General features: G+C 33.3%; 1 protein-coding gene and 3 pseudogenes across 5 annotated transcripts; 1 reads left to right on the top strand and 3 right to left on the bottom strand.

Moving 5' to 3' along the window:
* Nucleotides 1-20061: 20061 nt before the first annotated feature.
* LOC145589386 (protein FAR-RED IMPAIRED RESPONSE 1-like) lies at nt 20062-25767 on the bottom strand. 3 transcript variants are annotated; one of them, XM_081645929.1, is made up of 4 exons: nt 24972-25764; nt 22837-24158; nt 21057-22326; nt 20062-20487 (listed from the first exon to the last, which is right to left on the bottom strand). In XM_081645929.1, exons 3-4 carry the CDS (start codon nt 21516-21518, stop codon nt 20347-20349), a joined length of 603 nt encoding a protein of 200 aa, XP_081502055.1. In that variant the 5' UTR covers nt 21519-22326; nt 22837-24158; nt 24972-25764; the 3' UTR covers nt 20062-20346. The 3 variants fall into 2 exon arrangements, with proteins under 3 accessions (XP_081502055.1, XP_081502053.1, XP_081502054.1); XM_081645927.1 differs by lacking the exon at nt 20062-20487 and having other exon boundaries at nt 21371-22326; nt 24972-25767.
* Nucleotides 25768-25830: 63 nt separating this feature from the next.
* Nucleotides 25831-29670, bottom strand: LOC145589385 (disease resistance protein RGA2-like; annotated as a pseudogene).
* Nucleotides 29671-30287: 617 nt separating this feature from the next.
* LOC145590224 (putative lipid-A-disaccharide synthase, mitochondrial) lies at nt 30288-34355 on the bottom strand (annotated as a pseudogene). Its single transcript, XR_014101871.1, has 8 exons — nt 33883-34355; nt 33382-33481; nt 33173-33275; nt 32908-33082; nt 32022-32092; nt 31529-31769; nt 30901-31117; nt 30288-30459 (listed from the first exon to the last, which is right to left on the bottom strand). The product of XR_014101871.1 is annotated as a putative lipid-A-disaccharide synthase, mitochondrial (transcript).
* A 27754-nt stretch (nt 34356-62109) lies between these two features.
* LOC145587393 (GDSL esterase/lipase At4g26790-like) lies at nt 62110-68108 on the top strand (annotated as a pseudogene). Its single transcript, XR_014101256.1, has 3 exons — nt 62110-62579; nt 66174-66663; nt 67581-68108. The product of XR_014101256.1 is annotated as a GDSL esterase/lipase At4g26790-like (transcript).
* Nucleotides 68109-72089: the final 3981 nt, after the last annotated feature.

Genomic DNA, 72089 nt, shown 5'->3' with positions numbered 1-72089 from the left:
CTACTTTTTCCTTTCTCACAATCTCACGTTCCTCCTCCTCTTTCTTTCCTCCTTCCTCTTTCCTTCCTCCTCCTTCCTCTTTCCTTCCTCTTTCATCGATCTCACGACCCTCCTTTTTGTATCTTTTTTTTTTCTTCATTCTTTTCAGATCTTGAGTTTTGGTGTTATGGAAAAGGGTTTATCTTCAACAAACAAGTTATGGAAAAGGGTTTATCTTCAACAAACTACTTATGGGTTTCATGGTCAAATTCGCCCATAAAAATTCCAGATCTGGAGTTTTTATAGTCGAATTTGACCATATAAACCCAAAGAGGAAGAAATATTGGGAAAAGTATGTTGGTTTTTCTGAAATTTTTGTTTCTTTTTGTTTATTTTCTATTTTTGCGGTTTTGTTTCGTTTTTTAATCGATTTTTGTGATTTTTGTTGGAGTTTGTATTCGAATTTCTTTGATTTGGGTTTGATTATGATTTTTTGTTAATTTTGTTCGAATTTTCATGAATTTTGTTCATATATTATTCGAATTTCTTTGATTTGGGTTTGTTATATTTTTTGTTAATTTTGTTCGATTTTCATGAATTTTATTCATATATTGTTCGAATTTCGTTGATATTGGGTTTGATTTTCAATTTCGTTGATGTTTGAATTTTGTTGATTTTGAGTTTGATTTTAGTTTTTGTATACTTTGTAAATTTTTTCATATTTTGTTGATTTTTTTTTTCGTTAATTTTAATTTGTTTGATTTTCATTAAATTTTTCGGAGTTTGATAATTCTGTGGCGGTAGTGGTGGGTGGTGGTGGTGGTGGAATTGGTTTGGTTTGGGTGGGTGGGGATGGTGGTGGGGCTGTGTGAAAAGTACAGGCAGAGGGCTAATTTTTTTTGTTTTTTTTAATACATTTAGCGACCGCCAAAAGCCGTTGCTAAATTCAAGATTTGCGACCGGTACATACGGCAGTTGCAATTCTGAACATTTGCGACCGTTTTTTATGTGGTCGTTGAAAATAATAAAAATGGTCGCAATAAATCTGCGACCGCTTTCCGGTCGCAAAAATCATTTTTTTCCGACTAAGTGAATAACGACTTACCTATTACGACCGTCAACGGTCGCAATTCGTTTTAGCGCCCGTTTTTGCTATTATCTGTGACCGTCAGAGGTGGTCGCAATTTGGCCGAATTTTAGTAGTGATTGTCACCCCCTAATCTTAGCCCACAATGTAAAAGTACTTTTCACTACTATAAATAGCCATAGATTAGGGTTCTCTGACCACTACGGCTTGCATCCTAGTGTGATACTTATTTACGTTGATAAATAATTATAGTTTGATTACAATTTTACCAGTCTATTAGAACATTGTGTGATATTTTTACAGTTGTGTAAAACTGTAATGGATAATTCACCCCCTATAAAAGACAAATTTACCCCCTTATTTCACCATACAATTCTTATCCCCTCCTCACTTTCACCCAAATTCTTCCTTTATTCATTCTCGACCACGCACCATGTTCCCCGCCGGCAACCGATAACCTCCACACCTCTTTACCTTTGAAGAAGATTTAAGAAAATTAAAGTTATACTTAATTTTGTGATGGAAATAGAACCGAGTTATATGATATTTATTAAAAGTTATGATTAATTTTGCATATATGAAATATTAGACGTATATTGATAATAAAACTATATACAATATTTTTATCTTAAAAAATTATCCAAGATTCGCCTACTTAGCATCATGTGTCACAATAATACATATTTGTCGCCTACGTGACGTGTTATTTGGCGAAAAATTGAAATGTCAAGTGTCGTTGTCTCATGGCCTATCTGCGAGACCGACTTTATCTATGGGGGTTACTTTGTTAGTGCTATAGGGGCCAGATTACTCACTCGGTCAGGGGTTGTTTGATCAGTCAGGCGTTCCTCGATCAGGGTTACTCAAACGGTCAGGGGTTACTAAGTTGCTGACAGAATTTTTTTAAAAAAAAAAATAAATAAAAGAAAAGACCAAGTATTGCAAAGTTCTCCAACACAAAACCAAATCCAAGTGAAAATACTTTTAGTAATTAATATCATGTATAAAATGATAAAAAGAGAATTGTTGGTTTGGGGAAAAGGGCAATTGTATAGTAGTAACAAATTCAGTAATGCCCTTCAAGAATAAATGGATATTAAAAATTCAACCTTTGTACTTTCTTCTCTTAAAAATCCAACCTTCTGTTTATCCCACAAAAATCCAACCATTACACCCTATATTCACCAACATATCCATTTTACAGGTGACCTGATATAAAGGTTAATCTATTTCTTTGGCCTCCCAAAAGTTTACTTCCTTTCTCGAAATCCTCTTCTTCTTTAACGAATTTTTCCTGAAAAAAAACGCCATTTTTAAAGTCAGCAAAGCTTCAAAAACTCCATCTCTCCCTTTTCCTCCTTGAATTCGAAGATCCCCAAAGGTTGTATCTTTGTATGCGGAAGAGAAATTGGCACGAGGAATTGCCAATTGCGTTCATTAAGGTAAATCGCAAAACCCTAATCATGAGACTTGACGAATGTGAGTAATTGGAACAATTAAAGTGGTTGATTAGTTAATTACTATAGTTTAATCTAATTTTGTCGTGAATTTAATTGCTATTATGGGTGATGTATGCCTGAAAATCTTCCATGGGGGGTGTTTAATTTGAGGAAAAATGGTGATTGGGTTTATTTGGGAGGGTAGTTTAAAACGTTTGATGTTGACCCTGTTGAGTTGTGTTGGTTTTATATGAAAGGATTAGTTGCTAAATGTGGTGATTATGCTTAAAATTACAAGCTTTATTATTTGGTTCCTAGATTTGAATTTGGGGATGGGTTGAGGGACTGTGTGCACACTTATGCTGAGTTTAGAACAATGGATGAACTCATTATGAACAGCAGAACACTAGATTTGTATGTGGTGCATTATGATGTTGAGCCTGATTTCCTAGTCCATGTAAAACAATTCCAAACTAGATCCACTACAATAAGTCAGCCTAATTTGACCCCTGGACTTAAGTCAATCAAGTCCAATAGGCCTAAAAAATTGACTCCCATGAGGCCTAGTACATTGACCCGGGAATCAAGTGCAGTGGGAGATAAGATTCCTTTCCCTGGGCAAAATAAAGAAACAACAACAACTAAGCTAATCCCTACTCTAACACAAAACAAAAAAGTACACCCAACTACTAAATCTATTCTTGTTCCCTGTATCTACCCCATTCACATCTTGCACACCAGAAAACCCTATTCAAACACCAGATCCCCAATTTCAACCTAAAAACCCATCTAAAACTCCATCCAGATTTATCAGGTCTGTTGTTCCTAATGATTATGATTGGTAGAAAGACATACCACACATTCCTATCCCCATAGACACCTTGTTTATGGTGTAGATGTTGATAGGGATGATAATTTTATAGTGAAAAATGAGTACCAGTGGAATTCTGATTATGAGGATGAGTGTGAGGTAGACTATTTGCTTAAGGAGAAACTTGTTGACTGTGAAGAAGATGACTGCCTTGGTGACTATGTAATTTATGATGCATACTTTGGATCTGGTGAGGTAGATGGTGAGACTAATGACATTGAGCTGTTAAAAGACCCTGCGGTGAATGATTTGGACACCAGTGATGATGAACATGAGGTAGCTAGGGAGAGAGTTAGGGCTTTCAATAGTAGTGTAGTTGAATTAGCACCAAAACTTCAAAAAGAAGCTGGTAAGGGAAAACATATTGCACAACAGGAAGGGGGCAAGTTAGTGGAAAGTAGTCGAAAAGGGGGGTTTTGTGTCTGAATATGAGGAGTATGAGGATGAAATTCATACACCTAGGGCTAGTGAGGTTGACATAGAATTCAAAGTATTTCAGTGGAAGATGGGACAAAGATTTGGTAATAGAATAACATTTAAGGAGGTTGTGGATAAGAATGCAGTCTTTCAAGGAAAGAACTTATCCATTATGTCAGGAAATAGGCTTAAGCAACAAAGAATTGTTGTGAGGTGTGCAGTAGGGTGTCCATTTAGGTTGTATACTTCCGTGGATTCAAGGAGGAGTTCATTTGTAATAAAAATAGTCATGGAGGACCATACTTGCTTAAGAAATATGGAGAAAAAGAAGCAATTGAAATGCACATGTGGTTGGTTGAGCAGTTGCTTGATGTGTTCAAGGCTAGACCACACTGGCGTGCTAAGGAGATTGTTGAAACTGTTAGGAGGCGTTACAGGATGATTGTTAAGAAAGACTTTGCTTATAAAGTAAAGTACTATGCCCATAAAAAATGCATGGTTCTATAAGAGAACATTATGGGAAAGTTGGGAGGTATTTAGAAGCATTGAAAAAGACAAGTCCATACATACACTTGGACTTAATAACTTATATGTAGAAGAAGAAACCCCCATAAATATTTCAAAGGTTGTATGTGTGTTTTGAAGAAGTCCGGAAAGGTTGGAAAGAAGGGTGTAGGAAAGTGATTTCTGTGGATGCTTGTTTCTTGAAAACTTTTTTGGGAGGGTAGTTAATCTTACTAGTTGGGAAAGATGGCACTAATTAAATGTACCCCATTGCGTGGCTGTTGTAGAAGGTGAGAACAACAACTCATAAGAGTGGTTTTTGAACAACCTAAAGAATAGCCTTGATCTTGGTGACGGTTCTAGAACTATCATTGGATTGTTTCAGATGAGCATTAGGTAACTACACTGTTATTTTTACTACAATTTTTTAGTTACATTTTTGTTGGTGCTTGTTTAGTTGTATAAAAGTGTAACTGTATGCTGTGAATTCTATGTTTCAATCTATCTTGAAAGGAGTGTCAGTTACTTTACCAAATGAAGAGCATAGACATTGTGTAAGACACATTTTTGCTTATTGGCACAAGAACTTCACGGGTGATGATATGAAACTTATGTTTTAGAACTGTGCCAAAGCTTACAGTGAAGTTGATTATAAGGATGTTATGGCAATCTTAGCTATTGCAGACCCAGCTGCAGTAGAAGCCTTCAAATATTACAACCTTAAGGTTTTTTGTAGAGCTTCTTAAAAGACTGAAGTGAAGGCAGATGTAATTACAAACAACATGGCTGAAACATTTAATGGATATATCATACATGCTACGGCTAAGCATCTACTTTACATGTTAGAGGACATTAGAGTTGCTCTAATGTGGAGACTAGTTGTTAAGAAGTAAGAAATGGTAAAGTGAAAGACTATTTTATGTCTTAGGATTCAATATATATATATATATATATTAGAGTTGTTCATGGGCGGGACGGCCCGCTAAGCCCGCCTAACCCGGCCTGTAAAGAAGGCGGGCTTGGACAACTTTTTTGAAAAAAAATAGATATTTGGGCGGGCTTGGCCCGGCCCGTTAACATAAATGGACGGGTATGGACAAAAAAAAAGTAGCACGGGCTAGCCTGCCCGGCCCGTTTATTAATATATTAATAATATTTTAATAATTTTATCTAGTTAGTAATTATGACAAACTTTGTGTATTTTAGAAAATAAATGAAAAGAGACTATATTGAACTATAAGCTTTTATTAGTTACAATTATTTATTTTAATTTTATATTTTATCATTAACACTTATTAAATAAGTTTTTTTTTTTCATATGTTTATAAAATATGTCATAATTTCAACCTTTTTGTTAATTTCTATTATCATTTGTGAATAAAAAATTTTAAGACAACTCCACCAAAATCATTTTAGCAACGGTAAATAATAAAAAAGATTAATTAGTATTATAAAAAATAAAACAAAAATTTAAGGCCCGTTAGCCCGCGGACAAGCCCGACCCATTTAATAAGCGGGCATGGGCAAAGTATCAAGCCCGCATAAAAGGGTTCAGGTTTGCTACATAAAGCTCGTTGGACAAAAAAAATAACCATAAGCCCGACCCGCTACCCGCCCAAGCCCGCAAATGATCACCTCTAATATATATATATATATATATATATATATATATATATATATATATATATATAAAAGGAGGAAGTTGCCAACTGTGATGTAATTCCATCCACACAAACATTGTTCCAAGTGAGCTACCTTGGACACTTATTCTGTTGATTTAGAAAAAAAAGAGTTGCACCATGTAGGTAGTGGGATTTGTGCGGGATACCTTGTTGTCATGTTGTGGAATCCATATTCTTCTTACATAAAAATGCAGAGGACTATGTCGATGAATGCTACAAGAAAGACACTTATTTGAAAGCCTATGAGAACTCAATCCCACCATAAGAGGGTAAGAGGCACTGGCCTCAATCTGACTTTATTTTAGATCCCTCTCCTATCAAGATAGGCCCTGGTAGATCAAGAAAGAATAGGAGGAAAGACCCTTTTGAATACCCTAAGAAACCAAGAAAGCTTACAAGACATGACATGGAAATGACATATGGTGTGTGTAGTGGAAAAGGGCATAACAAAAGAAGTTAATTCCCCTAATAAAGGTACAAGTTTTCCCCAAGAATCCCCTGCAAATAAATCTAGGGGTAGGCCTAGAAAGGAGTCTGCAGATCAACTTGTGCCATCGGCACAGTCAACTCCCTCTTCCCATCTTACTACAACTGCATAGCCTTCAAAGATTGGAAGAGGTAGCAGGGTGGTCACCAAGGGAGGAAGTAAGAGATCAACCAGTAGGAGAGGCAGCAGTGGAAATATGCTAAGGGGAAGGGGCGTTCCTAGAAAGGATGGTGGCAGGGGAGGAGATTCTACTACCACTGCAGGAAGGGAGAGTGTTAGGGGAATGGGAAATGGCAGAGGTGGAAGAAGTTCTAGAGGTGGGAGAGGGAAAGGAAGTGGAAGGGGGCCTCAGATTCCTAAAGGCAATGGGATCTTTGTGACACAAGATGAAAGCTCTATGGTATACTCTTTTACACTTATTCAATTTGAGATTGTCTGTTTTGTGCATATTCTCTAATCAACTTGGCCTAATTTACCTTTTTTTTGTTTGGTGTTGACTTACAGGTACAAGGAAGTGCAACCACCAAAGTAGTCAGTGTTGTTACTAGAAGCTTTTCATACAACTTCAGCCAAAGGTCCACTTCCTAGATTAGTTTTGTTTACTATGTTTTTAACAAACAATGAATACTTGTAATCCGTTTCTGAGACAATTTGCTAAGCATTGTGGTATTGTTGTATGTTTGATTTGAATACTTATGAACTTGCCTTCTAATTTAATCAAGGATGCTGCTTTTATTTGCCTGAATTATAGTTTGCACTTTCAAGCAAGCTTTGTTTTAAGCCAACTATTGCAATCACAAAACACACACAAAGTATTTAAAGCAACATCATATATTCATATCATTAAAATCAGTTGCCAAAATGTACAATAGCATCATAGCATCACCTACTTGGTCAACATATTGACCAAATTAAACTTGAAATTTTTTTTTTCCAGGCACTTCCTGCTACTACTACTACTGCTACTACTGCTACTACTACTACTGCTGCTGCTACTACTACTGCTGCTACTACTACTACTACTACTGCTCCTACTACTACTGCTACTACTGCTACTGCTACTACTGCTACTACTGCTACTACTGCTACCGCTACTACTACTACTACTGTTACTACTGCTACTACTACTACTGCTACTACTGCTCCTACTGCTACTACTGCTGCTACTGCTACTACTGCTACTACTACTACTGCTGCTACTGCTGCTACTGCTACTACTACTACTACTACTTCCTACTACAAGACATACATGCTATAAACAGCAAAAAAAATCCAAACAACCACATCTAAAACCTCCCCAAAAACAGAAACATTCACCAAATCCTACTGATTCATCCCCAAAAACCTGCAACAACATCCAACGGTCTAACCCCCCAAAATTTTACATCATCATCATCATCATCATCATCATCACCTACTTAAGCATAAGTACCAAAGTAAAAAGTTCCCAAGAAAACACCAAAGTTAGCATGAGCCTTTTGTCTGTTGCTCTCCTTCAACTCGAACATAGTCTTAGTTGTAGCAATCCCCATTTCTTCAATTTCCTCGAACATCTTCTCTTTCTTGGCCTTCAGCTTCTTCACTTTGTCCCTGGCAATTTCATTTCTTGCTTCAACATATCAACTTCATGCTTAAGTTCACATATTGTTGTCTCCTTCTCCACAACTACGTGCTGCAGCTCACAAATGTCATCAATCTCAAAAACCCACCCACAAGTTCTCTACTCCTACAAAATAATCAAATTAAAACCCCAAATTGAACAATTAAAAAAAACAAATTAATTTGCTAAAATAAAAAAAAAATGAAAGCTCGCACACTTACATGTCAGTAGGAACACCAATAAAACCTCTTCCCCTTCGTTGGACCATCGTAGCGAACAGGCCTCAATGGCGCAATCTCGTTGTGGTAGCATACCAATTGTGAAGGGGAAGCATTTTCCTTCGACCTAGACCTAGTCGAACCAGAGCCAACATAAACATGACTTGCCATTTCAAGAAGAGAGAAGAAAAAAAATTAGCTTGCACAAAGATGGAATTGAAGAGGATGAAGAAAATTAGCTTGGGGGTACGCTTTTGTGGGATAAACGAAAGGTTGGATTTTTAAGGGAAGAAAGTGCAAAGGTTGGATTTTTATATTTCCTTTTTTTTATAGCAAATAAGATAATGTTGGGCGGGAAAAGCTACTGGTTTTTGTTTTTTAGATTTGCTGCATGCGTTGGTTTAGTTTTTTTTTTATTATTTTGTATTGGTTTTTTTTAATAGTGGATGTATACTACTTCTTCCGTTCTTTTTTACTTACCGTTTTCATTTATCATGCTGGTCAATGCAGAATTTTTAACTATCAATAGCTATAATTATCCGTAAGTAAAAATTATAAAAGTTATATATTATGATAGTGCTTATTGAGATAATTCTACGAGATGTAACATGAATTATGAATATATTTTTCCTTACATAATTCTCATAGGGAGTCCCCCTGCCCTAGGTGTGCCATCAAAGTGGACTTTCAGAAAGCCTATAATTCACAAAAGATAGTCAACGAAGAGGTGGTGAATAATGTAAACGTCAAAATAGATCATGTAAAAAAAATGGTACTCCCTCTATATTATAATAATCTTCTTGTTTATGTGTATCGATGTAAATATCTGATTGCAAGTATCTTTAATTTTACAAGAGTACACCAACAAAAAAAAATTATAAATTTGGATATATAGAATTGAGATCATATGAGAACCAAGGTGAATAATAGGAACTATGAACTAACCTGAGCCATTGATCGCACTCCATCTAATGGCTCACATTGCACCCACTCTCATTAATGGCATTCTAGTTTTTTTGAACTTTTAAGGCAATTTCATTTACTTTAAGACTGATTTCATTTACTTTTACTAAATTTTCATTTAATTTTGAGAAATGAAACTAGAAACTACTTTATAAAGTTCAAATATGACAAAAATTCCATTAATGACACGGGAAGCATGTGAGCCATCCGATTAACATGATCTAAGTGCCTAGATTAGTTCCTAGTTCTTATTTTAACCTTGGTTCTCATTATAACTTGGTTGATAAATATATATATATATATATATATATATATATATATATATATATATGTGTGTGTGTGTGTGTGTGTGTGTGTGTGTGTGTGTGTGTGTGTGTGTGTGTTGGTATAAAATATATATATATATAATCTTTAAGCATGGTCTATTTTTTTAATTTGATTATTAGGGCTTACAAGGGCTTGGCAAAAGGCTTTTATTAGGCGCAACGAATACATTACATTGAATATTGATACGAAATACTTCGTACGCCCTCTGTGTTTAAATAAATGAAATGTTTTCTGTATGCGGCCGTGTTTAAATAAATGAAACGCTTTCATTTTTAGAAGCTTTTTTTTTCTATGTTTTAATAATATACTCTCTACTTTTTAATACTCCCTCCGTTTCGTATTAATCACAACACTAGAGTGTTCACAAATTTTAAGAAAATTTATAGAGTGGGGCCCAAAAGAGAATTTTTTTTATAATACTTTGTATAAAGTATTATTAGTAGGAGAGAGAAATAATAAAAAAAGTAGTGCAAGTGATGTTGGTAGGAAATAGAAATAATAAAATACTAGATAATATCCGAGCTGTGCTTGGTTTTTTATGAGGGTAAATGAAACTGAATATAGAAGTCTCATGAAAAATGTGATCTAAAAGTCCATCATATGATAAATCATATAACTAATATATAAAACTAAACTTTTAGCCAGGTCATGAGACAACAACACTTGGCGTTTCAGTTTTTCGTCAAGTGTCGCGTCACGTTTGATAGATTTGAATAGACTACATAAAATAAAAAAAGTTAGTTTAGAAATATATTTGGATAAAATTGTTAGTTTAGAGTTTTATTTTCAAAAATACCAATATTGTAAATGTACAAATTGAATTATAATTTTATTCAAAAAAAAAAAGATTATAATTCTCAAAAATTATCTTATAAATTTATTTTTTATATCATAATATTTTTTGGAGCGGAGGAAGTAGTTTAAAGCATAAAACATCCATTTATACTATATGTTAATCCGTTAAAATAATATACTTCACAATCTAATAGAATTTTATTATTATATAGACCTGTCAATTAGGGTCGGGTCATGAGTCATCTCGAATTGGATCACTTCAGGTTACGAGTCAAGAAATGTTCAACCCTTGCCCAAAGTTTGGGTTCGGGTCAACCCAACGGGCTTAGAACATTTATTTTGTTTAATGTATTTTTTGCTATTATTTTTTTTATAATTTTTTAAATCGAACATTTTCACTAATATTATTACTTCCTCCGTTTCTTTTTAGTTGACATGTTTCTTTAGTCACGTTTGCCAACGCACAAATCTAAACATTAATATCTTTAATTTCTGATAAGTAAAAATTATAAAAATTTGATATTTAAAAAATTTATATCGTGACGATTCTAACAAGATCCCACATCACTATATTTTTCATTATATATAAATCACAAAACACGATCAAAGAAAAATGTGTGAATAGTGCTAAATTCAAAACGTGTCAACTAATAAAAAAAGAGGTAGTATTAGTCATCATTACATCCCTACTACATAATACAAAACGTCACAAAAGCGCATCAATTTCTTTCCTAACTAATTTTGTATCAATGATATACTTTAAAACTTGGTACATAGATAAAAAGTTTATCTTAAAATTTAATGAACAACCCGGCCTACCCGGGCATCACACGGGGCACCAAACTAGTAATAATAATTAAAGTATAAAAATTTAGTCTTTTCATATTTCTTTTAGAAGAGTTTAGAATCATTCCGCCATATGTCACTCCTTTTGCCACGTGTCATTTTACTTTAATTGACAAAGCGCCATATAAGCGATTATATGTCAATGTATAATCGTAGCAATATTCCCATGAGCTATTATATTACTTGATCCATAAATAGTATTAGCTGTAGTATGTACATCGAATTATATATTAAGACTTTAGGGCGGATTAATGATGAACATTAGTGTTTTTATTTAAGTAGAAAATTATTAAAATTAATGGATCTAATACAAATACAAATACATGTAGAAGAACTCCACAATTTAACAATTTGCTTAACTCATTTTTTATTACATCAAACATGTAATGACCCGGGGCAACGCCCGGGCCAACAACTAGTTTGCCTTTAACTAGTAATTACATAAATTCATTACAATAATTGAGGGTCAACTTGGTATGTCAAGTGTCAGTGGATACAAGTATTATCCTTTTTAGAAAAACTTTGTTAAAAAAAAATTAATTAATTTAAAAGTATATTATTATTATTATTATTATTATTATTATTATTATTATTATTATTAGTTATAGAAACGATTAGTTTTAAAAAAAAAAATTAATTAAAACTATAATCAACCCACCAAACTAATTTTCCGTAATCTAACAAAACAATACTGTAACAATATGAAAAGTCATGCACTATCTTATTATTTCAATCGCCAAGAAGTAAACAAATTAAAATCCTAAAGTATCAATTAACATCCAGGTCCGACAGAAGAGGTAGGTAACCTGGCTTCGTCTCGCCGTTGGGCAGCTTCATCATCCGCAACACCCTTATTTCAGCATACCTCTGAACATCATCCATCATAGCTCAGCTTGAATGACCTCAGCATCAACACTTTTGTTTTCATTTAAGTCCTTTTGGTTGTTGTAGTAGGTGGTGTTGTTGAAATCAAGCTCGGGCGTGGTGGTTGGAATGAAAGGGGTGAAGTACATAAGTGGTTCGCCGGGGTGACGGAGGACAGTATCACGCACTCGGCGTCTTGCATCACTTGCGACGGATAACACAACATGAGGGTGTTGGCCGTACTCCATGGATTGGTTTTCGGTTTGCAAAAACAGGGTTTGAGGTGGGAATACTCTAGGAAGAGGAGGGAAGATGATGAGATCCTTCACCCTATGAACACGTTTATATGTATAAGCTAGCTTAGGCCCCGTGCCATGCACGGTAAGTCCAATTTTTTTTTTAAAAAAGTAATTAAATCTAACAAATAAAATTTGATAAACATACACATCAAATATATTGAAGTTATATTGTTATAATCTATATTAAAAGGCAAAGCAAAATATTAATATAAAATATCATGAATTAGATTAAAAAAATTACAGGGTACACCAAACACAAAACAGATTTACAGAGTTAAGTCATGTTACTTTTAAAGTAATTTCATCAATATCAATTAAATGAATTAATTTTATTACGAAGTATATTACTTTATTTGGCAAATATTTTTTTTAAAGGAAAAAAAAAGTATTTATTACAAAGATAATATAAAAGATTTGAAAGAATATTATTATAATTGTATTATACAAATATTCTTAAAAAAAAATTGGCGTAAAAAGGAAGGGGAAAATTGGAGGGAAAAACCAGCACCAAGATGTGACATGTGTCACATCCGGTGTTTATTTTAGTATTAAGTTATTAATTCAAAATTTTGTAATTTTATTTAATCTTTAAGGCAATAGTTACCCATGTAAGTGAATCGAAAATATTCATTTAAATAAATTTTATTTGAAATTATTCCTTTAAATATATGTAATTCCAAATTATTCCTTCAAATAAATTGGTTTTGTTAAGTTCCAATAAGTTCTTAATATCCAATCAAGTTCTTAATTTCATTCTCTTAATTCTATTTAGTTCAATTCAGTTACACAACAAACGATCAATGTTCACTGACTGTGAACCGCCCCTACCTATTGTAAATCCCAATACTTTTTACCCCCCCCCCCAAAGTCCCTCGACATTACCGGTTGGATTCAATCCGTATAAATATTTCATTTTACATTGTAATCGATTTCTGAGTTCCATCCTAATTATGGAATTCAATTTTTATTTAAAATTTTAAAACTAAATGTATGGGCTTTAATGTAAATCCTCAGCTCGTAATTAATATGCCAAACCCTCAAAGATTAATGATTATCTGAAAAATTTAACCCCCCCTTCCCAATTAACCCTGGCACAAAGTCCCTCTACATTACCAGTTGGATTCAATCCGTGAAAATATTTCATTTTACATTGTAATTGATTTCGGAGTTCAACCTCATTATGGATTTCAATTTCACTCTTTTTAAACTAAATATAAAGGCTTTAATGGAAAACCTCGTAGTTAATATTCCAAACCCTACATTTCCCAAAACCCTAAACCCTTAACCCTCCAATTCCCCTAACCCTTTACCCTAAACCCTCAAGTAGGGATGGCAGTGGGTCGGGTTAAATGGGAGACCCACCCCATCCCCGCCCAAGTGGGGCGGGGATGGAGGGAGGTTTGGCGGGTGATGGGGCGGGTATGGATTTTAGAGTAGACCTGCCCCATATCTGCCCCGTCCCGTACCCACCTTATACCCGCACCACATTTCTTTTAGAATAGTTTAGAATTTATGAAACTTGATACCCCCTAAGACTCAATAAGCTTGAATAGTGAAAGTCCCAAATTTCTTAACCTAATTTGATATAATTTTCATTAATGTGATATAATTGGTATAAGATTTTTAGGAGGGTATGGGTATGGAGGTACCATTATCCGCATCCGACCCGCCCCATTGCCTCCCTACCCTCAAGTTCCCCAAACCGTTAACCCTATACCCTCCATTTCCCCAAACCCTTTACCATAAACCCTTCATTTTACCAAACTCTTAACCATAAACCCTTCATTGCTCCATATCCTAAACCCCAAACCCTCGTTTTATGTTATTGAAAATTTGACAATATTTGACAATATATAATATATTCTTAACTCTATTCTTTTAAATAATTGATTGGGATTAAACAGTAAACCCCAAAACTTTATGACTTCTCCTTATCATTAAACAGTAAACCCTCATTATTCATTCCGTATAAATATTTCAATTTGAATTGGAATGGAATTCGATTTGAATGTAATTATGGAAGCGCGGTAGACAATATAAAAAAAATATACAATTAGTATATTGCATGTGATGTCTTAAACAGTAACCCTCGTTTTTAAAATTACAAACCCTTCAGTTACCCTAATCCTTAACCCCAAACCCCAAAATTCCCCTAACCCTCCAAAACCCTTAACCATAAACCCTCCAATTCCAAACCCTTGATATTCCTCCATATCACATTGTATATAAGGACAAAGTTATCACTTCACTAATGACAAAATGATAGAAAATGTACAAAACTTTTAATTTAATTAGACAACTTAGTACACAATATCAGAAATTTGGTGGTCTATGTTGGTAAAAGGAACTCGGTGAAATACGCATATTGATGTGACAACTGACAAGTCATGGTCTTTATAGTAGTAAGACACAACCTTCTGTTTCCTAGGCTCACATTCACACGACCTCACACTTTGTTAACGTTGCGAATAGAAGAAGTGTAGATGGTAAATGGTAACCTAAAAATCTAAAATTCAAAGTGTACTTATTAAAATCAAAATGAAATGAACAAAAGTGCAGTTTAGGAAATTAGCATAAGTGTACTTTAGTACATTAAGTATGTAGATTAATGAAAAAGCGTAATCAGATGCCAATATTTTCCTGGAAGAGCTCACAATATTAGGAAGGCAACAAATTGACAATATTTTTACAAACAAGACTAAATACGGTAGTCTTTGGACCACACACGATAGTTAATTCATGTATTTAAATAATTATTAGTACAGTTACACTTTAAATAACGAAAATGTAATATTTAAATTAATAATGGAGAATCTTTATAATTGATAACCAAATCAAAATCAGTTACATAATTAATAGAAAATCTATGAAACCATGCAAAGAAGAATATATTTTATATTTTCAATACATGATAATATGATTATGTGAAATTGGTAACGAAATTTTGTTCTTATACTTATACTTAGTAAAGCATAAACGAAGGTCATCACAAACCCACAGAGAGATCAAACCCTAAACAATAAAATATTTTTCAATTGTATGTAAACAGTGGTTAGTGTCGTCAAACAATCTCCCTGCAAACAGATTATGAACAGGAAAAAACTCACGTCTTTCCGTTCAGCTTTTGTACGAGGGTAGATAAGGTTAACCGAAATGAAGGTAAAAGGTAAGCAAAAGTCAGATTAGTTAACATCCCACACCATACCCTTGCGGTGATGACAAGTCAATCAAATTCAAATCTACTTCAAGTCAACCGATTTTTTTTTTTTTATCATAGGTTGATATTTAGACAGCAGTAGTACTTTGTTATACGTGAAAGAAGGAAAAATCAGAAGTTGGAGTTCTGAAATAGTCAAGTAGCCTCGACATGCCCGACTTTGGAACAATTATCTTTTGTTGATAATTCATACAAGACTTTTGTTGATAATTATATTGTAGATTGAAGACTCCTTTAATATTTTAGCCATGAGAAGGCATTGGATACTTTGATATGGATTACTAAAAAAAAAAAACAACAACAACAACAAAAAAAACCTTATCCTACACATTTTAATTAAAATTCGTGCAATTTTAATTAAGGACTATTATGTATTAGTGAAGCATGTAAACAAAAATATATAGCGGATTTAACAATACCTTTTATCAAATACATTGACTTAACAATAAAGAGTAATTATGTTGATCTCTAAAAAAATCATATAATCAATGAAATTAAGAGTCTTTATATAAACACTAAGAGGTATTAAGAATTTCCCTTATTTTAAGGCCAGTAAAATAATGATGAAATGCTTTACCATGAAAAGTTATGATAGAACTTATGTACTAAATAAAGCCTGATATGACTTCTTAGGTTTGAAAGCAAACTAGTTGTATTTCACGAAAGCAACAATGGTATGTGTGCTTTCCAGCAGTTAATGACCACCTCTTACCATGGGTGGACATCCTTAAAATAAGGGCACGCTTACCCTGCAGAGTGAGACATTACACCAAAGAAAGAATGGTCAGTCCAGCATAACAATCTACACCATACTGTCTAAATTGCATTGTATAGAAAATCCAAAAATACGTGAAGACAATTTTATTTATAACGCATAAACCTGTGATACTACACATAATGAACCATCTTATAAACTAAGTCACTGGAATTATGTCACAAATCAAATTATGGATCTTAAAGCGGTTTGGATTCGGATTGAGATTTCCGAAACCGAATTATTTTGGATTGGATTCGGTTTTGGCTATAATCCAAAACCGTAAACCGAACTTTATTTCACCCTTAATTAGATGAAGGTCTGTTGTTTAATTAAATAAATTTAAATGTAAAGGACAATTAATTGAAGGCAAAGTAATTTAGACTTTGTCTTACATATATGATATCGTCACATGAATGAAGCCTAAATATATTATTTTCTTGACATGTAACTGAAAATATACTAAATAATATACTAAATCATATCTTCACATGAAATGGAAAATATATCTCATTACTGATATCTTCACATGAAATGGAAAATATATCTCATTAATGAATTAAAATAAATTTATTAATGAATGCTAAGTAAGATCATATATTAATGAATGTGAATTAGTAAGAAGTCAGTCAAGTTATGGTTTAAACTAAGAAGTTAACCTCTTGACTGTGAATTAGTAACAAGTTCTAACCAATGTCCTTTCGTGTGCCACGTGTCATGAGGTATGGCTTACAGTATATATATATATATATATAAAAGACCTACTTCTTAACTTCTCAAACTCAAGAAGTTCAAACCCTAACCAAACTAAAACCAATTACCCCTACTGATGGCAAGTCATCTTAATCCTCAAAACTCCAATGCCGGAGACGGAGGCGACCGACGGGAGGGTGGTCGTCGCTGTCCAGGTATTCCTCAACCAAGACCCAAAAAAGAACTTTCTAAAATGAAACGTCAATGTGCCTTGCTAGCCAAGATAATTGAGAGTATCCCCTTTTGTGTTGTTGAGATCCCACCTGTTGCTTCAGTGTGTGTTGGCAGTTGGCACTAGTGACGGCAATGCTGCGGAGCCACAACCACCGACGGTGATGGATATGCTAGCTCCACCCCCTCCTGAACCTAAGAAGAGTCGCATTGAAATTCAACGAGTCACACCTTTTCAGTTGAGCCCAATCATGAGGTTCTGGTTAACCCACCTGTTTCTCCTGCGGTGGGTAACAACACAGCACCACCTTATCCAGACGTGAAGGAGGATGAGGTGCCCAGAGGTGGACCTCAACGAGGCCATACCTACTGACAATGGTCTTGCGGGGGTCCTATCTATCATTGTGAGGAGCTCCACACTTGGAGATGTTGGCGTCATGTACAACATTCAAACTGACGAGACTTTCGAGGCTATCTACAAGGATTACGCGTCTCGCATTGATGTGAAGCCAGAGCAAATCAAACTGTATCATGGTAGTACCCATGTTCCATCCACTGCCTATCCCGAGCCGTTTGGTGTTGAATCCGGGAGTGTACTGTATGTCCAAGGATTGGTAAACCCTTATCTTATTGTCTATATTTATCACTCGTAGTATTTAATTGTTGAGGTTATAATGTTATTTATTTGAAGGAAAATTTAATAACCGAATGTTAAATGCCTTTACAAATCTTTCAATTCTGATTTGCTAATAAAATTACTTGATTTACGTAAGGTGACTTGTGTATGCAAACTGGGGAACCTCTTAGTATTTACGTAAGGTGACAAGTACACGTGTGTTTGTTGTTAAATTCTTCTTGAATTCTATACGTAGAAATTATAGTTAAAATGTATTGGAATAATATGTTAATGGTTCCGAAAAATTATGAGTATAGTATAAAAATTTATGTTGTAGAAATTTGTACGTAAATTAAATTATCGGAGTATTTATTATCAGAAATTTGTATGTCAATCTATGTTGTACAAATTTGTATGTAAATTAAATGTCGTGATCTCCTCATTAAGTATGAATATCCTTAAATATATAAGGAGTATTTGTTATCATATGATTTTTTTTTTCTCATATCAAAATAATAGTTATGTAAAGAGAAAATCAATAATGTTAGTCATCCTCTCATAAATCACCTTTAGTAATTATTAACAATTGAATTAGGATGTATTTGATAAAGGAACATGCTCAGTTAGCCTCTTGCAATTAATGTAGATTGAATAATGGAGGAGTGTTTTACTTCAACATGCTGGCACGCTTGTGATACTAATGAATATAGATGAATTTTGGTCTCGTTACTATTTAATTTTGATGTATATAATATTATGTATTGGCTGGATCTGAATGTGTGCAATTGTATGCAGCCCGGCGTGGTGAATACTTACACTAGGATCAAGAGGTTCTACCTTAAGAACACTGGACATCGCAACAAGAAGAAGCTCCGGGTTCAAGGAAAGTTGGACTCCCCATTGTGCCGCCTGTTCCACATTTGGGGAGACAAGTTTAACATGGATCCGAATGATTTGGTGTTCTACCATGAGGACAAGATGTTGTGCACCCTTGAAACCATAAGTGAAGCTGGAATTAAGAATAGAGACAAAGTGGTTGTAGCCCCAAACGAGCCGATGTAGTTGCCTTTAGTGGAGGTGGAGATGTGCTTTTGTTTGTAATATATTAATGAACTAGCACGATGCTAGTTCTTAGTAGTTGGTGGACAATTTGCACATTATCTTGTAAAATATTTGTGGTTGTGCTTGGTACTTAAACTTGGAGCTATCTTTTGTAGTAATTTGGTACCAATCTGGATGAAACTTTGAAATTCATATGTTTAATATTTTGTGAGTTGTGGTTCTGAATTTGGCATGGAGTTGGCTATAAAATTGGACATGTTCTTGTCAAATTATGTTCGGTATAGATTGAGAACCAAATTTTCAGCACAGCCCATTAAGTTTCAGCCCAACGACGGCAACGAGCCAATTAATTTTCATCACAGCCCATTAAATTTCAGCCCAACCAGTCCATTAATTTTCAGCCCAGCCTTATTTGTCAACCCAATCAGCCCAGTAATTTTCAGCCACGCACATTCCTTTTCAACCTAGCCTATTAATTTTCGAGCCCAGTAATTGTAAGCAGCTCATTATTTTCCAGCCCCCAGCCCATTCATTTTTATTACTAGAAATTTGATATTTTAATTAACGATACGAAAATATAACATTCACTTGTTTAATTATGATAATATTTTCTTTCATAAAACAGAATAAGATATTATAATAAATACTTATTTCAAAATGTACTAATTTTATAATTTAAAACTAAGATAAAACTACTAATGTACAGATGTGAAACCTTTCATTTATAAAATACCTGTAATTTATCCCTTTTTTTTTGGAAAAAGAAATTATCCTTTATCTAATGAACTCCAAATTAAGTGCATACTCAAGCTTGTGTTAACGCCACTCCCTAACAATTAAAAACCTTTTTGAGTGGTAGAATCGGAATATACTTTGGAAGGGTAAATCTCTTTAACTCACAACTATTGAGGTCAAAGTGATAATTATGTTAACGTTTAAAATTATGAACATTAGTACATGGTACCCACCAATTAAAAAGCCTGGCAGTGACAAAACAAATTTTCTTGGGGAAAATTATCTTTTTAAATAGATTATTAACTTTTTAAAAATAAAAAAACGTCAATTTATCTTGGGGGAAAATTATCTTTGTAAAGAGATTATTAACTTTTTACAAATATGAAAACAAAGATTTATCTTAAAATTTTTGGTTCGGCAATGAAGGTAAAATTCCATACATATTTACCATACAGGCATCCCCATTGCATAACAAGGTCAATGACTAATAGGTACTAGTCACATAAGCATTCATACATATTGTTCAAATGTTTAATATAAGATATCAGTCCCTTAAATAACCACAAAATCATACTGTGGTGCCTAGAAATATACTGTATCTGTTACTTAGTAGCAAAAGCTGGCCAAATGATAACAATAAGTAGATGCATTACTATGACGTCAAAACGCTTCAGATGGAGCTGACCAGTCCACCCCATTTCTTTGGAGTATGTCATCAACCGCACCTACATCTTCAACGTAGGTGTAGTAGTTCTCTATGGTGTTCTGGTATTGCAAACCTTGTAGTTTTTTCCTCTTCGCCTGGGAGAAAGGTATAAAAAATGTAATAACACAGAACAAACATGGCCACAACCAAACGGGAAAAATAAAAAAATCGAAAGTACAAGTACAATGCAGTAATTAAAAAAGATCAAACATTTCCACAACCACACCAGTCATACATGGGATATTGTAACCATCATAAAAAGAGAGCCAAAAATAAAGGACAAACCGCTTATGTAAGTGCATGAAAGGAGTGAGCCAAAATAACTCAAACAACAGGCTTACAGAATATGTAACCATCATTAAAAGAGTGGGGCAAATTAACTCCACAAGTCTACGTAACGCAGTGAGCTAATCTGTAGAAACCATATTTTATCACCAACAGAAGTAAGCAATATATATGCAACAACTGAAACACCAAACCAGAACTAAGATCCACACATGTAGGGGGGGAACCTACACAAGATCAAAACCAAATCCACATTCAACCTGGTATATATGCTCATATTTGCAGGATGCATTTGATATAAAATGTGGCCAGCAGCAGGATAAGAGGGAAGAAACACAAAGGAATATCAAATAAGTATTTCAAGTGCAGCTCAACTTACAGGTAGCTTAGCAGTTATTTGTGGCTGAACATGTAGCTGAACATGTGGCTGGTTAGGCACGTCACTTCCCGCAACAATGTCCATGTTGTTATCCCCTTTTTTGTTTGCCTTCTTCTTCTTGTACCCCACCTCTGCAAGAGATTTATGCCTACTCCCCTTGGGCCGTCCTCGAGGTTTCTTCCTAGAAACAGGATCTTTCACCTTCACAGATGGATAAACTTCATCAATAGGCTTGGAAATAGAGTTAGGAGTTGGGCAGGCCACAGGGTTGTTTGATCCTATTTCTGAGGGGGGTTGTAGTGTCCTTGGTAGGGTTGGAAGCAAATGTTGATTTTCAAGGAACTTCTCTCTGCTTTTCTGTACTTCCAAACGAAGCGATTTCAGAGAATTAACAACGAGATCGAATGTTTCCTTGTCATCGACAGCTGAAGCTACTTCACATATGGGCTCAAACTTCCCCATCAATTTGTTGTAACTCTGATATGCCGCATTATCAGTAGGATCGTGATAGGCAACCTTAACTCGGGTATGCTTCCGAATTACATCTTTACGCCACCTTTCAAGAACATACTTGGATGGAATATCAACAACCAAATTTTGATCATACACTCTTATTACATGCCTGCATAAGATACCAAATGTTTCAAACTTCCGACAATCACATGACACATCCTTCGTAACGGTGTTAAACTGAACATAGTAGAATCGCCTCCTATCAGTAATCACTTCTTCACTCTTTCCTTCAGGGATAATTCAGACCCTATCTTCAAGTAGGTATTGAATCACGTTCCCATCCAAGACACGCTCGTCCCTCCCAGTGCAATGCATCAGTCGAGTACACTCTGTTTGAATCTCCTGGAACTTGGTGTCAGTGTAGATTTCCAGGAAGAATTTCTCAACGTGAAATCCACTAACGAGACGCCTATGATATTTGCCGCACCTAGCATCAGCATCATTTTCAGATTTGACACGCCTCTCCATTGCCCTTGTGTACTTCTCCGGGAATTCATATAGCTTCGTTTTCCTGTTTACAAAGCCATCAAAGAAACTATTTATGCTTTTCACCCGTTGAGTTGTCTTCATCCCGGCCCAAAAGTGCTCTTTCATGAACGCTGGGACCCACATATGCCGTTCCTCAAATAAATCAGACAACCACTCATTATCCTCTAGGTTATACTCCGACATTAACTCTGACCATCTACGCTCAAACTCCCCAACTGTGAAGCTCTCATATATAAGAGTCTTAAGAGGACTCTTAAAATCATGATAGCTGAAACATGTACACATCTAATTACATACCAGACATAATGCTTGATAGCAGACAATACAGAAATAACAGACATGGCATTCATTCATGACAAAATAAACCAACACATAATTTATGACTCTAGAATTCTACTATACTTATTATGAATGCTGGAATAAAGTTAAGTTGTGCAAATTCATTTAATTGCAATTTGTGCAATTGCAGTCAGTTTTTGCAAATTCATGCTCATGCAATTATTAGCATCCAGTACACATACAGTTTGTGCAATTATTAGCCTCACAGAATTCTGTCAGGTACTGTACAGCATTTACTATAAGTATACAGTACCTGACATAATTCAATATGTTGTAAATTAGTTCTGCATTTTCATATTTACAGAGCACTGTATAAGACTGTCCTCCCCCCCCCCCCCCCCCTCCCCAGCATATAATTAAAAAAAAAAAAACTTATATCAGAATTCAGATAAATCTACAAGGACCACACCAGGTAATACACAAAGCATATACTACTTACTGTTTACATGTTCCGAGCTTATCCGGGAATTTGTTTAGTATGTGCCAAATGCACCAATGATGCCGCGCATTAGGCATCACTTCTGCCAAAGGCTTGCGCATAGCAGCGGCTTGGTCGGTGAGAATTGCCCCGGGTTGTTTGTTACCCATACATGACACCCATTGCCTAAATACCCAACAAAATGTATCGGAATCCTCATGTGAAACAAGTGCGCAACCCAACAAAATAGATTGACCGTGATGATTAACCCCTACAAAGTTGGCAAAAGAGAGCTCGTACTCATTAGTGAGGTAAGTCTCATCAAAACAAACCACATCGCCAAATTCTTCATAAGCCACCCTACTACGAGCATCAACCCACATTACGTCCTTCAAACGGCCTTCTTCATTTAGACGGTGGGCATGATAGAAATTCTAATTATCCTCTAGCATTCAGTCAAAGTACGCATCATTGCAGCCGCATCACCACCTTCCATTTTCAACCGCTTTTCTTTTCCTTGTACACTTCATGTTCGAGGTCCTTAATACTAGGGAGGTTGTCCACCCCGGTCTCCGTACCTATACACCCATGAATTTGCCGTATAGGGACCCATTCTTCATAGTAATTCAGTAGTTTCTTCCTGACATTCGACGTGTAATTCTTCATTTGATATTCCTTCACCAACTTAGCATCACTAGGTTTAGGGGTATGGTTATCATGGTCATTTTTCAATTTCCTTATAACCCACAAGCCATCACTGTCAACCCCGGTGTATAACATTGCACCACACTCACATTTCTTGGAGGTCCTTTTTGCCCGCTGTAGTAAATCTTCCCCTATTTCACCATTAACCGTACCTCTTGTGCCATATAAGTCCATAGCCTTGGCCCTTTTCTTGGCCTCCCTCCTTGCCCTCATATCGGGTGGACCCCAACACTCACACCTCCATGTCGCCCCTCTCCGGTCCTCCTTATCCTTCTTTGAAAATGAAGACGAAACTCTGGTTATACCAAAACCTTTTTGCTCACCATACTCTTTGTAGTAGCTTTCTACATCTTCAAAGGATTTGAAAACCATCCCTAACCTAGGTGATTCCACATAACAGTACATGCTCACCTTGTTTGTTGAGACAATGGTCTCCACAGTTTCAATAGTTTTGATTGGAGACATGGCAGCTAGTCTGTCAGCAGAGTTAGCAACACTCAATGCCATACAGTTGGGAGAGGGAACATCAGCACCATCACCACCAGAACTTATCACTTGTCCCCCATCAACATCATTAGATGAAACCTCAATAGGCTCACCCAATTTTCCATAATCAAAATCACACTCCATAGCAAGAACTGCAATATAAGAACTCCTATTTCAAATTGCCAACTTATATAACAGAAATCACTTATATCACTCCTATTTCAAATACCAAAACTGAGAGAACTTACAACATAGCAATCATCAATAGAAACACATTACTGGTTACCAAAATTAGAATGTGAATGCCAGGAAAAAAGCATACAATTTGATTTATGTAGTCTCTTCAAGGGAAGGTAATAACAGATCATACTCAACAGCACTAAATAGAAGATACAACAAAGGTAAAAGGATTCCACCAATCTACAATCTTCAGCAGAATTCACTTCAATTGACAGTTACAACAAAGGATCAAAGTTGACAGGAAATTTTTTCATATCACTGAAATCCAAAATCCATTTGCAAATTCACAACTTCACTTCTACAGAAATATCTTTACACACTCCTATTTCAAACCATACAATGTCGAATTACCCCAACAACAACACCATCATCCACTCAACATTCATATCAATTGAAATCAGTCCATTTACAACTAGGATAATGCAATCCAACACAATTACAGCGCATGTCGATAATTTAGACTCTTCCCAACTACCTTTTTATTCACTGTGTTCCAATTAAATGAACCAAGTTCAACCATATATTTAACATTTGCAACAAACAAAAACACCAATTCAACAATTCATATCAATTGCCTTTTTCGAATAATTGGAAGAAGATTCTAACAATTCAACCTCATTTTACCCACCCAATAACAATTGCAACAAACGTACTCGGGAAATTCACAAATTAATAGCAATTACAGGATTTGCAAAAACTAGGGTTTTGAAGATAAGAAAATTTACCAATTGAGATGTACCACTTTCAGATCTGCACCAAGTATAGTATGCTCACGACATCAATTTCGTATCTCGCTATCTCCAAGTCTGAAAAAATGGAGTACAGAAGTAGACAAGGAGGAGAGCTCGTCTTCTCCAAATTCCTCAATGACGGAGTGAGGCAGAGCTTCTGATTCCCGAAGTTAAGACAAAACGGGATTCAAATTCTCACAGTTAATGGTTACCTGATTCACAAAGTTAAGTGCCATGTCAGTTGAATTTCACGAAATCAATAAAATATTCCCACAAGCTTCAATATTTTCGAAAGTGCCATCATATAAACGAATATTGTTTATATGCCATATTAACTGGGGGAACCTCGAGTTTTTGTTTTACAGATCTGTTTTGCATTGATTTTTGTCACCATTATTGCTATGCTATGATGATTTTGTTTATGGGTATTTTTGTTGATTTTGATGTGTTATGAACCCATTTTATGAATGCAAATTTGATATTTTACTTGTTCTTGTATTTAATTCAGTTTGTGTTCAATTTTTTCTATTGAATTTGATTTTTTAATTGCTCTTTTATGGCCTGTGAAGGAGGAAAAGGAGAACAAAGAGAGGAGAGAGAAGGGAGAGGAAAGAGATAATAGAGGGAACAAAAATCACGTGCAAGGCACGTGGATAGGGTCAACGCCGGAGTTCTAATAGGCTCATGTGGCTTTTGACAACAAATTTTTAAAATTGGGTGGTTCTAGACAACAAATTTTTTTTTTGAGTAATTTTTGACAAAAAACTATTTTTAATGGGTGGTTTCTAACAAAATTTCCAAATAAAAATAATAAAAAAAAAATTCTATTAAAAAAGTATGATGTATCACAGTACAATAACATACATACAGGGAGGAAAAGAAAAAGCCCCTAGTGAGGGGTGGGTCATAATTATTTTTTTTCTTACCTTTTCAAAAAAAGTATTAAAAAATAAAATTAAAAAATTATTTTAAAAAAAAAGTCTAATCTATTTTCCCCCAAAAAAAAAAATAAATAAATAAAAAAGACAAGTTATCTATCACGGTACAATAACAAGAGGGACATGGTGAAACTTGGGGCAGTCGAGACCATTTGGACGTCGACACCTTTCTGTCAATTCTGGACATCTTGAGATAGTGAGTTTATTTAGGGAGGTGAGCTTGCTAACGGCTTCTGGTAGATATGTCAATTTGGGACATGCATAAAACTCCATATCTTGAAGAGAGGACAAAAAACTTATCCATTCTGGTATTCCCTTCAATTCATAAATATGCGATAGTCCTAATGAACGGAGGTTCGTCAAATGTTGTAGACCACTCGGAAATCCCACCATTTTAGGAAGTTGCATAAATTTCAAAGAGCGAAGATTAGTTTCAAAGGCTTTCCATGGCATCATTTCATCTCCCTCTCCCCTTGTTGATGGTTGTTCATTTACTGAATATAGATCAAGCTCTGAACAACAATAAAAGGTCAACTCCTCCAATGCAATCAGATGTTCCAGGCCTTGAGATATGCTTCTCAAGTTGCCACATCGAAAGAATTCCAAGGAGAGAATAAGATAGAGTTGCAAACGTTTTTCCAAGACTTTTAGTGCTCACTAGCTTATCATTCCAGATACATAGCGAAGAAAGCTGGTGCAGACATTGTTTAGGGAGGGATATTAGTTGGCGTTCCACATTATCCATTTTCAGCTCCTTCAACTTCATGTCAGCCCTTCTCAAACCAGAACAAGCTGCGGCTGTTGTTGTTGATAGAGTTGTTGTCATCTTCAATACTGAGAGCTTCTCATTGGTGCCGATTAGTGTCAAATCCTCCACTTTAGGACAATGTGGCAGGAATTTCAACTCTGGACAGTGTTGTATATACAATTCTGAAAGACTACAAAATTGCATGGATAATTGATGATGATCATATTGTAGGACTGCCCCAACTAATTCAGATGATGATGTATTTTCTGAATCTTTTGCACTCTCAACTGCTTCTACTCCTTTCCACCATCCTTTTAAATTATCCATAAAAATCAGCTTAAGTACTTCAAGAGATGGGAAGAATAGAGTATGCATCCCTTGCGATTTTGGTGATGACGAGGAAGTGTGACATGCACCATCCTCCATATATTCCACACTGACCATAGAAGTGATACTAAGACGTTTTAAGAAATGCAGTTGACTAAAGACCGGGACCTGTTGACAACTACAATTGAGAAGTGTAATTTCAGCCAAATATGGAAGATTACTACACAAATCACCTCTCCTTGCCCAACTTGGGAGCTTTTGACCCTTGTACCCATGAATCTCCAGTTTCCTTAAATTAGAATGCGGTTTGAACCCCTCCAACACAGCTTCATCATGGCTACAATCATTATTACTAGCTGGATACACCAAGGGAAAGCTTATTTCCAATTCGGTCAGACCCTGTTTCCTGGTCAAGTTTGCTTCCTTTGCTTCCTCTAACATGTTCTTTTCAAAATCTCTGTAGAACTTTATACACAAGTTACCTCTCAAGTTATTGAGTTCCTTTAGATCACTCAATTTAGCAGTACAATTGAGCTTGTTCCTTAAATCTGCATTAGGATTATTATAATTTACTAAAAAAGTAGTCAACCTACTTAGCAAAGTCAATCCTGCTAACCCTGATGGCATGTGAGTTAATTTATGACAACCATTAACATTAAGGCTCCTCAAATTAGCAAGTTTTCTAATATTTTCTGGTAGTCTTCTAAGCTGAGAACAATTACCTAGATTTAGTGTTCGCAAATTTTGAAGATTTGTGATTGAATCAGGGATTTCTTCAAAATCTGTGCTAGATAAATTGAGGAGTCTTAAGTGAATTAGCTTACCAATTGAATTGGGTAAACTCTTGAGTCTGAGTTTATGTAGATCCAACACCCGCAAACAGCTAAATCTCGTTGTTAACTTTTGGCATATTGATTTGCTGAAAGTAGACCCATCATATATTTGCTCCGGCAAAAGAAACGTACGCAGCAGCTTCAAATTAAGCATGTCATTTGGGATTTCCCACAAGTTCAAATGATAAGCAAAGGACAAGTGGAGGATTCGATCATCAAAGTTTGTTCCTGCAGACTCTGCAAGTTTGCACTTGACTCCAGCCACTTCTTGAGCAAGATCATGCATCAAGTCGTGCATTTTGCAGCTCGCAATAGCACCCCAATCATTTTTGGCTATATCCTGGAAGAAGCCCCTTTGCAGCAAAGTTTGAAAATAATCCTCTGCAGCTTCATCTAGACTTTGGTTTTCATTGATTTCTGGAATAACGAAACCCTCTACCATCCAAAGCTCTTTCAACATTTCTTTGTCCAATTCAGTATCTTTTGGAAACAAAGAGCAATATGCGAAACAATTTTTCACTGGCGACCACAAGTGATGGTAGCTAAGCCTGAGAATGCTCATAATATCACTTTTGCCCTCAGGTATTTTGGCAAGACTTGTATCCTTGATTGACAACCACTTTCTTTCCTCCTTGCCATAAAGAAGACTGCCTATGGTTCTTATGGCCAAAGGAAGTTTCCCACACTTGTTCACAATCTCCTTGCCTACCTCCACTAAGTGTGGATTTTGTAGAGCTTCTTTATTAAATGCCATCATTTTAAATAACTCCCAAGACCTTTCCTCTGATAGACCTTGTAATTCATGAGGAGGAAAAGTGCCCATTATTTCAGCCACCTCACTTGATCGAGTAGTTACCACGATTTTACTTCCCTTTCTACCATACTTCAAATAAGCTCTTAACTTGAGCCATTTCTCACGATTATCATTCCACACGTCATCTAGAACAAGAAAGTATTTTCTATCACCCAAATTCTCCCGCAATCGACCTTGTAGTTGCTCCATATCTAACTCTGGTACCTCGGTGTTGGTTGCAGACCTGAGAATCTTTTTAGTGATATCCTCAATATCAAAGTTCTCTGAAACACAGACCCACAGTCTCATCTCAAAGTTCTCCTTAACTTGAGGATCGTTATATATGAGTTGAGCTAAAGTGGTCTTCCCCATACCACCCATTCCCACTATTGGGATTACAGGGAGCATCTGCTCGTGCTCGTGCTTGTTGTTGTCAGTGGAAGAAGCAAGCAGCATGCCCAAGATGACTTTCTTATCATCATCTCTACCAATGACTTCCTCAAGATGAACATAAGAATCAGTCTGAACTCTCATAGGCCTCTTAATCACTCTTCCTTCCTCAAGAGAGCAGGGTACAAAGTGAAACTGTGTACCATCACTGACTATGTTAGCAAGCTTTTCCCGAATTTTTTTAATCTTTCGGGAAACACGGAAGGCAAAGGCTATCTGATTTTCGCGGGAGAAGAATGTTTGCACTTTTCTTTCTTATTTCCACCCATGAGTTGTTTTCGTGCAGCAATAGTAGCAAACTCATCGAACAAGTCATCTGCAGCATAGACAACAGTGGTAAGCCTCTCAACCCAACCACGAACAGCATCATCAGATTGCCTCTCTTCAGCATCCAACAGCTTCCCTTTCATAGTGTTGATGGTATCTTTGAGCTTCTCGAGCCGAGCCTTGAAGCCCCAAGCTGATGCAATCTCAGCAAGGGCCTTTGATCCCAGACTCTTCAGGACTTCCTCTGCAATGCCAAACACTACTGCTTCAGCCATTTGATTATCAGAGTTTTTGGTGATTCAAGTGAATAGTTGTGAAGAAAGATCAAGGATTAGAAGATGATAATGTAGGCCATGGAGTTGACGGAGTACTATAAGTCTACTTTTGTAGACTAATCAACTCCATGCATATAAGGACAAGTGGTCCCGGCCTCAAGTCTGAACACTGACTTTTTCTTGGAATTTTGATGTATGATTCAAATTCATCATGTGATATGTTGAATGGAATTTTTGTGGATACCTAACAATGACTTGACACTTGAGATTCAATAAAATTCAACATAATTAGTGAGTACGAGTAATTTTTTATAATGAACTTGTCAAGGGCCCAATCAGGTTAAAACCGATGAGACATATTGTGGTGAACTTGATACAAGTCAAAAGTCGTATTTATGCTACTTGTGTTCGTTTTGAAAATTGACAACAAAAGCTAATAACTCACAAACCTCAAGACTTTAAAACTCACAGAAAAAATGAACAAGACACCTTCTGAAGAAAAAAATGAACAAATAAATAAGAGAAATTACCAAACAAAACACCCTTTCTTACTATGAGACATTTGAAGTGAAATATTGTCGAGGCTTAAATCCATAGAAATAAGAAACTTCTCAATCGAACAAAACAGCAAAGGGACCGGATAAATAGGGGGTAGAGTACGTAGAAATGAATATTACAGCTAATGGCACCTTCTTTAATGCAATAAAGTAGATGCAGCAATCATACTAGGTTGTGGAGTGTATCCTGATTCATCTTGTAGATAACAATTTGCCGGAGGACTTAAAAGCCTGATAACAGTTCCAGCAGACTTGATTTGTTGTTCTCTTAGGCCCTCATCTTGGATTAGCTTTCTGCAAAAAGATATTAAACAGCTCTGTCAAATGCTTTGTAAACTATGTAGAATCTTCTCAAAAGTAACAATTTAGGAGTTTTGCCTATACAGAATACATCATGAGGATAATAAGCCCATATTTGGCAATCAGCAGTCAAAATAAACCTCTAATCTCCGGTTTCAGAACCCTACATATTCTGTATCAAAAACTGTAACTGCAACCACAAAAATGCATGATAAATGGCTCTCTAACACCTAGATAATCCGTGCAAAGGAAAGTTTTGATAACATCACCAAATGAAATAAGTAGATCAACTAAATCCTTCTACCAGAGACTGAAATAATCACTTCAGAAATTATATTTAGCAAAAGGTTTATGATTCAATTTTGCCACAAATTAATAGCGTAGTAGTTACAAAAATAGAAATATCACTGACATGACAGTGTTCAAGAACCATACGTAAGAGTAGATGCCAAATTTTTGGGAGTACATGTGTCGAAGAGAGCTTCAGGAATGACAGGCGAATCCAAGAGGATGTTAGGAAGGGATATGAATGGCACTTTAGCTTTGTACCGGATTAACCATTCTGTTAAGATATGGGCACAAGGCATGGCAATCTAGCAAGTTGCAGCTCCACAGCAACAGTTCCAGAAGTGCATAATGCAGCCGTGCTCACCTGTGAAATGAAATCATAAACATTGTAAACCGTTGAGGAAATATGAAAGTGGAGAGATGGGAGGGGGGGGTACATAACTAAGGCTACTGTAGCCAATATATGGTAGCTGTTGAACCAAAAATGACAGATCAAATGCAACATAGATCCTAATATCCTATATCCACAGCATGAGAACATGTATTCAAATATTCAATATAAATGAATTTTGGATAGTTGTCCATACAGATGCTCTTCCCATCATTCAATCCAAGTAGGGGTAATCATTATACATGACAATCTTACAAAAGGAGAAAAGTTACTTTGGACACCCCAGATTAGTATATACGACTATTATTTCCAACGGAGGCAGTAGTAGAATAATATAATGACCCTAATAAGTTTTCCACAACAATAAAAGTTAAGCATACTTACATTGAATGCATCATATTTTTGGTCTATTGAACTCCCAGGAGTCAGTATGACAGGCACAGGCCAATGGTCAATCAATCTACTAAGGTAATCTTCCACATGCTGATTAGAAGCGGCAAGCATGACTGTTCTCAATTCAGGAAATGAGCCCTTCAAAAGCTCCATGGTCATCAAGAATATTGGAACCATACGTTGTACCTCTTGTAATCTGCTACCAGGAAGCAGTGTTATAACCTTGACTCCTTTGGAGACAAAATATGTTGCCAACAGTCACTAACATTGATTACAAAGCCATTCCAGTAAAACAGATCAGACAAGATAATATAGCAAATAGCAAAGATTTTTATTTCGGTGTTAAAGATGTAAAAAATAAAGAAATGCAAATGGAAAAGGCAAATCCCAGAAGTAAGGAAATTTTCAAACAATGGATTAATCAGGCAATTAATAAACATCTGCAAGGACAGCAACAACCACAACCACCAAGATTAATACCTCTGAAGGAATTTCAAATTTACTTCTGAAGTCTTGACTATTTGTGTAAATCTTCCGTTCAATAGTGTCTTTCCCCTGAAATTCTACCACTATATTAAAACTAATAGAACAGTAGCTGCAACAGGTTGGTGCAAAAAGGAATATACATCATTTTTTTAGAACAAAAAAATTAAGAAAAATAAAAGACCTTCACGGATCATTTAAAGCTCAAAACACCAGATGTTAAGTTCTTGAAATAACAGAAACAGAATCACATAAAAGCACAAGACACCAATATTGGTTCGCAATCAAGTAAATCAACACTGTTGGGTTATTGCCTACCATCTTCAAGGCTTCACTGTTGGGAGGACCTACACTTCAGCAAGGAAAGAAAATAGTTCTGCCCAGAAGGTTTTGATGCGAATCATGAAAACTCTCTATTACAAGCAGAAATATTCTTCATTGTAGAATATCATATGGAACAATTCCATGAATTTAATCCCAAATAAAAATATGTGAGAAGGATTTCCCTTGTGACTTGAACAAAGAAGAGCTGTTGTCTCTATAGGCTATACCAGTATACCAAATAGAAAACTTATAACGTATTCTAAACCTAGGAGGAAAGAGAATGAAGAGGGAAAAATTAGGGAGCATACAATTGGCCAAGCATACACAGAGAGAGAGAGATAAAAAAGACAAACCGTAAATAGTACCACTTTGGAAGTTAAAGCTTAGCAACTAATTAAAGAAACCAATCAACAAGATCCCAAAAAAGTTGCCTACTCAAAATCTGGAATAGGTTTTACTCATTTTACGTAAATCCTCTACATCAATACAGAGCACTAGTTAGGAAACAAGGATAGGCTCATTAAATACATGCATCCACAATACTGAGAGGTTAAAAGACATACTAAATTCAGCTCCAAACAATCTTCCAGCACAGGGTGTCCCACAAAAGTCGTGGCTAACCCATTTTGCTTGCAAACTTCTTCCTCAAATGGCATAATACATAAAATGTGGTCTATAAATTGAGAAAGCCCCTTGAGTCATGCATAGGACTATCTACATGCTGCAGAATATAGGAAGCTGCAAAAGGCATTTGTCTATTATTCAATTGCAATGGTTATTAGAAGAAAAAAAAAATGAAAATTTGAACTCCAAGTGACTGGTCAATACCTCTTAGCTCTTTGAGGAAACGGAAAGAGAAACCCTTTGCGTCCACTGTTACAACATGTGGTTTAAAAAAGAAAGCAGCTTCCACTGTTTCCTTCAACCTTACCTGAATTTGATAGCCAAAACTTCAGAACAATATCAAAAACCCACAAAGTGAGTTGGTTTTCATTTGCTTAGCAGGCACAACAACATAAAAAGTATTATATACATACTCTAATCTTATAAAGATGTGGCAACAATTCCCAAATTCCCATTACAGCAAGATCTTCAATAGGAAACAGAGATCGCAATCCATGTTGAGCCATCATTGAACTGGATAAAAGAAACTGTATAGGCTAGAATCAAGATGGAACACATAAGGCAGACCAGCTGCTGGAAAAAACTCTAAAAGTAATTTTAACAACATTTTTATGGGAATATAGACCATGGTTCATCACAGAAATTAAGAAATATTACAAAACGCACACATACAAACACAAGAACGAGGATGAGATTGAAAACATGACTGAGCCAACAAAGCATTTTTAAAGACACTTTTTTTAATATAACTTAAATACAAAAGTGTAACAATTAGGTCTTCACTTCTCATCATAGCAAAATGACTTAAAAAAAAAACATTTTTAAATAAAAAAAAAAATAAGTCCCTCACCTAGTAAAGAATAGATCATGCAAATAAAGGTGTTATAACAGTAACTAAAAGAACATAGACTTACCCACCTCCACCAAAAAACTTGACAGGAAATGGTGATAACCTTTTCAATGAATTCATTAGGCGCGCTCCTATTATATCCCCAGAAACCTCGCCAGCAACTACAAACACTCTGAGATCCCCATCTTTAGCAGCAGAATCAACAACAGCCCCATTTGAAACAGACATAAATCTCCTAATCAAGCCAGTGTTCCTAAGCACTACTTCCCTGCTCAAAACTTGGCTTGCCTTCGCCAACATCAATGACATTCTGTATAACATGATAATAGAGAAAAAAAAAAGTAAAATAAACCAAATGAAGTACAAGCCACTGTCCCTATTATGAATATAGAATTCTATAGAATTCAAAACGAAAAAAAAAAAACATCCCCACTCCCCCCGCCCGCCCACAAGTGTGCAGGGCCGGCTCATAGGGGGAGCACCTTGAGCAACTGCTCAGGGCCCCCCTGTTGTGGGCCCCACTTTTTTTATTAAAAAAACTGCATGAAGGTGTATTTCTTCTCTAAATTGTTCAGTGTATTACTTTTTCATTAATCATCTCACTTCTTTACATCCTAATATCTTACTCTGTATCTCCCAAATTTAATACTACGGAGTAATAAATACAATTGTTAAAAAATTTCAATTACTATTCATAATTATAACCTATATATTCTTATTTTTTCCAACTAAACCCACAATTAATCCCACTTCTCTTTATCTCGTCTCAACTTGTAGTGGCCTGATTTATTTTTTTTAGCAATTCAAGTGATTATCATGTACAATAATTCATACTTTTAGTGAACTCTGTAATATGAAATTCATGAAATATGCGTAAAAATATTAAATATTTTGTCGACGTAATATTTATGTAATACTTCTCCATTGTTTAGGGCCCCTTTTTTAGTTTTCGCTCCGGGCCACGAAAATGTCTGAGACGGCACTGCAAGTGTGACACACTCAAAACACATAAACTAATTAAACAACAATTCTTGCAAATGTTCATGATACTTTGCCGACCAGAAGAACAAGAATACAACTCAAGCACGGGAAATATTGCAAGGCCGAACCGGAGAAAACAATTTCTATCGTTAAACACGAATCAGAACTCACCATTATACAATCAAACAGTGAGGGATAAAAAGACTGTAAGATTCAACACTTCAAAGAATTGAATACATTCAACTATCAAGAGTATAACTTAAATTAATCTAATACAAACCTGCATAGGAGAACACAAAATAGCAATCGACTATAATTAATCAAAAATTAATCATCATTTCAACATTTTATTGACTAATTACTATCGTTGATGCATCAAATTGTACATATTTCAACCAATATTGTTATGAACTACAACAAAATTGAAAATTTTATCATTGCATACAATAAAAATTTAGAGCAAACCCTAAAGAAGTTCAGAAATGCACAAATTAGGGGCACATGTTTTTAAAAAAAATTAAACAATTGGCATTTTAAAGTAGTAGCAAAATGAATGAAAAATTGAAGAAATTGTACCTTGAATGGCTGACTGATTGGAATTGGATAATTGAAGCATCTATTTATTCGATTTTCTCTTACCAATTTGTTCAGCGTATGAAATTAATGAAGTTTTTAAGGGTTAGGGTTTAAACTTTGGTGGTGATTTCAGGCGGGATATGATATCGTTAATTGTTCTGCGAAATCAAAAATTAGAATTAGACCCTGTTATTTGCACCTTCGTTTTGCTAATTGTTATGAGGCCTGTTCTCCTTCACTGAAATGAGCTGAATTGAATTAAACCGAACTTATTTGAATTGAATTGAATTGAATTGAATTGAAGTAAAATGAATATTTTTATAAGAAAAGGAAATTGGGAGCGGAACTGAACTTATTAGAGTTGAACTAAACTGAAAATAATTGTATGAGAACAGGCCGTTATTGTAGTTTTTTTTTTTTTTTTTTAGGAAATCTCACTTATTGTAGTTATATAAACCAAACCAAGCAAAATTGAAATGAAATCATGTAGTCCCTCTGTTTTTATTAAAACTAGAGTTGGGATTGTGCGGAGTTTTAGGAGGTTTAATAAAAACGGGAATTTTTCATTTGGTGCTTGTTTGGTTCAACTTGAGAAAATTATTTCCCACATAAAATTATAGGGTTAAGTATAAAACAGGGGACTCAATTCTCCCAAAATAGGGGAAAAGGAGACTCTATTTATTTTACAAAGGAATGGGGATTGGAGTTAAATTTCCGGTTTTTAGGGGTTATTTTCAGGTGACTTAACTCATCTTTAACCCAAGAAGAATTAAGTCTTCTGTAAGGAATTTAGTCTCCTCATTATTGTCTTGATTAAACCAGACAAATTCAATCCCTTAATTAATCGTCCCTGCTGATTGTTTTAAAAATATAACCGTTTGAAATTAAGAAAGTGCAACAACAATACAAAATCTTTGCAACCCTCTTGAAATATTTTTCACAAATTTTAGTATGTGGCTGGCCACACGATGTGGCCAGCCACAATTATTATTATTATTTTTTAAAAAAATACCACAACTCTTTTCTCTCCTCTTTTCTTAGCTTTTTCTCCAAGCCAAACCACACATCACCAACAACCATATCTCTACTCCATCCATTTTCTCTCTCCTCTTTTCTTAGCTTTTTCTTCAAGCCAAACCACACATCACCAACAATCATATCTCTACTCCACCCATTTTCTCTCTCCTCTTTGCCAAATTGCTGCAATTAAAGCCCGAAATTGTAGAAATTGGGTGTCAAATTGCTGTGAAAAATTGTGATTAATTATCCCTAATATCATCAACAATATTTGAAGTAGTGAAATCGATGAGAACCAAAGAAATTTGAGCTCGTTTTCTTCGTGGAATCTTAGATCGAACATTATACGTCAAAAATTGTAGGGTGTTACTAGTTTGGTCAGGGGTTACTTGTAGGGTGTTACTGGTTTGGTCAGGGGTTACATGTAGGGTGTTACTAGTTTGGTCAGGGGTTACTTGTAGGGTGTTACTGGTTTTGGTCAAGGGTTACTTGTAGGGTGTTACTGATTTGGTATGGGGCCTACAAGCAACCCTTGAATAAGTAACAAGTAACCATTGAATAAGTAATTCATACAAGTAACCTTTGAAGTAACTCATATAAGTAACCCCTGAATAAGTAACTCATACAAGGAACCCTTGAATAAGTTACTCATACAAGTAACCCTTGAACTAACCCATACAAGTAACCCCTGAAAAAAAAAATACAAGTAACTCCTGAAAAAAAAAAATACAAGTAACCCCGTAATAAGTAATCCATACAAGTAACCCCTGAAAAAAAAATACAAGTAACCCCTGAAAATTACAAGTAACCCTGACAAAACCAGTAACCCCGTTATGCGCGCATCTGAATCCGTTATTTAAACTGACTTGGCTGCAGGCCACACGGTGTGGCCTGCTGCACAAAAAAAGCTCTGAATTTTTTTTAATGTCTGTTATTCAAAAAATAATAATTCTTTCAAAATTTGGACGAGTTGTGGCAGATGCGGCTCATCGAAAGCGGGTTAAATATGAAGCTCATTGTCAGGCGATTGGATACGGTTTTCATTCCCTTCTCCTTTTCTTCATTTGGGGAATTAGAGAAGGAGATTGTTACATTGCTGAAGCGGGTTCAAAAATTCTCGACGACGCAAGACATTGGGGCATGTTCTGTTACTCATATACTTACTAGGATGGGTTTTGCTATACCTAGAGGAGTGGAGGCCTAGATTGTATCTCGGCTTTCCACTAATTTTTTATAAAATGTATGACTTTGTGTGTTTTTTAGATACAACAACAACAACGACGACAACGACAACGACAACAACAACAACAAAAACAATAATAACAACAATAATAATAAGGAAATTTTAGATTTTAACACCACACAAAAACCCGAAATTGGTTTTTTACACCCCTATAAAAAAATAAAAAATTTATTTTAACACTAGACAAATTTTCAAAAAATGGGTAAAACTACCACTTAATTGATTCTGTTTAGGAATTCGTTAAATGGGCTCATAAAGCCACATGTCGCTTTATTATTAGCCAAAAAAAATAATAATAAAAAACCTAAAACTACCCCATCCACCCTAGCCCCACCACCGCACCACCACCCCCCCACCACAACCTACCATTGCTTTCCCCAAACCCACCATCGGCGGCGCATCCCCTCCCCTAACCCACCTGAAGCCTCCTCCTCCCTTTCTCGCAACATTTTTGGCCCAAAAAACCACCAAACCTTAAACTCTCGTCCCCAAAACAGCCACGAATACGGCCTTATTTCGGCCATTTGTGGCTGGATTTGTGGCCGTTTTGGGGAACGAGGGTTTTGGGTTTGGTGGTTTTTGGGCGCGACACGATTGCGGGAAAGGAAGGGGGAGGGTTCAAGTGTGTTGGTGGTGTGGGTGCGTGAGTGAATATGAGAACATTTTCCGTGCTTTCTGATTACTGAAAAGTGAGTATATATACATCCAAGGATACTAGGTTAAGCTAAGCTAACTATGGAAAGATATACACTAAAATATTTACAAGATAATTACAATAGATTATTAACATAATCTATCACACCCCCACAGTCAAAACGGGAGGTTTACGAACGCTGAGATTGTTCCGAAAATCATCAAATAAAACCTTAGGCAGACCCTTGGTGAAAATGTCTGCGATCTAATAACGGGAGGGCACATGTAGAACTCGAACTTCGCCTCGTTGTACTTTCTCACGAATGAAGTGAATATCCATCTCAATATGTTTAGTGCGCTGATGTTGTACCGGATTACTAGAGAGATAAATGGTACTAACATTGTCGTAGTAAATTAATGTTGCCTTGTTAACCGGACAAAAAAGTTCTAACAATAAGTTTCGAACCCAACAGGATTTGGAGACAACATTGGTAACATTTACAAGATAACTACAATAGATTATTAACATAATCTATCAGTGCGTCACCGATAGTGGGTTCGAGGAGGGCAGTGGTGGATTCGGGATGGGCAGTGGTGGGTTGGGGGAGGGCGGTGGTGGCACGGTGGTGGTGGCTGGTGTAGTTTTAGGTTTTTTTAAAAAAATTTCTTTTTCTTTTTTTTAAACAAATAAAATGGTGACACCTGTCACTGTCGACCACACTTAACGGAATTTTTGGACGGAATCGTTAAGTAGTAGTAATACCCATTTTTTTTAAACTTGTCTGATGTTAAAATAATTTTTTTTATGGGGGTGTTAAAAACCATTTTCGAGTTTTTATGTGGTGTTAAAATCTAAAATTTCCTAATAATAATAATAATGTTCTTCATCTCTCTGGTTTGTAGCTTATTTCTCTTGCATCTGTAGCAGAAGCACACATCACAATTTTAGTGAAGGATTGTAGAGCCCTAAAATTAAATTAAAAAAATATAAAATGAAAAGGAAAAAGAAAAAATTGATTATCAATTTGTCCGGTGTATATTGTAACAGAGAAGGTCATTAAGGAGAGTTTATAAGAAAGTCAAGCATCCTTTTATGAGATTTCTAATATGTCCCAAATATAAAAGAAGTGGATCAGTGTGATTATATTAGGTGACAGGTGGGTTGTCAGTCCACGTAAGAGTTAGCTTATGGGATGGTCATGATTTTAAAGAGAAATGTGGAGTTGAAAGGTCGAGGCCAGATGTAATGAAGATGATGAAGAAGAAAATAAACATTCAAAGTATTGTAATTCTATGCTTTATTTTTGTTCCAAAAAGAGGAAGGGAGGTCTTAAATAAAAAATAAAAATATATATATATATTTTTTTTTGGTAAACCAAGGGGACTCAATTATTTCCCTTATTTAATTAAACCCCACTGAAAACTCAAACCCATTCTAGCCAGTCTCTTTACCCTCTGTAAAATAAATAGAGTTCTTTTTCCCCATATTTTGCAAGAATTGAATCCCTTGTTTTATACTTAACTTTGAAATTGTACTATGGGAAGTTTTTTTCCCTTGCTAATTGCATAAAAATTGTGCAAGAGAGTTATTTCCCATCTATGTGGGAATTTACATTTCCTAGGGAATTTCTAACCAAACACAACATATTTTAATTATTGCCTAGGAAATTCCATTTCCAAGGGAAATACAAGTACCTTCCAACCAAACAAGCACTTGATATCGCTGAACTTTTGGCCTTTTCAAATATAATGACACCCAAGTTTTATCTTTCTTCCCAATATATTACCATTAAACAATTACATTAGTTTTCATAGTAAACCTATCATTAAACAAAAGTTAAATTATGCTTTAGGGCTTCATTTAACATTTTCCATTAAAAAAAATCCTAACTGATCTAGTAACTAGGGGTGGGAAAAAAAACCATAACCGTTAACGGATATAACGGGCTCGTTTAAACGGTTAATTTACCGAACCGTTTAAATTAAACGGCTACGGTTAATCGAACCGCGAAATAAATATATATTGTTTTATTTAATTTTTGTAGGAAAATATATAATGATGCAATTTGATCTTCTAGGTTGCTTGTCTTCCAATATGCCATTGTCTCAATTTGAAGATGATAATTTAATATGTCTAATATCATTAGATTGTATGTCTTGTTATGCTTTTAAAAAAACTTAATAATTAAAACTTTGTAATGTATTTGGTTTATCAGTTTGTTTTCTTAATTGGAACATGAATTTTATTGTTTATTTTAAAGTTTGTAAGAAAATACAATGTTGATTTAAAATTCATTAAACGGGTAGCGGCATGTGTAATACCCCGTATTTTTGAAACGTATTTTCTAATTAATTAATTAATATTTTCTAAAAAGGGTATTTTAAGTAATTTATTTTTCTATTTGAATTTTAGAGCCAAAATGATATTTGAATTTTGGCGCCAAAAGTATTTTAAAACTCAATTATTATTTTTGGATTTTGGATAAGATTTATTATCCATTTATTTTATTTTAAAAACCGGCTTATTTATATATATTTCGGATATTTTAATTTGAACAAAATTATATTTTATTATTTATTTAAGATGGCCGAAATTTCCTAATTTAATGATTATGATTTTCGGATTTCCTATGTATAGAAAATCTGATTTTCTTAGTTATTTTATTTAGTGAATAATTGGAATTTTATCAATTAATTATTTTATACAATAAATATTATTTACACAATTATTTTTAATTCCTTAAAACTAGCAAATTAATTCCCTAAATATCTAAAGCCACCATGATGGATTTTTGGGTGACTTATTTTGGTAAATTATATTTTTAATTATCTCCCCAAAATGTCTTATTTTCCTTAATTCTAATTCTCCATCTTTTTAATATCTAATCATCATATTTTCTTGCCATTCATTCTTCTTAATTATTCCCCAAGTAATTCCAATGTCCTTATTATTTTTCATGACATACATAAATTCCATATTCAATTATACACAATCACCTTAATATCCAAAGTTTCCTTAATTCTTTTACTCACTTCTCCAAGTAATCTCTTAAACCCTACTTGCTATAATTCTTCCCACATTCTCTTGCTATAATTCTTGCATGAGCTAGCCTATAAATACCCCTTCATACCTCTCATATTCTTCACACCAAAAACCCAATTCTCTTCTTCTCTCTTATTCTTCTTTTCCCTAAACTTTTTCATACTTTTCTTCTCCTCTTTTCATACAAATATTATCCCATATACCTTTGAAGCCAGTTTTCGGGCACTTCTGGTCAGTTTTTGGGGTATTGATGTTTCACAGAAGATTGTTCTTCTCAAAAAATCCTTGAGGTTAGGCTCAAGAATCACCCAATTCGAAGTTATATTGAAGGAGTTATGACCTCTGCAAGTTCTGCCTATTCTTTCCAACGAAAATTCAATTCTCTTTAATCTTATTCTTTTATTTTCTTCATGGTTAGTTTTCTAAAATACAAATACCTATTTCAAAGCAATAATTTTATATTAAAGTATTATTTTAAAAGAGTTTTATAGTCCATGCACATTAGATTTGAGTTTATGTTGTGATAACCTTATGGTTATGTTATTTGCAAGGTGTATTCGTGATTGAACTTTGAAAGTGCGAAGTATTGATTGATATTCGGAATCAAGGTTCTTGAGGTTCTTTTTGTGTGGTTTTTCTAGCAAGGATTGAGGTACGTTTAGGTGGCTAGATACCTTTGAAAGTGATTGGTTTGAATAACATGTTTTATATGATTTTATTGGTGATTGAATTAAATTATGTTTGGAGGTATTAATTTTAATATTTAATTTGTTTAAATAAAAGTATTTTGAATGATTGATTTTTAAATCATGTTTTGAATGGTTTGAATTACTTATGGTGTTTAAATAAAGGAATTGATTTTAAAAGGTTTGTTGTATTAAATAAAAGGTTTTTCAAGGAAGAGTTATTGATTTTGAAAAGTTATTAATATGAGATTTTATTCTCAAGTATCTATTTGAAAGGTTTTGATTTTGAAAGTATGTGGAATTATTAAAAAGGAGTTTGAATTATGTTGGAACTATTGGATATTAAAAGGATTTATTGAACCATTGAATTATTATTATTAATGCTTTATAAGCATGTTGGTAATCCCACTATGCTGATTTGGTTTATTGATAAGGCCTTGGACTTTGTATGACCGGGTCTTTCCTCAAGAATAGTCTTGTAATATAAGGAGACTAGCTTGGGGGGTGTGCACACTTTAGTGAGGAATTGGATTAAAATAAATTGGTTCTTAATAAAGGAATTATTTTATTAACTATTATTTTGAATATTGAATCATTGGAATCGGTTTTGGAATAATGAGTTTGAAATTATTGGATTAATTATTGGAATTGATTTTTAAAAGCATGTTTGCAAATAAATTCAGTTTACATTATCTTGCATTTATCGTACTTAGCATATTTTGCTAATCCATATTTCTTATTTGTTTTGGTTCGCCCTATTTACCGTAATGGTAAGCAGTGTTGACTATTTTCAGGTGGAGTCAATAATTGAGCATATGGAGTCCCGGGAATGGTTTCACCTAGATTAGGAAGTGTTGGTCTTGTGTCTTTATTTTGAGTACTCATAACAATGTTACTATTTTTATAAGTATTAATAAAAGAAAGTTGAGTTTCCGCTGCAAGTTTTTGTTATTGAGTTAAGTATTTTGAGAAGCCTTGCGTAATCACGCGGCGGTAATACGCCCAAGTCTATCTCTATGGTATAATTATACGTATTATACTGGTATTTTCATAGTGGGAGATTTGGGGGTGTTACAGCATGACGGTTAACCGTTCCTTAACGGTACGGTTACGATTTGCATTTTTGAGTAACCGACAAAACGGTTAACCGTACCGTTAAGGCTAAATGGTACCGTTAACTTATTGTGTCCTGCCCTACTAGTAACCCCATAATAAAATACTCTCCAACCTTCATGATATGAAATAACCAAGAAAAGAGGGAGAAAAAATTAACTAAGAACAACTTCAAAACAAGATAAAGCTATCTCAAAATCACCAAGATCTATGAAATAGGGGTTATTAATTAAAGCTAACACAAATTAAAGCTAGGATTAAGGTGTAACCACAAAGATTACAAAATAACAATTACAAAGAAAGCAAATAATTACAAAGATTATGGGTAGAGAGAGAAAAATATCATGAGATTCAAAATAAGCAAAAGTTGTCACCAAAAACACGTTAGCCCTATTTATAGGCTTTATAAAACAACCCTAGAGTTCTTGAATTACACCCCTTGGATTACAAATGAAAGGCCAAGACTAAAGCAAGCTAAGAAAAACAAAAGGAAAGAACAAAGCCGCTTTAATTTGAAACAGAGGTCTTAGAGCGGTCGCTCGAAATGGTTGGAGCGGTCGCTCCTCACGATCAGAGCGGTCGCTCCACAGATGGGAGTGGTAGCTCCAAAGCTTCTGCCAAAAATCCAATTCTAGATAGAGCGGTCGCTCCAAAGGGAAGAGCGGTCGCTCCAATGGGTGGAGCAGTCGCTCCAGCGGTTCCTCTCGCTTAAATTGGGCATGTGACCAACTGTTAGAAAGCTCTTGGACTCTACTTTCACCTCTAATTTGAATCACTTGAAAATTCTTTGTAACAAAGAAGATATGGCTGAATGAATTTAAGTGTTGCATTTATTTTTATTTTTTTACCAAGTAAAAGCTTTTTTTTCTCATCCTTGTTTTCATGCTTTATCTTCAACCATTAATTGTAAAATTAAGACACAAGGATTAGTTTTATTCACCTAATCCACGTCATAACATAGAGAATTTATCCAAAAAGTAGATTGGAGCCATAAATGCCACCAAACAGGTCATATAGTCGCGCAAATCATAGGTTTCAAGGGCGCTCCCACATCACTTCAACCCTAAAACCCAACTTCAAATCAAAACAACCAACAAAAAAAAAAAAAATCCCCAGTAAAAAAATCAACATTAAACAACCAACACATCAAAACACAGCCACATACCACTAATCCACCACCAAACAAGCAGCACTTGAACCACCCCAGGACCGCCGCACCTAGCACTAGTAGCATCCTCTGCTCCTCACACCACTTCTCACCGCACTGCAGCCAACAAACACCGACCACGGCAGCGCTGCCCTCAACGACAGCAACCGGGTAGCAACCCACCTCCGTCATCTACGACCTGTGCTCCGGCTGCTATGTCGCCCACCAACAAGAGTCAATTCGCAGTCGCAAGCTTCAAATTTAGCCCTAATTCGGGAAGAAGAAAAGAGGAGGAAAAAGAGAAGAGAGAGAGAGAGAAGACTTGTGCGGTAAATTTTTTTTTAAAAAAAAAAAAATATTGTGGCTGGTCACACGATGTGGCCAACCACATATGAAAGTTTGTGAAGTGTATTATATTAAAATAGACATTATGAATGACACGTATCACTTTTTGGTGCTTTTTTTCCCCTCCAAAGCTACCTCTCCCCTTATAGCAAAAACATCTTTTAGTTTTGAAATATTTGTATAATATACAACTATAATTATATATTCTAAATCTTAGATATACTATCTTTATATAAAAGGTGATGTTCTTTCACATGTACTAGCTGTCAGAAATATGAGTTTGTACTTGGAAGGTCCTAACTTCTTAATAGGCATATATCCAGACAATCATCATTCATACGCTTGAATCTAATAGTGTTCAAATTAAACGGTTGAATGTTGATCATTACTCTCCCTCCGAGTATGTTGAATCTTCAATTTTGAAGAAGAGGTACCCTATGCACTCCATAATATTTGAAATTAATTCTTTACTTTTTTTTTCATAATTATGACCATATTATATTTCTATTATATTAAATAAATTATTTCTCCACTTAAGCCACCCCGACTTAATCCTGTGGGCCACATCTTAATCAATGTCACCATTTTTTTGGATGATTGACCCAAGGTATTTAAAATACTCGCTAACATTGTTCAAAGCAAAGTATATGAATGAGGTCAAAATGTGCATTTACAAAAACGATAGACAAAGTTGTCGAAGAGAAAAAAAAAAGGTTAAATATGTCAATTACTATGGAAGGAAGAGAATAGTACTGAGAGCTATTTAAAGTAAACACGATGGAGTAATCCTGTAATCAATTATCATCATGACCAAATCCGATTATATCCAAGACATATCTTATTTGCCAAAAAATACATGGATATTTAAAGATGGCTCTGGGCCGTGCCAGGTCGTGCCTCATGCCATGCCCACGTGCTTCGGGATTAGTTAGGCCCGACCCATAAATCGGTCCACGAGTTTCGTGGCGTATCGTGCCGTGCCGGGTTGAAGTTTTCAAAAGGTTGGCCCGTGTACGGCTTAGACCCACGTGTCATCATGTCGGGCTTGCGTGCCTAAGCAAATTGCACTGATTTTAGCATGCTTTGTTGTGCCGAGCCCGACCATGCCGTGTCTTATCGTGATTCTCCCAAATAAAGGTGGCCCAGGCCCGGCACACGGCCCACATGCACAGACCTTACCGTGCTGTGCTTTTTCGTGCCTAGGTCATGCCGTGCTTTTTTCGTATGGGGTCGTGCCAAGCTTTGGGCCGACCCCGCCTAGTGCCATCTTTATGGATATTTGTTTTATTTAATCAACTTTACCTCAATGAGCTTATATAAACAAAATAAATACATTATGAAAAGAAGATAATTAAACTACAATCAGCCGTGATTACGAGGATAATCCGTGTATGTTTCTTTTACATTATTACTAGATGAAGCCCGTGTGATGCACAGTTTGTTTAAATTAAATATATATATATATATATATTAGATTTTTCATTTATTTATTTATTTGAATAGCTTTTACATTATTATTGAATCAAGTTTTCCTTAAGTACCTTTCACACCACCTAGCATTCTTACAAAATAGTGTAGCGTAATAATGGAAGTTAGATATAACCGGCCTTATCGATCACTCCGTATTAATCATTGTGCATTTGTGCATGATTAAACAAATTCATGTTCTTACAGTCTGTCTTACCCTCTTAAATTTAATGAACACATATAATAAAAAATTTCATATATTTTTAATATGATCAAGAGAATGTGTTTCGGATAATGCTCTGAATTATTATTGTCACTTTGAATATTATATTATTTTATTTGAGGTTTGAACTATAAACTAAAAAATTCTCATCGTTAAAAAAAATAAATAAATAAAAATAATAATAATAAAAATTAGCAAAAATTATACTTAAGAAGGCGATTGAAAAAAACCACAAACTAAGCACCTCCCTAGTCCCTATCCAAGTTATTTGTGAGTTGGATATGATGATATTATAATCTACTCCGTAAGTAATATAGCTAGCTAGGTGATATCTCAAGTGGTTAGAGCTTTCTTTTCGATTTCAAGAGATATTAGGATCGATTCTCATCATTCGATCTTGTGGCTTTCTAAACACTAAATAATATAGCTAGCTAGGCAGTAAGAATTCTAATTCATATCTTGTTGGTATAGAACTATAGAACGAGTTCAACGTCGTGCCAAGTACGTGCATAGGAGAGTATATATACTTTCTTAGCAACACTTTAATTTGTCGTTTTAAGAACGTGACACTACGTTAGATTTTTAAGCAATCTCCATGCCATAAGTCATCTTCTTAGAGGAGGGAGTTTGCGCATTTTTTCAAGCTAGCCGCAACGAACCCTATCTCTTAGAGTGTACATGTTGTGCCTTGTGTGTTATTCTCATGGTCCTCCCTAGACCTTAGCGTTGATTTTTGGCTCTCCAAAATAAATTTATTGAGAGCCTAATTACTAGTAGTCTAGTACTAATACCATCCAAAAGCAGTGTATGTGAGCCACAATAAGTCAATATTGTGCCAAAATTATCTTACAAACTCCCCTATTTATTATGAAGTAGCTAGTGTATTATATGCATACATTATTCCCTTAATTATTAGATCTAGATTACTCCCTCCATTTCGTATCATTTGAAATATTTTATTAGAACAGAAAGAAACTATCTATGATCATAAATATTTATAGCTATATATGTAATAAAAAAAAAAATACCCATATAAAATCTCTTGAGATTCATTTTAATGTGTAATTTTAAAACATTAATTTTTTATTGTACGTAATTGAAGATGTTGTAAAAGGATGTGCAATAATATAAAGTCAAATGAAACAAACATTAAAAACGGATAGGAGTAAGAGCATGTACAGATGTACTCCATGTTATTAATACTATACGAAAACTAGTATTAAGAATTAAATAATTATATATCTAATATATAAAACAAATAAAACATAATACATACCTTTATACTTGATTCAAAATGTAAAATATTATGACCTGAGCCCAACAAATCACGTTGTGTCCTTAAGACAATTTTGCTCCCTCTACGACACCCAAGATTATTAAGCAATTGTCTCCCAGGATAGAACGAATTTCGTTTCTTATAAAATGGTATTGTAATTATAAGAAACCAGCGAACAAACTAGATTAAAGTAACCGCAACTATATGCATGTATATCTTGAGGGAGTAAATAAAACTAATATTCTATATTCATAAATCAGAACAACCAACAACTATTTATAGACAAAGAAACATGGATGAAAAAATGCAAGTAATGAAAAGATACAATTATCCATTATAACTAATGAATAGTTAATAATGAAATAATATAATTATTCACGTTAACAATTACCAATGAAAAGTTACAATTATCCAAATATACAATCCAATAGTCATACAACACAACTCTACATTAGATATGTAATTCTTCATTAATGTAAAAAATGTTTATAAAATAAATATCCAACAATCCCCCACATTAATGAAGAATTTCTCATTCACAAACAATTAAAATTTATCATCCCCACATTAATGAGAAAGACTCATTATGAAACATGATGGTATGGTATGTTGCGGTTACTCAACGAAAAATATGTGCATTGGGATTAGTAGTCATAGACTTTGAACCACCCCTAGTGAAATCCATCTAGCTTACTCAGTTGATCAGTAGTATTTTTCAACTTTGAACAGCCAACTTTGAAATGTAAGCTTAGACAAAAGAAATCACACAAATAATTCTCTAAAATAGTTTGTTCTCATGTTCGTGTCCGTTTTGGCCATGGACACTCCTGAATTTGCAAGTGTGTTAGAGAATTCGACCTCAAAATTCTCAAAGAGGCGGCCCGTCCTCACACTCACATAGGTGACTTTTATACCTTCCAATAGAAATCATTAAAAATCCAAGCTTAATATTAAGCTTAAACTTAACCTTTCTCGTATAAGCACCAATGTCACATATAGGAATGGATTAGAGGTTTTGTACTCTATGGTGCTTTTACAGTTATCATAACTTGGTTGCCCCTTTGAACCTAAATCTTGGGATCTCCATTCAACTAGGTTGGGTAGCCGCTACAATAACTAATTGATAGGTCTTAACCCCATTCCTTTTGATGACTTATCCACTAGCTCTCTAGTTAAGCCTTTTGTTAACGGATCCGCAATATTATCCTTTGACCTTACAAAGTTCATCGTGATAATTCCACTAGAGAGTAGTTGTCTAATGGGATCATGTCTACGACGTATATGTCTAGACTTTCCATTATACATGACATTCCTTGCCCTTCCGATAGCAGCTTGACTATCACAATGTATGCAAATGGAAGGCATAGGTTTTGGCCAATTAGGAATATCTCCTAGAAAATTTCGAAGCCACTCAGCTTCTTCACCAGCTTTATCTAAAGCAATAAATTCAGACTTCGTGGTAGATCGAGCGATACAAGTTTTCTTAGATGACTTCCAAGACACTGCCCCTCCACCTAGTGTAAATAAATATCTACTGGTAGATTTCGTATCCTTGGAGCCAGTTATCCAATTTGAATCACTATAACCTTCAAGTACAGCAGGATATTTAGTGTAATGCAAGCCAAAATTTTGAGTTTGCTTTAGATAACCCAATACACGTTTTAGCGCAGTGATCTCCATTTGGATTACTCGTAAAACGGCTTAACTTGCTAACAGCAAAAGCTATATCAGGCCTAGTACAATTCATGATGTACATTAAACTGCCTAAAATACGAGCAAATTCTTTCTGAGATACACTTTGGCCGTTGTTCTTGGCAAGGTGTAAATTAATATCTATGGGTGTTGTAACACCCTAGAAATTTCTTTATTTTAAAATACCTGTTTAGCCCTGTTTAAAACTTTTAAATAGGAATATCTAAGACATTACCGCCACCGTAAAAACGGCTAAGGAAACTATCAAAGACACACAGCGGAAGACTAATTTCAAAACAATTCAAACCAAGTCAACATTGAAAAGTTAATCAACGAAATTAAAGTCAAACCAAAGTCAAACAAAGTAAAATAAAATCAATCTACAACTTGGAACCATTATAGGCCCTTATTAAAACCAAACCGAACTCAAAACCTTTGCGTTAGTCATGCATAATAATAATGTCATACATAATTAAAGCAATAAACACTTCATATACTTATAGAAACTAGCATGATTCGCTCTTCACTCATGCCCATTCATGAATATGGTTCATCACCTGTAAAGCTTATCTCTACTCGTTTCCACTACTCTCCATTAGAAATGGGTTATCATAGGGCCAAGATAAAGACAAGGCCAACAAACACGCAAAACACACAATCAGCAAAGCTGAGTACATAAGCGTAATTAACACACTAACATAAAATTTCCTATCAACACACAACTTACCTCGTTGCACCTGTTTTTCAAGCATACAACATTCAATAAAAGTTCTCACTAGACACTACATAATTTATTTAATATTGACTACGCATCGAACGGGTTTCCCACTCAACCTCCCCTAAATAAATTAAGGTTACTGACACGGGAGCTAACCGTGCCAGCATCAATAACCACTCATAGGTGGCAGAATTCCTGCGCATAATAATAATAATAAAAGGAATATACAGCGTCCTGTACTCCAGTAGAAGTTATGATCAAATATAAAGTCACATAACTCCCCCCATATGTTCATACTCAATGTATATACGTTCCAAGAGTTTTGGTGCGTAATCTCTTTCACCTTACGTTATTTACAGATTATTAAACTTGGTGATGACTCTCAAACCATAATCGTTCAATCAACAGTAATTAATAAATCAATTAAATATACTAATTTAATTCTTAAATAATTAGTGATCACATAGCATTTAATGTTGAACCCTTTTTAAATCTACCTCGGTGTCAAAGACACCTTAAACGCATAAAGCGCCACAATTCCTATCCCTCGGTGTTAAAAACACCTTAAGTGCACTAAGCCACCAACAGACAATTTATTCCTCGTATACATAGACACTTATATAGCTCTTTCCTCATGCTTATAGCATCAATAAAAATTATATGAACCATAATAAAATTCATTTCCAATATTCCAAACCAAATTAAACATTCAGTTTAATTAAACATGCTCTCTAACATGCCATAAATAAATATGTGGTTCATAAATAATATTCCAAACTATTATTTTCCATCCAATAATCCATCACAAATAAATCATGCTTCATAATCCAATCACCAATAACATCCAAATCATAATTTCCAATCCAAACCTAGCATGATACTACTTGTAATCAACCAAACACATTTAACATGCTAATTCATCAATATAATTATGCTAAGTACGCGAACGTACCTTGTATACGATCTTAAAATCGCCACAACTAATAAAAATCGCTCACTTCAAAGTCTCCTACAATTTAAAATCATAGAAGAGTATTAAAATCCTCTCCACACAAATTTCCAGCAATATATGCTATTATAAAACCCTTCATAATTTAATTAAAATAAGCTGAAATTATATTTAAAACATCATACTTAAATCCCAATTAATGGGTAATTAAAATTCCTTAAAGAAACTTGATTTTAAATGCTCTACCAAAAATTCCAATACTATATTTTAATTAAAACTTGCTGTAATTAAGCCTTAAAACACTTTAATTAAAGGTCTAAACCATCATACATCATAACCCTTCAATAATTTACAAATCAAGAACCTAGGGTTTAAAAAATTGGGGCTTTTTTTAATTAAAAACATAATCTGAAAATTAATTAACATAATACTTATAATCAAACATCAAAATTAAATCCCAAAACTCATAATTAACAATTAGATTTAGGCATAATTTAGTTTTTAACCTTAAAGATTAATTTTTTTTTATATATGTATGTTTGAAAAAGGGGGAGAGAAAGCAGCGGTAGCCACCACGCCGGCTGCCGGCGCCGGTGGCTCGGCTGATGCTGTTGGCGGCGGCAGCCACTTGCTGCCGGTGGTCGGCTGTGGTGGTGGAGGGGGCAGCCGAAAAAAAGAAAAGGGGAAGGGGAAAAGAGAAAGAAAATAAGGAGAAAGGAGAGAGAAGTTTACCTTAGGTTTTCTCCACTCTGGGCAAAGTTTGATTTGCCTTATATGTGGGATATTTATACCCCTTCTCTAAGGCCCTTCTCCCTAAACTTTCCTCTTTTAATTTTTCTAATCCCATCCCTAATAAAACTTTACTAAAATAAAACTTTCCTTAAATTAAACCCCAACTTGATTAAATTAATTAATTAATAAACTTTCCTTTTATAAATATTTCCAAACTTATTAAAATAATTAATTAAAATACTTTAAATAAAACATTTCAATTTAATTTACTACTTCTCAAAATACTTATTTTAATTAAAATACGTATAAAAATATGAGGTATTACAGGTGTCCTCATAGGATTTATGCCAAAATCCTTAAACTTGCTCAAAACTTTTTCAATGTAATGAGATTGAGAAAGAGCTAAACCATCAGATGTCATATGAATTTTAATCCCTAAAATTACATCTGCAACACCCATATCTTTCATTTCAAATCTATTAGTCAACATGCGCTTAGTTACATTAATATGATTAAAATCACTACCTATTATAAGCATGTCATCAACATACAAGCACACAATAACATATCCATAATGAGTTGTCTTAATATAGACACATTTATCACACTCATTGATTTTAAATCCATTTGACAACATTATATCATCAAACTTTTTATGCCATTGTTTTGGTGCTTGTTTTAAGCCATAAAGAGATTTAACAAGATGACAAACTTTATTTTCTTGTCCAGAAACAACAAACCCTTTCGGTTGTTGTATATAAATCTCTTCTTCTAAATCGCCATTCAAAAATGCAGTTTTGACATCCATTTGATGTATTTCAAGGCCATTTAATGCTGCAAAAGCAATTAACATTCTAATGGATGTTATTCGGGTAAACGGAGAATAGGTATCGAAATAATCAAGTCCCTCTCGTTGGTTATTACCCCTTACAACCAGTCTTGCCTTGTATTTGTCAATAGATCCATCAACTTTTCTCTTTTTCGTAAAAATCCATTTACAACTCAAGGGCTTAACACCAGATGGCAAATTTGTTAATTCCCAAGTATTATTGTGTATTATGGATTCAATTTCACTATTGACCGCTTCTTTCCAATGAAAGGATTCTGGAGACGACATAGCCTCTTTAAAAGTTTTAGGCTCATCTTCTAACATGAAAGTTAGAAAATCCGAACCAAATGACATAGAAGTCCTTTGTCGTTTACTACGTCTAGGCTCCTCTATTTCGAGACTCTTTTTATCTCGAGGTCTTTTATTTTTCCTATTTGACCCATATTCATGACTATTGTCACCCTTTTCTGATTTTATATGGAAAGATTTCTTCAAAAAACACAGCGTCCCTTGACTCGATAATTGTATTAACATGTATATCTTCTATTTCTGATTTGTATACCAAAAACCGGTATGCACTACTATTTAGTGCATAACCAATAAAAACACAATCTATATTTTTCGGGCCTATTTTTACCTTTTTAGGCTTTGGAACCGAAACTTTAGCTAAACACCCCCACACTCGAAAATATTTCAAGGATGGCTTCTTTCCTTTCCATAATTCATAGGGTGTTTTTTGTGTCTTTTTATGAGGCACTCTATTAAGTATATAATTTGCAGTTAGAATAGCCTCCCCCCACAAATTTTTTGGTAAACCAGAACTATTGGACATAGCACTCATCATTTCTTTTAATGTCCTATTTTTTTCTTTCCGCAACTCCATTAGATTGCGATGCATAAGGAGCAGTGGTTTGATGTATAATACCAAATTCTGAACAAATTTCCTCAAAAGGAAATTCATACTCTCCACCCCTATCACTTCTGATTATTTTAATCTTCTTACCCAATTGATTTTCAACTTCACTTTTGTAGTTTTTAAAGGCACCAATAGCCTCATCTTTACTACTCAAAAGATAGACATAACAATATCTACTGCAATCATCTATGAAGGTTACAAAATAATTTTTACCTCCCCTAGATGGCAGTGATTTCATGTCACATAAAATCAGTATGTATTAAATCTACAGGTTCGGTATTCCTTCCATCAATTGAATGAAATGGTTGTCTAGTAAATTTAGATTCAACACACACTTGACATTTCCTCTTTGAACAATCAAGATATGGTAATATTTCCATGCGAATTAATTTCCGTAAGGAATTATAATTAACATGGCCTAATCTTGAGTGCCATAAATAAGAAGACTCAAGCAAATAAACAGAAGTAGCAGTCTTATTAATTTTGTCATCCTTGGATACAATAGTCATTACATTTAATTAAATAAGCCCTCACTAAGATAGCCTTTGCCTACATACATATCATTCTTAGAAAGTACAAACTTATCATATACAAAGACCAATTTAAAACCTTTCCTACTAAGTAATGATCCAGACACTAAATTCTTGCGATGGTCAAGCACATGGAGCACATTATTTAGCGTCACCGTCTTGCCAAAAGTCATCTTTAGTGATATTTTTCCAATTCCTTCAACTATAGAAGTTGAAGAATTTCCCATGTACAATTTTTCTCCTTTCGATGCGGGTATAAGATGAGAACATTGACTAGCTTGTTTGCACAAACATGACGGGTTGCACTTGTATCAATCCACCATTCTTTTGGATTACCTACCATGTTACACTCCGATATCATCGCCGAAAGATGTATATCATCAAGTTCTTCGGAGACCTTATCAACCTCCACAAAACTAGCTTGGGCATTCTTATTTTTCTTATTGGGATTTCTGCAATCTTTGGCCTTGTGACCAAGTTTACCACACCCATAACATTTACCCTTAAACTTCTTTTTGTGGCTTTGGTTGGAGTCATCATTAGTACGTTTCCTTTTCTTGGTTTTCGAAGAACCTTCAACCACATCTGCCTTGGAAGACATGATAGTGTTGCCACCGGCTTTTCGGTTATCCTCTTCGATTCTTAACCGAACAATAAGATCTTCGAGTGACATATCCTTTCTCTTATGTTTAAGATAATACTTAAAATCTTTCCAAGATGGTGGCAATTTTTCTATACAAGCAGCCACTTGGAAAGACTCACTCAAAGTCATATTTTCAGCATGTATTTCATGAACAATTAATCGGAGTTCTTGGACTTGACTCATCACAATTTTACAATCCAACATTTTGAATTCCAAAAATTTACCAACAATAAATTTCTTTGAACCAGCATCTTCTATCTTGTACTTATGGTCTAGACTTTCCCACAATTGTTTTACCGTTTTAATCGGACTATACACATTATAAAGTGTGTTGTCAAGACCATTAAGTATATAATTCCAACATAAAAAGTCGAAATGCTTCCAAGCATCTATGGTGGCAACCATATCTTTGTCAGCCTCTCCATCCTTCAACTTAGGGGCTTTCTCTGTGAGGAACCTTGCCAAGGTCAATGTGGTCAGATAAAACAACATTTTTTGTTGCCATCTCTTAAAATCAGTCCCATTGAACTTTTCTGGCTTCTCCCCATGGTTGCTAGTAGGCATAGGAGTTACCAAATTGGAGTTTGTAGCCATTTCTATCACAAAAGTAGAAAATATGATTAAACAAATAATCACATGCACCACACTAGAAGAAAGTTAATTAATAAAAAATACAAACTTCACCTAACCAAGAATACAGATTGGAGTTTTTACGCACAACTGACCGAACACCAATAAAACAACAAAAATTAAATAAACATAAAAACTTCAATTCTTAATATTTTAACACATGCAAATCCTAAATTGCATCAATAACAAACAGAACTAAGTAAAAGCGTAACAATTATATAGTCAAAAATACTTTATACACTAGTAATACGAAATGCTAAAGTAGAAATTGTCTTAAGATTGTTATTAATACTATACGAAAACTAGTATTAAGAATTAAATAATTATATATCTAATATGTAAAACAAATAAAACATAATACATACCTTTATACTTGATTCAAAATGTAAAATATTATGACCCGAGTCCAACAAATCACGTTGTGCCTTAAGACAATTTTGCTCCCTCTACGATACCCAAGGTTATTAAGTAATTGTCTCCCAGGATAGAACGGGTTTCGTTTCTTATAAAATGGTATTGCAATTATAAGAAACTAGCGAACAAACTAGATTAGAGTAACCGCAACTATATGAATGTATATCTTGAGAGAGTAAATAAATCTAATATTCTATATTCATAAATCAGAACAACCAACAACTATTTATAGACAAAGAAACATGGATGAAAAGATGCAAGTAATGAAAAGATACAATTATCCATTATAACTAATGAATAGTTAATAATGAAATAATACAATTATCCACATTAACAATTACCAATGAAAAGTTACAATTATCCAAATATACAATCCAATAGTCATACAACACAACTCTACATTAGATACGTAATTCTTCATTAATATAAAAAGTATTTATAAAATAAATATCCACCACTCCATAATAATTTGTAGACTACCACATGGACTGAGACAAAGAGAAAACATAATATCGTTACAACATATCAATTTGATAATTGATATGGAATATAAATAAATAAACTCTGCGCAAATTGTAAAATATTCTTTCACCACATAAATTATAGCTGCATTTTTTTGTTGCTGTTGTAGATACTGCTATCATCAGTCCTATGTTCACATGACTAACGGTCAAACATGTTGCAAACCAAATAAAGTACATACACCAAACATTATTTTTCAGAAATTAATATACGGCTAATTACTTGGAGGATTTACACGTGTTGATCATGAATAAGCCTAGTCTAGTCTTAATTATGAGATCAAGGTTTTTTTTTATAAGAGTCATACTTCCTCCATTTCAATAATATTGCAACAATGGATTTGTATTATTATTCACCATTCTTGTGTTGACCATACAATATGATTTATACATTAAATAAAATATAATCATGTGGGACCTTGTTACATTCGTCTCTTAATATCAATTTTTTATAATTTTTACTCTTATATAATATAGATATTTAACATATAAAATGTGTTTTGAGATGCGTAATTTTACCCTTGTTGCAATATTAATAGAACGGAGGAAGTAATAGTTAAGGTTGTAGCAGGGATTCAATTTAAGTCTTGGTTCATTGGATGATTTTGCTAGCTAGTCAATTAAGGAATTTGTAATTAACTTCATAAAATGTATTACGTACCTTTAATTTTATTTGTTCTATATAATTTGTGCGAAACTAATACGGAGTAGTTACATATACTATATACTCTATCCGTTCTTATATTTTTTTGCCCCATTGTAAATAATTGGATGAAATTTCAAAAAATTTGACCATAAATTCTCATTAATCAGTATTTCGTAAGAGATAATATAGTTATATGGCATTTAGTTAGATGCGTCTCATGTATATTATTAATATAAAGTTTTATAGTTTTTTTGCGTATGAAAATAAACTTATATACGTTGCAAGATGTGACTTGGATACTGTGTAAAATCTAATAGGGCAAAAAAAAATAGGAATAGATGGAGTATTTTAATTTTTAGAAAAAATTGTGATTGAAAAAATAATCACATATATCATGTTGTATATGAAATAGTGATGATTTATGATTGGATTTTCAATCTTTACCTAATTATTTTCTTTACAAAACGAGTAATGAGTAGTATACTAGTATGGTATGTCAGTATGTGGCTATGTCAATGTGAGTATGATGCCACTAAGTTTCTAATTATCAAGCACCCATGATCACACAATAAGACAACAAATCTCATATTAATAAGGTAGCAATATAATTATAATTATGTCTATTTCAAAAATATATATATATAATTATTATTATGTTTTTTTTAGATATTTGATTTTCGTAATTTGGTAGTAGCTAGGTATATTTATGAAGGACTGAAGGAGATATAATTAAATTAGTAATACCCATTCCTATCAATATTTGACATATATGGAGTACAATTTTATGAGCTAAGTCTACTTTATGGTAAGCTACACGATTTGACCACATTAATTTACCAATTTTTATTCATTAGTAAGAGTAACATCGTTATTTATAAGAATAATCCTATTTTGTCCATAAATGTAACCATATTTATTATATGAGTTATTAATTAATTAAAAAAGTAACTCATTTTTTTATTACAAGTAGTAACTCTTTATTCTTTTTTAACTTTTTTAACTAATCCGGAGTAATAAAAGGGACCATCAATGAAGTATATGTAGCCCTTATACACTACAAAAGTTTGGCCTTTTAGTAATAGGTGAAACCCGTATGTAATTTATAAAATTTCGTCACTGGACATAGCTAGCTATGGATACATCGATAAACTAACTTTGTTGGGTAAAAATCTTGTCGATCACTAAATAGATTTACAGAAGGAAAAAAAAATTGTCGCTAAATTTAGCAACTGAAAAAAAAATTCCATCTCTAAATTTAGCAACGAAAAAAACAATCCGTCACTCATATCAGCAACCGAAAAAAAAAAGGAAAAAAAAAACTATCTCAATATCTAGTTTAGCAACGAATTTGAAAAATACATCTCTAGTTTAGTAACGGAAAAAAAAGCCGTCTCTAGTTTAGCAACCGAAAAAAAAAAAAAACGTCTCTAGTTTACATAATTCGTCTCTAAAGTAATAGACAATATTAAAAATCCGTCTCTAAATTAAGGATGGAATTAAAAAGCCGTCGCTCATATAACAACGGAATTAAAAATCCGATGCTCATATCATCAACGGAAAAAACTCCGTTTCTAAATTTAGCAACGGAAAAAAAATTCGTCTCTAAATTTAGCAACGAAAAAAAACCTTCCCTAAAGTAGAGACGGATTTTCAATTCCGTTTCTAATTTAGAGACGGATATTTAATTCCGTCTCTAATTTAGAAATGGATTTTTTAAATTCCGTCTCTAATTTAGAGATGGATTTTTTTTAATTCCGTCTCCAAATAAATTTAGAGACAAATTTTTTTTAATTCCGTCACTAATACTTCGTTTCTATTTGGACATTTTTTGTAGTGTTAGGTCTAAGAATAAAACTTAGTGTAATATTAATTTAGGAATGTATGACAAAATCATGCGCAAATCAATATAAGAAATGTTATGTTTTCATTTTTTTTTTTCAATTTCATTTTTAGCTCCTTATATAAAGGTTATGTATAGCATTTTTCATAAATACACTTAGTTATGAAAGTAATCCCATTTTCTCATTGGAGTAACATCACACTCGTCAAGGTAACCTTGTAAAAAAAAAAAAAAGTGACTTCATTTATTTGCCCGTCACAAAAACTCTTTTACTCAATTAATCGTCTTATTGTGAAATGGTCACACCATGCAGTTAACTAAAAATAAGAATTTTTTTTTTTAAAAAATATTTACAAGTTTCTTAAAATTTAATTTGTATTGGTAGTATCCTAATTAGGGCTGGCAATCCCTGGCCCAACTCAATAACTAGACCCGAAGTTACTGAGAGAAACCCGAACTCGATCTGACCTAAACCCGAACAACCCGAATTCGAACCGATTTGACCCAAATTTTATATTTCGTAATAATACGAAGTTTTACACTACTTTTGATTGTTTCTAAGCATGACCCGAAATCGACCCGAAATATGATCCAAACCTGGCCTGTTGACCCAAATTGCCACCTCTAAATCCCTAATCCTAATCTTTACTTTATATACGTCAAAATGATGAAGAATATAAATTGAAGACATCTCAATCCTATAAGAGAATTCATGACTCATGAGTTGATGTTCAAGATCAGACAAGGGAATTTCTAAAACCCATTTACTAATCTTAGCTATAAAAAAGTGAAAAAGAAAGGCATTGACAGAATTAAATCGCTGTCTATCTAACACTAAAACATTGAAAAAAAGAAGAGATGATTATGACAAATATCTTGCATAGATAGTTTATCCGTTCTTAACAAATCTAATTACCAAAAATTTATGCGTAATTTATTATTATTATTATTTTTTTCTAAAACCTCTTAAACCATTCTTTCTCCAAAAAAACCTACTCCGTGCAATTGCTGCATGCAAAAGTATTATATTTTCCTATATATTAATAGCATCTAAAGTTCAAAACAAAAAAAGAATTTACCTATTCTAAAATCCAATATTCCATACTTGAATATATATATATATATATATATATATATATATATATATATATATATATATATATATATATATATATTGACAATGGATAAAAGAGATATAAGCTTAGAATGCTCTTTCTTATTCCATGAAAATCATTAGCGCCCAACAAAAAGTTAGAAGGTAATTTTGCTTACATTTACTGCTCCATCATTTCCTTTTTTTAATTACTTGCTTACATATTTACAGCTCCTTCAATTCCTTTTATTAATTACATTTAGATTTTTGACACTATTCATAATATGATAGAATTTTCTAATTATTGTCAAAAAAATAAGATATAATATAGTTATGTATGGTTGTTTTGCTTGATTCGTCTCAACGAGTACTTCATTAATATTCAATTGTTATAATTTTTACAAGTGTGGAGTAAAATATAGGAAAATTTGCGAGAAATGATCTTTTTATAGTGAGTTGTTCGTAAGAAAAGGACCTTATATACAAAAAAAAAAGTGGCAGATTGAGACCTTACTTCAAAAAAAAATTATGAGATGAGACCTTTTGACAAAATCCGGCCATTGACCCTCAAAAACCACCTCCATCTCGCCGAAATTCCACCTTAACCCTCGAAAACCACCTCCACCTCACCTAAATCCCACATCGACCCCCGAAAACCACCTCCTCCTCACTCAAATCCCACACCGAACCCCCCAAAAACCATCTACACCAAGTTGAAATCTCACCCTGACCCTCGAAAACCACCTCCACTTCGCCGAAATTCTACTCAACCCCTGAATAACACCTCCACCTCGCTGAAATCCCACACCGACCCCCGAAAACCACCTCCGCCACGCCAAAATCCATCAAAAGCTCCCATCTTGCAATTTTTTTTTTTAAATAAGGTCCCATCTCACAACTTTTTTTTTTTGAAGTAAGGTCTCAATCCGCCACTTTTTTCTATAAAAGATCCTTTTTCACAAACAAATCATTTTAAAAGGTCCTTTATCGCAAAATTTTCTAAAATATATTACTCCCTTCGTCCCAGAATAACTTAGATGTTGGACTTTTTTTAAACCCTATATTCATATATATAATAAGTTTGACTATAATTTTTTACTAAAACAATAAAAATATATTTTGTCATCAATATGATTTTGGATAGGTATTATATAAAATTTTATAATATAACTTTTATTATAATTTTCATTAACGTGTAAGTACGAAGTATATAAAAATAAGCAATTAGTGTATCGGCATGTATGTAAAAGTTGACTATGTCAATTATTTTGGAATAGAGAAAATAATGGTCAAATAAGTGGATTGATAAATGTATAAAGTTAAAATGTAACCAATAAAAAGGAACGGAGGGAGTAGTAAATATTTTTCCTTTGATGTGTGTTGTTTTCTTGTTACCTTGATCAGTTTATAAAATCAAATGTTCATACACACTAGTTTTTATAGGTGTACTTCATTAAGAAAATTACCATCCTTTTTCTTATACTACTATTACATTTTACATGTTTTAAGAAAAATACACGCATGGCTTGCATATGAATTAAATTAGTAGCCAGACTCTTGAATAAAACCAAAATTAGCCTTGGATCATTTGAATTGGATTAATTATATTATTAAGCTATTGTTAATTATTCCCTCCGTCTCCAAATGTTCGACCCTTATGATCAAAAGTTAGTTCCAAAATGATCATCCCATTTGCATCAAAATATCATCCAATTTGCAATAATATTTGTGCAAAATTAAATTCTCCATATAAATTTTGATTTTTCATATACTTTTATTAATTTCTCTCTTTTGCAAACCACATACATGTAAATTTACCTTTTAACGTACTTTTACTACTCCGTACTTCTTATTTAATTTTCTCAATACTCGTGAAAATTGCCATTAAGATCAAACTTTTAGGGACGGAGGGAGTAATTTTCATATCATGATAATTAATGAAATTAACGAAATCAATGTTGAACTTATTAAATTTATTTGAATCTGGTTAGTTGTTATTAAATTTTTTGTGAGGTCGGGTTTGACTTTGAAAAACAAAATTTTCAATATTATTGTTCGTGTTTGTGTTAAGTAATTCAAGTCGAGTAAATAATTATGATTTATTTTCGTGATGTCGATCTAGACGAAATGCTCCTCTTGGTATACTCTTCTTCAACGTTCTTCAACGAGAAATTGAATTGCAAAAAACAGTGAAAAATCAATACAATTAATACCAACCCAACCAACAGCCTTTTTATCAACTCCTATCGAACACTTCCAACTCTTTAATTATTTCTATCACATTAACACAACACCCCTTAGTAGTATACATATATATATATATATATATTCTCTATACACCAAGTTTCATTTCGCCTTCGTTTTTTTCCCACTTTTAAATCTCCAAACTTCACGTACTTTTAAAACGTACGTACTTACATTATATTATTACCAATTTCACATAAAATAATAACATTACACTAAAATGGCCAAGACCATATGCCACCACATTTGGTACCTCTCCTTCTTTTTCTTCTTCTTCTTCTTCTTGGGACGAGTTTACGTCGTGGCCGGTGGTAAGGTACCGGCCGTGGTAGTATTCGGAGACTCCTCGGTCGATACGGGGAACAACAATGGGATAAAAACATTACTTAAGAGCAACTTTGCCCCGTATGGTCGGGACTTCGATGGCGGTCGACCCACCGGGCGATTCTCAAACGGGCGGGTGCCCGTGGATTTCTTTTCGGAATACTATGGACTCAAGAAAACTGTTCCGGCCTACTTGGATCCGAATTACAATATAACGGATTTAATTTGCTACTGGAGTCAATTTTGCTTCTGCTGGTACCGGCTATGATAATACCACTTCTGCTGTTCTTGTAAGTGCCATTGTTAATCCTTTCTTTTTATCATTTCATCAATCTTTCAATTTTTATTTTTTACAATTCTAAAAAAAAATTAAAAAAAATTCCTTCTATTAAGTATTAAATAATGTCATGTAATAAGTTACGTAGTGTACGTTTGTGTTTTTAGAAGGCTTAAAAATATCATATCTCATTACTTTTAACTTAATGGATAATGATATATGTAATCCTTAGGGTTATATTGCCTACGTATAAGTAGTAAATATACTTTTTAAAATGAAATTAAGTTAAGAATTCATGACAAAATAACGCGCATATTGGTGTAATAAATGTTAATTTATCCTTAATATTTCTTTTTTTAGCTTCTTATACAAAGGACTATTGTTTATCATTTTCCTAACTTAATTACGTATGTGTATATATAAAATTATAGAATGATACATAATATCGAATATTAGATGATATGAAATGAGAAAATTCAGATGAAATGATGATTGATGAAATGATAATAAATTAAGAAAAAAGGCATAAGTACACCATATTAAATGTAAAATATCTCTTTTTTTTATTTTATATATATATATATATATATATATATATATATATATATATATATAACTTATTTATTTTAGCAATTATTTATTCTGATTCATAAACTTACAAGTAAGTTACACCATATTAAATGTTGTAATAATATGGACTTTTGGTTTTAGGGTCCCCCACGGTTTTCTCGTGGGTAATTGTACGGCTATCTTTTATTTAACGGATAGTTTTAGTAATTATGTGATCTTCCTGCTTCTACGTTGTAGGCTTACAAGTATATGCATGAATAAAATGATTTATGACCATAGCCTATATGAGAAATATAGCCAATATTATTTGGTGCATACGTAGTATAGCCAATATGAGTAGTTGAAATATCTATTTTTGAGCCGACTTTTAATTTAAAGCCGAAAGATGCATAATCTGATCTAAAAGTATTTAAAGTATAGTATATATTATTATTATTCTCGCTATCTGTCTCTATTTGCTTTTCTTACTTGGAAGCTTTTAAGAACGTAAAGAAAAAAAAAAAAAAATTTGATAGAAGGAATACATAGGCAGTAATATGTCGTCATCGTTAACAACACCTAATAAATAACCTCATATCACACCTTTAGGAATCAATAAATAAATTATTTTTATAAGTATCTTTAAACTTTTAATTATTGATGAAGTATACGAAGTATGAAAGTGTTGATCAAAAAATTGTGAGCGAATGTATGTATCCATTGGAGTCAGTTTGAAATATTATATATATATATATATATATATATATATATAAATATAAATTTTTTTTAAAAATAAGTGTGTTTATAGCTACGTAAATTGCATGTACACATATTAAAGTAAGATACTAAATTTCTACAAGTAATTTATTTTTTATCCGGCGGTTGCATATACATAGTCGCTTGTAGAAAATTTAGAAATTTTCTATATATATGCAACCACCGGATAAAAAATAAATTACTTGTAGAAATTTAGTCGCTTTATTTACAAGGCTAATAGATATACTCCTTTGCTTTATTCGTTGCTACATTAAATATAATGTTAAGATTTTTTTTTCTTTTTTTTGACAAAAATGTTAAGATGAAATCTCTTTGATCTTATAAAGTAGAGAGTAAATAAAACAATAAGATGGTTGGAAAATTGATAGAAAGAGACATATTATCAAGAATCTTTCTCGAAGAAAAAGAGTGTGGCTATGAATAACGTACAATAGCAATCATATCATATAATTAATATATAAAACTAAATTTTTAGCCAGGTCATGAGACAGCGACACTTGACATTCTAACTTTTTGTCAAGTGTCGCGCCACGTTGAATAGATTTAAATAGACTTCTTAAAATAAAAAAAAAAGTTAGTTTAGAATTCTATTTGGATAGAATTTTAGGATAAAATTGTTAATTTAGAGTTTTATTTTCGATTAAATACCAATATTTCAAATGTATAAATTGAATTATAATTTTATTCAAAAAAATTATTAAAGTATAATTCTTTTTTTATCTCAAATTTTAAAATTTTAAAATTTGACATATACATTAAAAATTTATCTCAAAATTCAATAAATAACCTGAGCATCGCATGGGGCACAAAACTAGTAACTAATATATAATAAACTTTTAGCCAGGTCACGAGACAATGACACTTGGCGTTTTAACTTTTAGCCAAGTGTCATGCCATGTAGGCGACAATTAATTATTAATATGATATGTAGGATTTATTTGAATATATTTTTTTTTGTAGAATACAATAAAAAAAAAAGTTGGATAGATTTAATAGTTAGGATAAAAAAGTGATTTTAGTGTTTTATTTTCAATAAAATTTGGATGATTTAGTAGAATAAAAAAAATTGTTTTAGAGTTTAATTTTCAATAAAACTTTTGGTTTAAAATTTTATTTTTAATAAAATACCAATATTTCTATACAAATGGCGAATATAGTAAGGTTAAAAAGAAAAAAAAAATTATAAAAAATATACCTCTGATTTTTTTTAGTTGCAACTAAAAAAAATCGGAGGTAGTAAAAAAAAAAATCAAAGAGAGCTTTTATTATATATAACCATTCTCTTAAGTCTTAACATGTGACCAACCTTAGAGGTTTAGAGAAAATGAAAAGAGATCACAACTTTAGATGACTGTTCTTTTTGTATGTACATTATTATTTTTAATTTATTTTAGATTGATAAGTGATTATTAATCCCTAAAATGCCCATAAATGGACAAAATTCAAATAACATATACGAAGTATAGTTTAGATAAAAAAAAAAAAATTAAAATTCAATTCGGAAAAATTCAATCCGCACATCGCACGGGGCACAAAACTAGTGTTTTTATATACGTAGTATTTATCAATCTATGGTATAAAAAAATTTAATGGATCAAATTGTAGTTAGGTTTTTATTTTTTTTTAATTTTTTTTTTATGTTTTACGAGTATTTTTCACTACAAGTGTTGTGGACCCACTTTAGAAGGTTCCAATAAACTATTTGAAGTTATTGGCATTTAACGTTCACCTATCTATCACCTCTTATAGTCATAACTCATAAGACTAACAACTCAACTTGGAGTGTAGCCAGTGTACATAAAAACTTTACCCTGCCAAATATTAGAGTTCCCAAATGTCACTAACTTAATTTACTTTATCTTGTTTTTCATTAAATTGTTTGCTTTTTGTTACAACAAATTTATTGGGTGAGCATTCTCTCCTACTTTTTGACTTGATTTTTTGTGATTTAGGATACTTTGTTATCTTGTAATCGTACAACTTTATTGTGTTTTGATTAATTGCTTTCACAAAGTACTAAAACTGGATCGATGCCCTTTTTATTTTATTATTGTAACAATAGTGAAAAAGTTTCCTATGTAGCATTATTGGTGAATATTTTCTACATACATGTGACGTGCAAAATATAGTTGGACTCATATAATTAAGGACGACATTGACATGTTATTATCCTTTAATATGTTAACTACGTGACTGTTAGGTAATTACTAAATTTGTGATCCGATGAAGTACAAATTGACGCATGTCTAGCTTACTAAATGCAAACTTGTTTTCATCACAGAATGTGATACCCTTGTGGAAGGAAGTTGATTATTACAAAGAGTACCAAGAAAGATTACGAAGCTATCTTGGGGTGCAAAAGGCAAATGAGATCATATCCGGATCAGTGTACCTAATAAGCATGGGAACAAACGATTTCCTAGAGAATTACTACTTGCTACCCACGACGAGGTTGTGCTACACGGTTCAAGCGTTTGAGGATCATCTCATAGACATCGCGAAGCAATTTGTGGGGGAGATTTATAACCTTGGTGCTCGAAAGATCTCGTTGGCCGGTATTCCTCCTATGGGTTGCTTACCACTAGAGAGAACCATAAATCTTGGGGCAATATCAGAATGCAACGAAGAGTACAACAATGTGGCCGTTGAATTTAATGTTAAAATGAACAACTTGGTAAACCAACTCAACAAGGAATTGCCTGGAATACAAGTTGTTTTTTCTAACCCTTATAACGTCCTTCACCAAATGATTAAAAGGCCTACAATATTTGGTAAGATTACTTTTAGCAAGGATTTCAATTCTTTATTAAATTTTAATTTGAATTCTTTATGATTATTTTATTTAGCCTACTTATGTTTAATGGTTTTTTTTTTTTTTTTTTTTTTTTTTTTCCCCTACTTTTGGATACGTATAAATGACCTTGTTACTTTGTAAGGATTAAATTTTAATGATTTTTTGAGTAGGTATAGTTTAGTTGAGTGTTAATAGTGTTTTTATGACATTGCACCCAAAGAAATAAGAAAATAATAATAGAAAAAAGGCTTTATAGGGCCAATTTTCTTTTATGGGGAGACAAATGACAACAATGTCTAAGTGGGTGGATTGAATTGTCAAATGAAATATGTCCCCTGAGTATTATAAAAAGATATCTTATCATTTTCAAAAAATTAAATTTGTATGCTCTATTATTTCAATTTCAATTTTGGATAGTCTTACAACGAAGTTTATATACATAATAAAAATCAAATCCAAAAAAGTTAAAAAAAAAAAAAAAAAAAAGAATTTTAGTTCTTATGGAAAAGATTGATGACTAGAATAGCTAGTAAGTATTATAAACTCTTGTGTAATATTTGTATTTGTTATATAGTTAACTAATTTTTTAATCTCAGTTCTATCTTTTCTATAAACACCCTCTATTAGGTTAGAATGCCCCGAAAGACCCCTTCAAACATTTAAAATATCAGCAAATCCGATGATTCTAAACATACCAATGGGATTGAAAAAGTTGTCAAATCGGGTAAATTTGACTTATTATCATTCCTACTACTAGTAGCAATTATTGCTAGAGTGATTGCTTTCAAAAATGCTCATTAATATAATGATTTTGAATTGAGATGTATGATAGCAGTTGTTGTGGTGAATTTTAATAGGGTAGTTGATTGACAAAATGAGTTGATTAAATGACAGGGATGGATGTGACATCTAAAGCATGCTGTGGCACTGGATTGGTGGAGATGAGTTATCTATGTGTTTTAGATAGTTCATACTCCTGCTCTAATGCTGACAAATATGTTTTCTGGGATTCTTTCCACCCAACTGAGAAAACAAACCAAGTTATGGCTCAACATCTCTTCAAGAGTGTCTTGTACAAATTTCTTTGATGCCATACATATTTTTTTTTTCCAATTTAAAAGAGTCACAAAGGCATTACAAATTGCATATGGGGGAGGGGGATTTGAACGTGTGGCCTATCGGTTTTTCAAGATTGAATTGGTTGCCGTTATGTATTTTCAATTAATATATTAAATCTTCTAATTTGTATGGAGATTCAACATTTTTTTCATCTTTTGGCAAGGGGAGAGGGGAATTGGAAGTTATAGTGTCCATGCATTTTGTTATAAGTGATAGTTTTATTTGATTTTCAATAAGTAACTTTGATATAGATGTTACTCATTGTACATCATTAATAAAACAATACAAAGTATTATTTATATACTTATAAAAGTATTTTTTTTGGATATAAACTTAATGATATTATAACATTTCATAGTAAACTCGTAAAGTTAGTTGTAGCCTTGTAGGGGTGAAAGTAAGGGGATACCACAGGAGCCCAAGGCAGGAGCGAATATGGCCGGTGAGAGCTAGCTCATACCCTAGTGTGTAGGGGCTAGTTAGGTGGCATTCACTAATGTGTTACTCCCTAATCTTAATTCATCAAATTAAATGATACTTCGTATTATTTTACAAATTATAAGAAGACAAATTGTAGAGATGAAGTACTCAATGACGGATCCAGAAATTTTACATCCACCGGGCCGGATTTTAGTGTTGATTTATAACTTAACTTTACTTTAAACTTTTGCAACAAAGAATGAGAACAAAGATTTTTACTAAATATTTATAACTACTTAAGCTAAAAGAAAAAAGGACAATAAAAAAAAAAAAAAAAAAAAAAAAAAAAAAAAAAAAAAAAAAAAAAAAAAAAAAAAACAGCAATATACTACGGAGCAGTAAAAACTTAAAACACTAGGAGGAAAAAAAAAAAAAAACCCCATTTTGTTGTGTGGCAGGATTCGATCTTAAAACCCACTAAAAAATGATGCAACTCATGCACGCATGCAACCAATTTAGCCAAGGTATATTCATAAATAATTTAAATTACTTATATGGTTATAGCTACTCTGGATCATGGGGCGAGCCATGACCTAGGCCAATAAATGATACAATAATAAAGATTTGATCAACCAAAAGTTTATTCAATCAAAACGTGATTCAAATTTATAAACTCAAATAATACAAAAAGTATAAATTAACACCAATATGATAATAAAAGAAGTAAAAATAAAAAAGAAGTATTGTACTCTTTTAATACTAAGTAGAATAAAATAAAATGTTGACCTCCAAACTTGGACAAACAAACAATAAGCAATCTCTAATACAAATTATATAATCAACATGTTTGATATTTTAAGTTATATTATCCGAAAGGAATGACAATAATAATAAGTTTGGAAAACAAAAAAAAAAAAAAAGAAAAATCATAACTTTAAAAAGATGAGATTTGAATTTATGACCTTAACAATTTAAACTAAAAAGAAGATTTATAATATAGGTGAGAAATAAATAAAAATAATTAAATATTAGATTTATGAAATGGATCTGGGCAATTCGAACAATGAGGATGAGAGTTTGGTTCACGAACAAGACTTAGAGTTTCCATACTAAAACCAATTGACAATATTAGAGGTAACTCCTTAACCTTATAAAGTGGAACCAACTCTGCTCTTTTTCCAATGTGGGACACTCACAAGTAGACTACAATGGGTTTCAACTATATCTATCCATCTATCACTAACAAGATTAGTAAAAAGATGACCAACATTTACGAGTCAAATAATAAATACATAATTTTTGGTAATCGGTTTTTGAAAAACACAGCCTCTAATTATTATTGTACCCCTTAGGTTTACAATGAGAGAGAATGTGTGAAATTAAAGCGTCCTTTAGTTTTTGCCACCCCACATAATTAGATGTGCGCAATTGCAGTTGATGATTAACGTGTCATTCTCAAATGCGTAGTTGAGAACTATACAATTAAAGATACAACCACTCTACAAATTGGAGGTTTCTTTTATAAAGGTGGTTGTTTGTACTACCATCTTTAATACGATTATTTTTTGTGATAATTTATCTAAGTTAAATCAATTCATCAGATTGAAATAATAATGTACATGTCCCTTTCTTAAAAACATAGCTTTATGAAGAAAGCAATGCAAGAGGTTAAATGATTGGTAATGTGTAGAAGAAATGTTAGTTATAGGCTATAAGTTATAGCACAGCAAAGTGGTTAGGTTTATTTGAAAACAAATCAAGAAAATCGAAAAAAAAAACAAAAACATATTGCAACTATATTTGACTTTTGTGGTTAAGCTCTAATATCATTATTTTTTGGGTTTGTTTTATTCACTTGATTTTAAGTTATTTGAATTTATTTTATCTGAATTTATTTTTCCTTATCTTATTTAAACTTATTAAATGTGAAATAAGTGAAAATAAAGTGCACATGTCATGGTCTTAACAAAGGTCAAAATTGACGGCCTTAGATTTTGCACAATATGTTCACTTCACCAAAGCTAAATAAACAAAATAATAATAAGTTTACATAAGAATTAATAAGCTCTAATAGTTCTCAAGAAAAAAAAAAAAAAAAAAAGATTCACCAAAAAAAATATTCAAATAAGATAAACTATAGTTAACAACAACAAGCTCAACTAACATTTTAAGTAATAAATTCAAATAAGTTTAGCTAAATTAAATCATGTTGATAAAATGTATCTGTAGTACAAGTGTATGTAGAAGTATATATATATATATATATATATATATATATATATATATATATATATATATATATATATATATATATATATATATATATATGGTGTAAAATGTGGCTAAAGCTTACTAATTTATCATTTTATGTACTTTGTAATTAAGATTTGTAAATCCACCCCCAAAAAGATTATTGTAGCCGTTGCAAGAGATTCCTCTTTACATTCGTTTATCACCTGCTAACACATGAATTATGGAGGGAGAGTGAGGGTAATCAAGTGGTCAGAGTTTTCCTCCTAATTTCAGAAAATTCTAAGATCAATTTTCATCATTAGCCCTCATGACTCTCTAAACAACAACAACAACAACAAAAAAGAAAAAAAAAAAAGAAAAAAAAAAAGGTACTATGGAGTACAAGCTTAATTGTGTTAGTAGCTTTTTTGCATTGAGTGTGTTGGACTACATGATCCAGGCCCAACTAATGCAGTCTAGACTCTGGCCCAATATTGTTATGAGTTCTGTATGTCGTTTTTATTTTTATTTTTACTTTTTTTTTGTTGGGAAAAAAAGTTATAAAGTGATCAGCACATTCAGCAATATTGAAGATTCAATTCATCGACCATGTATAACAAATACTTCGTATGAATGCAATTAGTTTAAGGTGCACCCTTGCACCCTTGCAAGGGTGCACCTTAGATAGGTGTAACAACGCAGTCCAAAAGCCTAATTACACACAACCCAATTAAAAAAAGCCCTAAAACTAAAAAATACGGAAATTACAATACACCTACCCACACCCAATACACCCACCCACACCCAATAAATGTAACGTCACTTCCAAACTCAAAACTCTTCTTCTTTTATATGATTTTCTCTCTCCTCTTTTTCATTTTCTCTCACTAAAAAAACTGCAAAAACATCAATGGACATTAGAGAAGAGATGCAAACGGATACCTTATATTCACATTCCGAAATGCATATGTTCATATTTTGAATTCTTATGTTCATATTTTGAATCCTTTTGTAAACTTTTTGAAATTCTTATATTCACTTTCTAAATCCATATGTTCATATTTTTTTATGTATATGTTCACCTTCTGAAAATGCTTAATTATATTCATACGCATTCAAAAATGAACCAATTCATACGTTCATATTTTGAATGCATATGTTCATATTTTTAATACTTATGATGCATATGTTTCATAATCATATTATTTTTTATTTCTTCAATTTTTTATGTTTATAATTAAATGCCTTATATTCATAATAATATTTTATATGTTCATAATGTAAATATTCATATTAAATATTTGTTGTTCATAAATATTCTCATTAAGTCTGTTTATGCATATGTTCTCTTTCTTAAATGCATATGTTCATATTTTTTACGCATATGTTCACCTTTTAAATGGTTATATTCACTTTAAGGAAACCAATGGTTACGTTCATATTTTGAATTGTTATGTTTACTTTCTGAAATGCATATGTTTATATGTTTTATGCCTATGTTCACTTTCAAAAAAACTAATGTTCACATTTAAAGGAACCTATGCATATGTTCATATTTTGCATGATTATGTTCATTGATAAAAAAAATGCAGAAATCAGATGAAATTCATACACAGATGAAATTGATCGAAG

Source organism: Chenopodium album, chromosome 17 (genome assembly GCF_948465745.1).
Source record: "Chenopodium album chromosome 17, dcCheAlbu1.1, whole genome shotgun sequence".
NCBI classification, from domain to species: domain Eukaryota; kingdom Viridiplantae; phylum Streptophyta; class Magnoliopsida; order Caryophyllales; family Amaranthaceae; genus Chenopodium; species Chenopodium album.
Note: the sequence above shows the minus strand (reverse complement) of the source record. Positions and strands in the feature narration are given on the sequence as shown.

What these genes read in the sequence shown, in the direction of transcription:
- LOC145589386 (XM_081645927.1), bottom strand. Translation starts at nt 23,198, where the DNA reads ATGTGGGTTGATGCTCGTAGTAGGGTGGCTTATGAAGAATTTGGCGAT. An exon ending in AAGCTCGGAACATGTAAACA is followed by an intron (nt 22,327 to 22,836) that starts GTAAGTAGTATA and finishes TACATGTTTCAG; the next exon opens with CTATCATGATTTTAAGAGTC.